The sequence below is a fragment of the Periophthalmus magnuspinnatus genome, chromosome 7, assembly GCF_009829125.3.
Source record: "Periophthalmus magnuspinnatus isolate fPerMag1 chromosome 7, fPerMag1.2.pri, whole genome shotgun sequence".
Lineage (NCBI taxonomy): Eukaryota > Metazoa > Chordata > Actinopteri > Gobiiformes > Gobiidae > Periophthalmus > Periophthalmus magnuspinnatus.
Window position 1 is genome coordinate 12,432,708 of NC_047132.1, and position 72,089 is coordinate 12,504,796.

General features: G+C 43.9%; 1 protein-coding gene across 2 annotated transcripts; it reads left to right on the forward strand.

The window, feature by feature from the left end:
• Positions 1 to 618: 618 nt before the first annotated feature.
• atp2b3b (ATPase plasma membrane Ca2+ transporting 3b) lies at positions 619 to 55,863 on the forward strand. 2 transcript variants are annotated; one of them, XM_055223235.1, is made up of 26 exons: positions 619 to 847; positions 15,447 to 15,644; positions 16,185 to 16,442; positions 17,371 to 17,496; positions 17,835 to 17,960; positions 19,424 to 19,446; positions 21,784 to 21,817; positions 23,187 to 23,351; positions 28,247 to 28,318; positions 28,493 to 28,635; positions 31,041 to 31,173; positions 31,517 to 31,626; positions 32,543 to 32,677; positions 33,099 to 33,205; positions 33,296 to 33,371; positions 35,341 to 35,499; positions 36,335 to 36,514; positions 37,677 to 37,764; positions 38,140 to 38,246; positions 39,570 to 39,761; positions 41,558 to 41,771; positions 41,988 to 42,199; positions 47,706 to 47,813; positions 48,583 to 48,765; positions 50,946 to 51,081; positions 55,835 to 55,863. In XM_055223235.1, the coding sequence occupies exons 1-26, from the start codon at positions 619 to 621 to the stop codon at positions 55,861 to 55,863; spliced, it is 3,543 nt and encodes a 1,180-aa protein (XP_055079210.1). The 2 variants fall into 2 exon arrangements, with proteins under 2 accessions (XP_055079210.1, XP_055079211.1); XM_055223236.1 differs by lacking the exon at positions 47,706 to 47,813.
• The last annotated feature ends 16,226 nt before the right edge of the window (positions 55,864 to 72,089 follow it).

The window sequence follows — 72,089 nt, forward strand, 5'->3', positions numbered from 1 at the left end:
AAAATTAAGAGAAATCTGTTGCTCGCTATTGTGATGTGCAGCTGTCCATAGGGGGCGTCGACAGCATGTGGCACGTTGTAGTGATGATGTTTATGGCGACGTCAGCTCCCATTGAACACCGCAGTTTTCTAACGCGGAAATCAGCAGAGGCTTTCCTTTTATTAAGTCGTTTTAGATTAATATTGCGATTTTAAATGTGCAAAATATAACATAACACAGATGTCATAGATTAAAACTACAGAGAACACACAAGCACAATAGTGATAATAATCTTACTAACTGTATTTCCTCTGTCTCTCTTTAGGTGGTGCTGGTGCAGCTTTAGCGTCTGAGCACCTGCTTCCTGTCTCGCTTGCCCCTCTCTCCACCTGCTACGCCCCGTAGTGTCCAGAGTCTGCAGCACGCCCATGGACCTGCTCCTTTAACCGCGGAGGGAGGGGGAGGACCCAGAGTCGACTCACAACGTTTATCCCACAAAACGCCAATGGGGAAGTGAAACATCCAAATTCAAATCCGCTGGTCTCATGAATAACGTCTCAACAGCCAAACCACAGAGTACGGCAAGCTAGAAGGTCCAGTTTCAGGAGGCGCTCGCGTGATATGTCCAGTACTGGCACCATGGGCGAGATGGCAAACAGCGCGGTGGAGTTTTACCCTAAAGGTCGCGGGGGCAGCGTGAGGGGGGGAGGGGCCGATGGGGGGCACGCGGGGGCAGACTTCGGGGTGACGGTGAAGGAGCTAAGGGAGCTGATGGAGCTGAGAGGAGCCGACGCGCTGCAGAAGATCCAGGACAGCTACGGAGACACGGAGGGATTATGCCACAGGCTCAACTCCAGCACCACAGACGGTAAGAGCGAACACAGCGAGGAGGGGGCGGGGTTAAAGTAAAACTAAACACCTAGGGGGCAGGAGGGGCTGCGTCTGGAGGACTAAAGGGGAGAGTGAGAGGGGAGGAGCGGCAGGGTGTGGGGGATTTAAGATGAAAGTGAGGGGGGAGGAACAGTGCGATTGGTCTAACAGGTATCCACACTTTAACACCTGGATGTAATCAGAGTAGTCCTGTGTGATGTCATGTAGTACTTGAAATTGCATAGGCCACTGGAGGCAACACACACTTAGATTTAGCTCCAAAGTTACATAGTTTACACTCAAATTGACAAAAATTAGTAGGAACAGTAGATAATAGTATTGAAACACCATATCCACAGTGTTTAGTTCCACTTTGTGTTCTGTTATGTTCAAACTGTCTATGCGAGTTCATTTTTACTCATGCAGATATGGGTATTACATGACCATCGTCTTCAGACTTGTGTCTCTTGGCTCATATGCAGCTGCCACCTGTGAATGTGTTGCCAGATAAGATCATGTCCATCAGCTTTTCAGAAGTGTCTGTACTTTAAGGAGTAACAAGCAGTTTTTGCTCCCAAACTCTGTGATATAGTCTTTATTGCTCTCATTCCTTTGTCCTCTGCATTTGACCCATCCTTCAGTGTCTCTGGGTTTGACCAACATTTGACCCATTCTTCCGTGTCTCTGGGTTAGACCTACATTTGACCCATCCTTCAGTGTCTCTGGGTTAGACCTGTCAGGAGCAATGGGACCCATCTCCCAATCTTGAGCTAGTCTTGGTCAGGACTACCTTAGCTGGAAGATTTGACCTAAACTGGAGTGCCTGGAGGAAACTCACCCAGACACAGGAAGAACATGCAAACTCCACACAGAAAGGACTCGAAGAAAGGACTTGCTGTGAGGCGAGAGCACAAGCTACTCAGCCACTGTAGAGTGCTATCTAGGTTTTGGGTTTGTAATTGATAAAATGTTTTTTAATTAGCAGCAGACACGGCACAGTTTAGAGATAAGAAAAACTTTTTTTTACAACTAAGGCCAAAGCAGAGACCAGGACTAAATCTGGATTAAAGCAGGTCTAGATCAATACTAAGTCTGGACTAAAGCAGGTCTAGATCAGTACTAAGTCTGGACTAAAGCAGGTCTAAATCAGTACAACGTTTTGGACTAAAGCAGGTCTTGATCGGGACTAAGTCTGGACTAAAGCCAGTCTAGATCAGGACTAAGTCTAGACTAAAGCAGGTCTAGATCAGCACTAACTGTGGACTAAAGCAGGCCTAGATCCAGACTAACTCTGGACTAAAGCAGGCCTAGATCTGGACTAACTCTGGACTAAAGCAGGTGTAGATCCAGACTAACTCTGGACTAAAGCAGGCCTAGATCTGGACTAACTCTGGACTAAAGCAGGTGTAGATCCAGACTAACTCTGGACTAAAGCAGGCCTAGATCTGGACTAACTCTGGACTAAAGCAGGTGTAGATCCAGACTAACTCTGGACTAAAGCAGGCCTAGACCTGGACTAACTCTGGACTAAAGCAGGTCTAGACCTGGACTAACTCTGGACTAAAGCAGGTCTAGATCTGAACTAAATCTGGGCTTTTCAAATATTTGCTGCCTCTACACATTTTCATTTTAGTCTCTGTAAGAAAAGAGCTTAGCATGATTGTTGTTATATTTAGTAGCTAGCGACGCAGATCTGGCGCTAGCTGCTCTGAGCCCCTGTGTGTGAGTGGAGGGATGAATAATGCAGAGGAGCAGGGCTAAATACGCCGCTGAACCAGGCCAAAGATGTAAAAATAGAAGTATGAAACATATGAACGAGTGAAGCGTTGTCGCGGTGATGAGCTCTGAGTGAGTACGAAACACCACAGGGTCCAACTTTAAGTGAACTACAAACGCAGCCAGCTGCCATCTTGGATTTTATAACTGGTCCAGTTTATGACTCAGAAAATAAGACCTTTGATACGGATGTTGCGTAATCTTTTTGTGCATTTAAATAGTGTAGTATTACTTTTATTGATTCATTACACCTTACTCAGTCCTGGTTTAGTCCAAGTTAAGACCTGGTTTTGTCCTAGTTATGTACTGGTTCATATCTGGTTTGGACTTGGTTTAGACCTGCTTAAGTCTTGGTTTAGACTTGTCTTATTCTCTGGTTTAGTCCTTCTTTAGTACTGGTTCAGTCCAAGTTTTGTCCCAGGGTTAGTACTCAAGTCCTGGTTTAGACCTGGTCTTGCCATAGACCTTTTTCTATCCTGGTTTAGTCCTGCTTTATTGCCTAGTTTACTCCTTGGTTTAGTCCTTCTTTAGTCATATTTCAGTCCCGATTTAGTCCTGGTTTAGTCCTGGTTCAGTCCTGGTTCAGACACAGTTGCAAAGGAACCTGTGCCTCTGTCTAAACGCGTGTCCCGGTGCGGTCTAATTACTGGAGCACTTTGCAGCAGTTTTAATCCAGGGAAATGTTTTCATTCATAATTAATCACAAAGCAGAGTGTTTGTGGAGCGGCTTTATCCGAGAAGGATCTGAGCGAAAACGCAGCCAGTAACAACTACACACCAACTACACAACAGCCATACAACAATTACACAACTACACAGCAACTACACAGCAACTACACAACAACTACACAACAACTACACAGCAACTACACAACAACTACACAACAACTACACAGCAACTACACAGCAACTACACAACAACCATACAACAACTACACACCAACTACACAACAGCCATACAACAATTACACAACAACTACACAGCAACTACACAACAACTACACAACAACTACACAACAACCATACAACAACTATACACAACTACACAACAACTACATAACAACTACACAGCAACTACACAGCATCTACACAACAACTACACAACAAGTAGTCCTGGTTTAGATCAACTTTAGACCTGCTTTAGTCTTGCTTCCTTCCTGGTTTAGTCCTGGTTTTCCCTGCTTCAGTCTTGTTTAAGTCCTGCTTTAGACCTGTTTTAGATCTGGTCCAGTCCTGGTTTAGTCCTGCTCCAGTTCTCCTTAAGTTCTGGTTTAGTTCTGGTTTAGTCCTAGTTCAGTCCTGTGTTAATCTTGCTTTAGTCATGTTTTAGTCCTGTTTTAATCCTAGTTTAGTTCTAGATTAGATATAGTTTTGTCCTGTTTCAGTCCTGGTTTAGTCCTTGTTCAGGACTACTGCTTACAGTTTCTGTTTGCAGGCTAGGTCTATTGTACTGCCCTAACTGTGCACTGTACCTGAGTCCTACTTAGCATAGTCATTCAAGCCCTTAGTGAGTGATTTCACACTTTTTGGCATCCTGGCTATCTCTATTGTTCTCTTTGTTTTTTTGGGTCTGAGGATGGAGTTATAGATGCGGGACAGGTGATGTCTAAGGCCCCCATTCCTGTTCAAGGAAAGATTGTCTTTCCTAACACAAATTGCTTCTTTAACTTCCCTCTCAAACCATTTATTTTATTTGGCTAAGATCTGTACCTCACGATTTTCAAAGGAGTGGTTAAAGGCTTTGCGATGGAGATGTATAGCGGACTGTGGTCCCGAGGAGCTCTCGTGGCGCTTGTTGGTACATTCTCTCATAGAGTGGCTGTAAAATGTGGCATTATATGGTATTTAATTTGGTTAAAATACTGAACTGTTAAATGAGACTGGATCTCACACTATAGAACACTATGTAAATGAACTTTATCCGCGTGTTTTTGTCCCACTCCCTCTGTTCCACCTCGAGCCAGAATCAAACATGATCGTCCAATTAGATTTGTTTATTTCAGGGACACATGGACGAAGGATCTCATTGGTCACACATCAAACAAACAAAATTAAATTCAGCCCCCTACAATATTTTTGTCCTTTATTTGTCCCTCATATTTGTTTTGATATAGATGAACCATGCATGTCCCTGATTGGCTAAACCACCTGTCAATCACACCGTCTGGACTCACTTCTTTAGAAAGTATTGGAGAAGTATGTATTCTGGAAGACAATAAATGTATCTCATGTTAATTACTAAGTTATCAATCACCACTTGATGACATCACAAGGTGCAGAGAACTAAACCCTGTGTGTCAGATGCCCTTCCTGTGTCTCCATGTGGTCTTATTTTGTGTAAAAGCTGCTAACTTTGTAGTTTTGATCTGTACAAGCATGTTGAGTTTTCATTTAAAACCATAAATTGCAAATGTGGTTTGGTAAAGTCAGAGGTGTGGTGGCTCGTACTCCCACTCTGCGACCAATGTAACTATGGCAACACAACAGAAAAAGAGAGGGGGAGACACGGAGGAGGAGGAGAGAAAGAGAGATAGAGAGGAGAAGGAGAGGAGAAAGGGAGGAGAAAGAGAATGGGTAGAGAGAGGGAAAGGAGGAGGATAGAGGAAAGAAAGGGGAGGAGAGAATAGGCATGGAGAACGTGAGAGAAAGAGATAGAGGGAGATAGAGAGAAGAGATGGGGGTGAGGGAGAGGAAAAAGAAGGAGAAAGGGCGGAGAGAGAAATAGAAGAGAAAGAGAAAAGAGAGAGAAGTTGGCATAAAGTGAATGACAGAAAGAGAGAGGGAGGAGAGAAAGAGATAGGGCTAAGAAAGAAATAGTCAAGGGAGAGATGTGGAAGAAGACAGAGAGAAGGGAAAGAGTGAAGATGAGGGAGGGGGAGAAGAGAGAAGGATGGAGGGGAGATGAGGATAGGAATAAAATAGAGGGAGGGGAGAAAGAGAAGGGAGAGAGAATGGAGGAGGGGGTGGTGACTCGTGAGAGGTAAAACAGAGAAGGGAGAGGAGAGAAAAGGCAAGGGGTAAAAGAAAGATGGGATGAGAGAGAAAAGAAGGGAGGTGAGAGTGATGAGATAGAATGGGAGAGAAAGGAGAAAGAAAGGGAGATGAGAAGATACAAAGACAGGCAGAAAAAAGAGGGGAGAAAGTGATGAAAGTGTGAGAGAGGAGAGAGGTGATGGGAGAGAAATCAAGAGAAAGGAAATATAAGGAAAGAGGAAAGGACAGATAAATAGACAGGAGTAGGGGGGGGGGGGGGGTATTGTGTTACACTCAGGCTGTGGTCATCATTTGATCCTGTCAGAAATCTGTACAGCTCAGACCAACAAACATCCTCTCGCTCTACCTTCTTCTCTCTATTTCCTTCTCTCTTTTCTCTGTTTGTTCTTCTCTCTTTCCTCCTCTTTCTCTCTTTTGCTTCCCCTACCTCTACCTCACTCTCTCCTCTTTCTCTTCCCTCTCTTCTTCCTCTTTCTCTGTCCCTCCATCTCCTCTTTTTCTTCTTCTTCTTCTTCTTTTCATCCTCTCCTTCTCCTTCTCCTCCTCCTCTTATCTTCTCTTCTCTCCTCTTCCTTACCCTTTCTCTCCCTCTTGGCTCTCTTCCCCCTCTCCCTATCCTCTCTTATACTCCTTCCTGACTCTTTTTCTCTCTTTGTATCCTCTCCTCTCTTTCCCTTTCTCTGTATCCTCTCCTCCCTCATTCCCACTCTCCTCCTCCCTCTCACTCTCCTCAACCTCTTTTTCCCTCTCTCTGTACCCTGTCCTCATCCTCTCCCGTCCTCTCTTTCCCTGTCCCTCTGTATCCTCTCATTCCCCTCTCTTTTCCTCCCTTTCTCTGTATGTGTATCAGCACTTGTTTCTTTAAAGTGGTTGCACAAACAGACCCAGAGAACATAAGCATCTGCTTGGCTCACGTCCCGACACAGGCTCGGGTCCCAACACAGGCTCGGGTCCCGACACAGGCTCGGGTCCCGACACAAGCTCCAGATTCAGGCTCATGTGGATTTAGACTTTTAATGAATTTTAATTTGATATTTGTCATTAAAACAGCTCAGTGAACAGTGTGGGACAATTTACTGTATAGTTTGCATGTTCTCCCGCTGTGTCCCCGTCAGCTTAAACCATGCACAGGGTCTGGGTTTAGTCCTGGTTTTGTCCTGTTATAGTCCTGGTTTAGTCTTAGTTTAGTCCTGGTTTAGTCCTGTTCTGGTCTTGGTTTAGTCCTGTTCTAGTCCTGGTTCAGACCCAGTACATATCCTGTTTCCTCTGACACAGTTCTAATTGTCTAAAGTTTGACAGATGATTCAAAGTCAGGTTTGACCCCAGGACACGGGAACGCCGCTCTCATAGGGGCTGCGGAACGCTACAGGAGGGTCACTGTTTTTGGAAAAACACAAATGTTGAATCTGATCATACATTTTTTAAATTTGGTTTAGGGCTGCATCGATTCATCAGAATAATCAAACCAGTTCACTGCTAAAAGTAACTGCTCAGTTAGTAGAGTGGTTGTCCCCTCATCTGGAGGTTGGCGGTTCGAATCCCGCTCTCGACATTAACATCATTGGAGGTTGCGTGATTCCAGCTCCTTGTGTCCTTGAGAAAGACCCACCTCGCCCCCAGTGTCTGTGTACACTGGTGTATGAATGTGTGTGTGAATGGGTGGTTCCTTCATGTAAAGCGCTTTGAGTCTTGAAGGTGGAAAAGCGCTGTATACAAAGGTGATTTTTTTAATTTTAATAATGGTTCATCACTGTCTGGACTGTACACACAAAAGATTTTTATCACAAAACAGCTATATTTTTGACAAGACCATATATCCCCATTTCTTTTTTTTTCCATTTATTCACAAAAGCACTGCTAGCACTGAGCGTTACCCAGCACAACTACAGTGATATTTGTCTGGCCAATCCAGACTGATATCTCTATGTATTTTTTATACAGAGGCATATCAGTCTGTTCCCCACTTCCTCTGTCGCGTCTCGATCCAGAACCAAATATAAACGTCCAATCAGATTTGTTTATTTCAGTGACACATGTGAAACAACGGAGCTCATTGGTCACATCATTTACAAACAAAATCATATTTCTTTTCCCTCAGATGAACAGAGTTTAGTGCTTCACTCGTTTATTCTGCAGAAATCCTCCATGTTTTTCAGTCCCCTGTGATATTTTTGTCTTTTCTTTTCTCCTCATAAACAGCCAGATTTTTTTTTTGATACAGACAGACCCGTGTCCCTGATTGGCTGAACCATCTGTCAATCACACTCATCTGAACATGGGGAGATTCAGACACATCTTCACAAAGTATTGGAGAAGTATGTGTTCTAGGTCCCAGACAACAATGGCATTGCACTGTGAGCCTGACCTTTGACACCACTGATGCCTGTTTTGTGTAGTGGGACATCCAAAAATGTATGTGACCAAAGAAATGTGGCGTTTGAGAGATGGTAGCGTTCAGAGAGGAGGCAGGCGCAGGTTGGCAGCCACATGTTGGTCAGTCTGCCCCAGGGCACAAACTACTTATATGTAATGTGATCAGCTCAAGTCTACTGTTTTGTATTTTGCTGTACAGTGGCTAGTGCTCTCGCCTCACAACAAGAAGGTCCCCGGTTTGACTTCAGTGTGGCATTGGATCTTTTCTGTGTGGAGTTTGCATGTTTGTGGCTATTTCATTGCAAACTAGGTAAAATTGTTGCTTTCTGTTCAAAAATGTGCAGCCTCCAGTGACTGCTACAATTTCAAGTACTACGTGATATCACACAGGACTGCCCTGATTGCAGCCAGGTGTTTCTGAATACAAACACCTGTCTGCAGGGGCAAAATTTGAAGTATGAACACCCGTTAGACCAGTGGTTCTCAAATAGTGGGGCCCAGGGGGGCGCGGTGAGATACCGGCACTGTAGTACTGTATGCAGCGCGTACGCAGCACGCGCACTGCAAAGAGCAGGAGAGAGCGAACAGATCGTGACACAGGGCAGTGAACAAGAAACACTTTTGCTAAACAGACACTATGGAAAACATTTTAACAGGGATGAAAAGAAAGGCGGATATAGACGGAGGTAATGTCACCCGAAAAATAAGACGAGGAAGTCTGATGAAGTGTATTTAGCACTTGGCTTCACCGTGACTCTGCTGTGGCAGTGGACAGTATGAAGCCAAATAAGTTAAGGCGCCACCTCATTACACCTCAGTCACGCTGATAAGAAGCTGGAGTTTTTTCAGCGTAAACGTGCCAAATATTGCCAACAATCATCCCGCTTTGTGAATGTCACTTAAAGCAGCAAGCACTGAGCATCATGTAAGGTGGCGTACCAAATTGCTAAATTACTTGTTTTAATTTGATATTTATTTAATTTTAATGTATTATTTTGCTATTTATTTAATTTTAATTTATTCATTTGATGTTTATTTAATTTAATTTTTTAATTTGATATGTAATTAAATTTCATTATATCGTTTCATTTATTTTATTTTTTCAGGGGGGGGCGCGCAAAATATTTTCTTCTTTATGGGGGGGCATGATAGAAAATAATTGAGAACCACTGCGTTAGACCAATCACACTGTTCCTTATACCTCCAAACACCGCCCCTCCTCCCACCTTACTCTCCCCTTTAGTTCGACAAACTCCTCCCCTCCTCCCTCACTCTCCCCTTTAGTCCTCCAGGTACTGCCCAGTTTAGCAGCTCTATTTGAAATGCGCTTGTGATTGTCCCAGATCCTGAACAAGTGCGTAGTGAGTGTGGGGGAGGAGTGAGGACTGCTCTGAAATGGAGCAAAGCATCATGGTCTGTGTAGTCCTGTCTGCTGTTTGTAGTACAGTGACTAAAGCATCGGCGTTTGATACTGTGTAAGAGGAGGAGTGCGTGTTTACCTGCTCATATGGGGACTCGTATATAAGGACCTGTAGTTTACCACATCGGTCCAGTGTTTAGGTGACATCAGCTTTAGGGCGAATACTGTCAAAAAAGTCTAGACAATATTTGAAAAAAATATATACATGTAATCATGATTCTTCTGACAAGTTTACATTATACATACATTATTTTAGTCCTGGTTTAGTCCTGGTTTAGTCCTGGAGTAATCCTGATTTGGTCCAGGTTTAGTCCTGGTTTATTCCGGTTTTAGTCTTGGTTTAGTCCTGGAGTAGTCCTGGTTTGGTCATGGTTTGGTCCTAGTTTAGTTCTGGTTTAGTCTCTGGTTTAGTATTGGTTTCGTCCTTGTTTAGTGCCTGTTTTAGACCTGGTTTAGTTCTAGTTTAGTCCTGATTTAGTCCTGGTTTATTCTTGGTTTAGTACCTGGTTTAGTCCTGGTTTAGTCCCTGGTTTAGTCCTGGGTTAGTCCTGGTCTAGTCCTAGTTTGGTCCTGATTTAGTCCTGGTTTGGTACTGGTTTAGTCCTAGCTTGGTTGTTGTTTGGTCCTGGTTTTTGTCCTAGTTTAGTCCTGGGTGGGTGCTCGGCAGCGAGTGCCTGGTGGCCGGGCCTTTACCCATGGGGCCCGGCCGGGCCCAGCCCGAAGGAATGATGTGGGGCCGTCCTCCCGTGGACCCACCACCTGCGAGAGGAGCCATGAGGGGCGGGTGCAGAGAGATCTGGGCGGAAGCCAAAGGCGGGGACCTCAATGACCGGATCTCCGGACATGGAGACTAGCTCTGGGGACATGGAATGTCACCTTGCTTGGGGGTAGGAGCCTGAGCTTGTGCGGGAGGTCGAGCATTACCGGCTAGATATAGTCGGCCTCACCTCCACGCACAGCTTGGGCTCTGGAACGCAACTTCTTGAGAGGGGTTGGACTCTCCATTTCTCTGGCGTTGCCCACGGGGAGCGGTGGCGAGCTGGTGTGGGCTTGCTCATTGCCCCACAGCTCAGCCGCCACGTGTTGGAGTTCACCCCGGTGAACGAGAGGGTCGCGTCCCTTCGCCTTTGGGTCGGGGACAGGTCTCTCACTGTTGTGTCGGCCTACGGGCCAAACAGCAGTGCGGAGTACCCGGCCTTCTTTGAGTCCCTGGGAGGGGTACTAGACAGTGCACCAACCGGGGACTCCGTTGTTCTCCTGGGGGACTTCAACGCCCATGTGGGTAATGACAGTGACACCTGGAGGGGCGTGATTGGGAGGAATGGCCTCCCCGATCTGAACCCGAGTGGTGTTTTATTATTGGACTTCTGTGCTAGTCACAGTTTGTCCATAACAAACACCATGTGTCGATGATTGTCATGTCATCTGACCTCCGACCGTGTGTCTTGGACACTCGGGTGAAGAGAGGGGCTGAGCTGTCAACTGATCACCACCTGGTGGTGAGTTGGATCCGCTGGCGGAGGAGGAAGCCGGACAGACCTGGCAGGCCCAAGCGCATCGTGAGGGTCTGCTGGGAACGTCTGGTGGAGCCCTCTGTCAGGGGGGTCTTCAACTCCCACCTCCCGGGGGAGGTTGGAGACATGGACTCCGAGTGGGCCATGTTCTCCACCTCTATTGTCGATGCGGCTGCTCGTAGTTGTGGTCGTAAGGTTTGCGGTGTTTGTCGCAGCGGCAATCCCCGAACCCGGTGGTGGACACCGGAAGTAAGGGATGCCGTCAAGCTGAAGAAGGAGTCCTATCGAGCCTTGTTGGCTCGTGGGACTCCTGAGGCAGCTGATGAGTACCGGCGGGCCAAGCGTGCCGCGGCTCGGGCAGTCACAGAGGCAAAAACTCGGGGTTGGGAGGAGTTTGGGGAGACCATGGAGGAGGACTATCGGACGGCCTCAAAGAGATTCTGGCAAACCGTGCGACGCCTCAGGAGGGGGAAGCAGTGCTTCACCAACACTGTTAACAGTGCGGGTGGAGAGCTGCTGACCTCGACTGGGGATGTTGTCGGGCGGTGGAAGGAATACTTTGAGGATCTCCTCAATCCCACTGTCACGTCTTCCGAGGAGGAAGCAGAAACAGGGGACCCGGAGGCGGACTCGTCCATCACCCTGGCTGAAGTCACTGAGGTGGTTGGCAAGCTCCTCGGTGGCAAGGCTCCAGGTGTGGACGAGATCCGTCCTGAGTACCTCAAGTCTCTGGATGTTGTGGGGCTGTCTTGGCTGACACGTCTCTGCAACATCGCGTGGCGGTCGGGGACAGTACCTGTGGAATGGCAGACCGGGGTGGTGGTCCCTCTGTATAAGAAGGGGGACCGGAGGGTGTGTTCCAATTACAGGGGAATCACACTCCTCAGCCTTCCCAGTAAGGTCTATTCCAGGGTACTGCAGAGGAGAATCTGACCGATAGTCGAACCCCGGATTCAGGAGGAGCTGTGTGGTTTTCGTCCTGGTCGTGGAACACTGGACCAGCTCTATACTCTCCATTGGGTCCTCGAGGGCTCATGGGAGTTTGCCCAACCAGTCCACATGTGTTTTGTGGATCTGGAGAAGGCATTCAACTGTGTCCCTTGTGGTGTCCTTTGGGGGGTGCTCTGGGAGTATGGGTCGAGAGGAACCAGTTGAGGTGGCTCGGGCATCCGCTCAGGATGCCTCCTGGACGCATCCCTAGGGAGGTGTTCTGGGCATGTCCCACCGGGAGGAGGCCCCGGGAAAGACCCAGGACACGCTGGAGGGACTATGTCTCTCGGCTGGCCTGGGAACGCCTTGGGGTCCCACCGGAGGAGCTGGAGGACGTGTCCGGGGTGAGGGAAGTCTGGGAGTCCCTGCTTAGACTGCTGCCCCCGCGACCCGGCCCCGGATAAGCGGAAGAAAATGGATGGATGGATAGTCCTGGTTTAGTCCCTGGTTTGGTCCCGGTTTAGTTCTGGTTTAGTCCCTGGTTTAGTCCTGGTTTAGTCCTGGTTTAGTACCTGGTTTAATCCCTGGTTTAATCCCTGGTTTAGTCCCTGGTTTAGTCCTGGTTTAGTCCTGGTCTGGTCCTGGTTTAGTCCCTGGTTTAGTCCTGGTTTAGTCCTGGTTTAGCCCTGGTTTAGTCCTGGTTTAGTCCTGGTTTAGTCCTGGTTTAGTCCTGGTTTAGTCCCTGATTTAGTCCTGGTGAGTTGCAGTGACTTGTGGAGATGTTGTTTTTTGCAGTGCAGAGGATGGGGTGAAGCTTGCCGCATTGTCAAGGACACATCAAGGGGAGATTGAGAGAGAGAGAGAAAGAGGGAGGAGAGGAGAGAGGGAGGAGGAGAGGAGAAAGAGGGATGGACAGTGAAAAGAAGAAAATATCCCTCTTCTCCTCTCTTTTTCCTTTACTTTGATCTGATCCTGTTGAAAACCTGCTACACAACTCCAGAATGCTACGGCTAACATTTAAGTCAATATCTGCAAAACGCTAAAGCTAAACATGCTCCAATGATTGACACATGCTTCAACCAATCACAGCACCTGAATGTCCCTTCCCCCTTTCCCGAGAGCCAGTAGAAAAAAAAGAATCGTCTCAAAATGCAGCATTGTGAGCAGTGACATCACCTGTTGCTGGGCAGAAACCTGTGGGATGCAGGAAGCGGCGGGCCCGGTTTTGTGGTCTCCATGGAAACTGCATGTGTGAGGGGGGAGGAGGCAGATTTTGCAGAGTAAGACTGAAGACGAGAGACGAGAGAACACATTTTGTCGAGTAATATCTGATTGAATTATTCATTTCCTGACAATTTCCTGATCTTATCTGTTGAATAATTCACTAGAATGGACCAGACCTTAAAGTTTGTGTAGTCCATTTTATTTTTGTAATGAGGACATTTCGTCGTTTTCCCATGGTGACAGACAGGCTCCAGTTACAGCGACTCTTGTGTTTGGTCCTTTAACATCCATAGACTGTAAATATAAATGAACATAGCTAGTTCTAAACAGGAAGTGAGCATAGGCAGGCTTTTGGCTCCATTGACTCAGGCTTCAATTCACTTTACATTGGAAAACTGTCATCCCCCTCTCTGTAACTGCTACTGTCAGACTCGTCATTTTGGTCTTAAAATGTTTGTATTAACCTGCTCTACATGTTCCTGGTGTTTTTATTTTGCTATTTTGTCTGTAAATCAAGATATGAACTTTAAAAACAGACAAATCAGGTACCATATTTCCCCCGAGGTTGCTCCCGCTAGTGTTAGCAACAGGTTTGATTAACAGCACCCCTGCCAGACCGCAGATGGAAAGGGGTGTTACCTTTAACAGCCTCGCTCTGGATTGGCTCTTTGGTTACTATGATACTTGTGGTCGGAATTTCTAATATGCAACTTAGCTACAAATGTGCCTCTATAACTGCTCTAACCTCGATGAGTTTCATTTGACTGGAGCCGAACGCTGTGGGTGACGTCACACTCACTAAGTCCACTTTGTTATATAGTCTATGTTTACACCACTGTCATTTTCATACTTAAATTGGTATTCATTTCTATTGTATTAGAGATATTTGGATGATATTTGGTTACAGAGCTGAGTTTGGCCAACCTGGCTCACACCAAACTGATGTGTAGCCCTCTGTTCTGAGTTCTACACATTTATCTGGGACAGCTCTCACTGAAAGCGATCGGTACAAATAATTAGAGCATTCAATCAAATCCTTCACGCTGATTGGTTGAAGCATCATGACAGTGGAACAAGCACAGACTGTATAAGTGACTTAGTAAGTGTGAGGTCACCCATAGTGTTCAGCTTCAGTGAATGAAGCTCATCGAGGCTAGAGCAGTTATAGGGGCACATTTGGAGCCGAGTTCCATATTTGGAATTTCCACTGCAATTATCATAGCAACCAAAGAGCCAATCTGGAGAGAAGCAGTTGAAAATAACGCCCCTTCCCACTTGCACTGCTGGTTTAGCAGGGGGCGAGCACTTAGCAATGCTGTCAATCAAACCTGTTGCAAGCGCAAGTGGGAGCGACCTTCGGGAAAGAAGGCAACTAATTTATCTGTTAGTAATGTTCATATGTTGAGCAACCGACACAATAGCAAAATAAAAATACAAGGATCATGTAGAGCGGGTTAATACGAACATTTTAAGACCAAAATGACAAGTCTGACAGCAGCAGTTACAGAGAGAGGAGCCACAGCTTTTCAATAGAAAGTGAATTGGAGCCAGAAGTGCACCTATGATCCCTTCCTATTTGGAACGGGGCGACTAGCAAGTTAGCTATGTTCATTTATATTTACAGTCTATGGGAACAACATAAAAAAATCATACTTGTTAAATCCTCATACTCTTGAGAAAAGCACACATATATGCCATTCCACAAAATTCCCAAAGTGCTTATTGATTTGTTTTGTTTTTTCTGCGCTGGCTTTTGCACAAACCACAATGCTGCCCTGTGATTGGTCAGTCACAGTGGTGCAGGACCCATCACAAGGTTAGTTTGGACCATAGACTGTAAATATAAATGGACATGGCTAACCTGCTAGCTGCTGCTTCCTTCTCCATTCACTCTGGCTTCAGTTCACGTTACATTGAAAAACTATGGCCTCTCTGTCTGTAACTGCTGCTGTCAGACTCATCATTTTGGTCTTCAGATGTTTGTATTAACCCGCTCTACATGGTCCTGGCATTTTTATTTCACTATTGTGTCCTTAACTAAAGATATGAACTTTAATAACAGACAAATCGTTTGACTTCTTTGCCCTAGGTTGCTTCTGTTAGTGTGAGCAACAGGTTTGATTGACCACGTTGCTACACCAGTGGTGCGGGTGAGAAGAGGTGTTAGCCTGCCCCAGATTGGCTCTTTGGTTGCTATGATACTCACAGTCAGATTTCCAAATATGGAACTTGGCTCCAAATTGGCACCTATAACTGCTCTCACCTCGATGAGCTTCATTTGACTGGAGTTGAATGCTATGGGTGATGTCACACTCACATAGTCCACTTCTTTATGCAGTCATCTCCTTTCCCTCTGTTTGTCCCAGGCCTGAGTGGGGAGCCTGGAGACCTGGAGCGCAGGGGACAAACTTTTGGGCAGAACTTTATTCCTCCGAAAAAACCCAAAACGTTTCTGGAGCTTGTGTGGGAGGCTCTACAGGACGTGACCCTCATCATCCTCGAGATCGCAGCCATCATCTCCCTCGGCCTGTCCTTCTACCAGCCGCCCGGCAAAGACACAGAGGGTAAGAGACCGGGTTTAGCCCGGGTTCAGACCTGGTTTAGTCCCTGTTCGTTTCCTTAGTTAAGTCCTTGTATAGTCTCTATTTCAGCTCTGGTTTAGTCCTGGTGTAGTCCTAGTTTAATCCTGTTTTACCTCTGAAATAGTTGAGTCCTGTTTTTTCCCTGGTTAGTTCCTGGTCTATTTGTTGGTTACTTCCCTAGTTAAGGCCTGGTTAAGTCCTGGTTTAGTCACGGTTTAGTCCTGTTTTAACTCTCAGATAGTTAAGTCCTGGTTTAGTCCTGGTTCAGTTGTTGGTTACTTCCTAGTTTAAGTCCTGGTTTAGTCATGGTTTACTCATTGTTTAGTCCTGTTTTGCCTCTGCGATAGTAAGTCCTGGTTTAATCCCTGCTTTAGTCCTGGTTTAATTCTGGTTTAGTCCTCGAATTATTGCAGTAGAACTTCACCAATTTGTTGCTTCTTGGGATCAGTCAGCCAGCCAAAACTCCTTAAACGTCCTGAACTTTTGCACTCTCATGTCCTAACTAAACTCTCTCGTTTTCAGCGTGCGGTAATGTGTCGGCGGGGGCGGAGGACGAAGGCGAGGCAGAGGCAGGCTGGATCGAGGGGGCAGCCATCTTGTTGTCAGTGGTGTGCGTCGTCCTGGTAACGGCGTTTAACGACTGGAGTAAAGAGAAGCAGTTCCGAGGTCTCCAGTCCCGGATCGAGCAGGAGCAGAGGTTTGCCGTGGTCAGGAAAGGGAACGTCATCCAGATCCCAGTGGCCGACATGGTGGTGGGAGACATGGCACAGGTCAAATACGGTGAGTCTGGACAGTGTCAAAGAGTTTGAGATGAACTGAGGGAAATGGAGCTCCACAGCCAACTTCAAAGTACACTCTGGTTTCCATTTATTTCTCACATAGAAATTTGGAAAAATTGAAATATTAAGATTTGAGCATCGCAGAAGCTAACGAGCTACGTGCTTCAGTTATTTTTGGTATTTATCTTTATTTATACAGGGTAACCCAATGAGAACACTTGGGCTCTCTTTTCTGTGGATGCCCTGATTAAAATACAGTACAAACTAAATCCATATAAAACATTAAAAACAGCTACTGGTGTGTGTATAAATGTTCATTACCAGATTATTAAAGTGCAATATCAGGTGCCACAATGGACCACATGGGAGCGCCAGGGGCAAAAACTATTGTTGTGTGCTCAGGCAAGACACTTCCCTTATATTGCCTTGTATGAATGTGATGTGTGTGTTGGTGGTGGGAGGGGCTGATTGTGAAAATTGGGAGCCTCATTTTGGTCAGTCTGTCCCAGGGCAGCTGTGGCTACAATAGTAGTTTACCACCACCGGGTGTAGAGTGTAGCGGGCATCTTGAAAGGCCCTATATAATTAATACTTTTTTTTTTTTTTTTTTTTCGGAAAGTCTATGGTAAAAATTTACTTCCAAAATCAGGGGCAGGCAGTCACTGATGATGTACTGACATTAGCTCTGTGTACTGCAACATTAGCAACATTAGCAACATTAGCATCACAGAACATAACAGCATTTATAACAACAGGATATAGGATTACAATGTCTCTTCAGTAGTAACGCTCCTATGTGTATGTGTATGTGTATGTGTGTTTGTAAGTAACCTGCTTCCAGCCAATGGGACCCTGGTTCTTGTATTATATAAATTTTAATGTTTCTTCAGTAGTAACTCTCCTGTGCGTATTTATATGTGTGTTTGTAGGGGACCTGCTTCCAGCCGATGGGATCCTGGTTCAGGGGAATGACCTGAAGATTGACGAGAGCTCTCTGACCGGAGAGTCTGACCACGTGCGCAAGTCTGTGGACAAAGACCCCATGTTACTTTCAGGTCTGTACAAGTCTACCCGACAATATGGAACAATAGTGTCATTAAGTTGTCACAGAGTGAGTCAGATGCCCTCCCTGTGTCTCCATGAGGTCTTATTCTGTTCTGAAATGCGTGGGATTCTTGGATTAGTTTATCAGTTCAGATCCCAGATCAGATCTTGGAGGGGTGATGAACAGGTTGAAAATCACATTCTATTGTCTAAAGAAAGTGTGTTTTTATTATTATCGTGGTATCGGGATCAGTATTGTGTATCAAATCCATTCCTTAGTATCGAAATGAAGATTGAGATTTTAGTATGATGACAACACTAACTCATAGCTCCGTGTATATTTGCATAGGCACTCATGTGATGGAGGGCTCTGGGAGGATGCTGGTCACCGCGGTCGGAGTGAACTCTCAAACTGGGATCATCTTCACTCTGCTCGGAGCCGGAGACATGGAGGAGGACAGCAAAGACAAGAAAGGTCAGATACTAAACAAACAAACAAATAAACAAACAAACAAACCCATATATGTACTGAGATGAGTGGAAGAATGAAAAGTCCATATATATCCATTCGTTTCTTCTTATCACTTCTAAGCCTAAAGTGCTCAGTATCTATTGGTTAGTTTAATTTTGATATTTTAAAGGTCCTATATTATGCAAAATGGACTCTTGTGAGCTAATAATGTTGTTTCCTCCTCAAAAACAGACCTGGAGTTGTGTTTTGTTTCATTCACACATGTTTGAGTAACACTTTATTATTAGTCTGTCTACATCTCCAAAGCTCAAAATGCTCTGTTCCACCTTGTGATGTCATGAAGTGGTAGTTTTTAAGTTAACAGCTTTTTTATCTTCAGCAGAGATTGACAATTTCAGGGCTGAAATCATCCAAATAATTCTAGTGAAGGTGTAGGGAGTTTAAAAACACAGTGGAGCACTTCCCGTATTACCACACGGTGACATCACAAGGTGGAACAGGATATTTTCCTTTTCCGTTTGAGAGAAGAGCCTAAATCTGCAGGGTGTGTATGTTTTATGAGTGTTGGTCCTGGCTGTAGGTCATGTATTCTCTGCTCATGTTTGTTCATATAAAAACTCTCTACTCCAGTTTAACCTTATGGATTATTCAGACCCCACCCCTCATCTCTCTCTCTTTCTCTCTCTATCTCCTGTCCTCTATTTCCTCTCTCTCTGTCTGTCTTTCCTTCTTCCCCTCTCTCCCTGCTACTTGTCTAGTATCAGTATCCTTTCTTTCTCTTCTCTCTCCTCCCTTGCCTCTCCTCCTTCTCCTAACTTTGCTCTCTGTCCTGTTCCCCCTCTTACCCTCTCACTCCTCCCTCTCTTTTTTCTCTCCCTCTCCTATTTTTCTTTCTTTCTTTCCTCTCTCTCCATTTCTTCCCATTTCTCCCCCAGTTTCTCCTCTATCCTTCCTCTTTTTTTCTCTAGCCTTCTCTCCTCATTCTGTTTTTCAATTGATCTCTCTCCCTTTTTCCTCTCTCTCTAATTTCACTTTCGCTCCACACTCCTTGCGAGGGCGAGAGGGAGAGAAAGAAAGATAGAGAGACGGTAAGAGAGGGATAAAGGGAAAGGAGAGTCTGAAAGAAAGAGGACTAGATCGGTGAAGAGAGAGAAAGGAGAGAAGAGATAAAGAGGGGGGAGTGGTGGAAAAGGGAGAGAATTGAGAGGAGGGAAGGAGAGAAACATGGATGAGAGACAAAGAGGGGAGGTGACAAAGGAGAGACAGAAAGAGAGGGATGGCAATAAAGAGAGAAGGGGGGAGGGTGAAGAGGAGAGAGCGGTGGAGGGAGAAATGCGTAGGGGGAGAGAGGAGAAAGTGAGCAAGAGAGGAAGGGAGGGCAGGCAAATGGAGAGCGAGAAAAGAGAGGAAGGAGAAATAAAGTGCTAGAGAGAAAGTGCGAAGGAAGATAAAATTAAAAATAAAAGAGAAAAATGAGAGAGAAAAGAAAGTGATTGAGTGCGAGTGGAGGAGAAAGAGTGACAGAATGGTGAGTTAAAGCCCTGTTCTGGGACATTCTGAGCTGTGAGCTGGAGACACTTAAACTTAATGATGCTATGGTGCATCGCTGCAGTGGCTCCTCTGCTCCAACCTGCTGCAGAATCATAAAGAGCAGACATATCCACAGCAAACGCCATGGGAGGGATGCCGGTTTGATTCCCACTCAAGCATAGGCTGTTGTTGTGTCTTTGCGCAAGACACTTCCTGTACATATATCACTAAAGTCAGAGTAAAGTGGCTGATTGTGATAGGGAGGGCATCTGACTTATGAAATCTGATTTGGTCCATGAGTCAATATAGTCCTGGTTTGGTTCTGGTTAAGTCCTGGATAAATCCTGGTTTAGTCCCTGTTATGCCCTTGGTTTAGTCTTTAAAACCTAGCTAAATCCTGGTTTAGTTCCTGGTTTAGTCTCTGTTTTGTCTTTGTTTAGTACCTGGTTTAGTCCTTAGTTTAGTCCCTGATTTAGTCTCTGGTTGAGTCCCTGTTTGTCATTGTTTAGTCCCTGGTTTAGTCCCTAATTTAGTCCCTGATTTAGTCCCTGGTTGCTCTTGGTCAGGACTATCTTGGCTGGATAATTTCACCTATTGTGCAGGTTTTGGGGTGATGGGGACCTAAACGAACCTGGAACCCTCTCGCTATGAGCTGCCTGTCCTGGTTTAGTCTTAAAATTGGACCTATTTACTGTTTGGTTGGGACCTATTTACTCTTTGGTTTGGACCTAGTTTTGTCCCTGGTTGGTAGGAAATTAAAAACCATTTATCGTCTGATGTTTGTGAATCCTAGTTCTGTTCTTCAGGCCTCCTCCGTGTTCTGGATCCTTCAGACTTTTACTTTAAAGTTTATTTATTATTCAGAAGAGTGTTAGACTGTCTTCATATAATGGAGATATGCTATAAAAGAACTTATTCAAATCAGTGTCTCTCAAACTGTGGTACGCAGGCTTCCTCTGATGCCATTTGACTCATCTGCAGTTCTGGTTTTGAAAATTGTGCCTGATTTAGGCTTAGACGTCAATGGACATATGCTGATGTCCCTGAGCATCCTGTTTGAATCCAGGTCACATTTTTATATGGCACTTTTTCACCTTCAAGACACTCAAAGCGGTCAAGGAACCACTCTCCCATTCACACACACATTCATACACCAGTGGACACAGACACTGGGGGTGAGGGGTGTTAAGTGTCTTGCCCAAGGACACAGCGACAGCATTCATCTGTGGGAGCTGGAGTTGCACCGCTAGCCTGTCGGTCAGTGGATCTGAACGGTCTGTGATGTTTCTGTTGAGAGTAAACTAGGGATTTGTAATGCCACCCCATTGCCTTAGTCCATCATGTTGGTAGTAGTAGAAGTAGCCTTAGTGCCAGTAGTAGTAGTAGTGGTAGCGGTAGCAGTAGCAGTAATAGTGGTAGTGGCACCGGCAGCAGTAGTAGTTGTAGTAACTGTAGCAGTAGAAGTAGCACAAGCAGTTGTAGTAATAGTAGTAGTAGCAGTAGTAGTAGTGGTAGTGATAGCGGTAGCAGTAGTAGTGATAGCAGCACCGGCAGCAGTAGCAGTAGTAGTTGTAGTGAGAGTACTAGTAGTAGCAGTAGAAGTTGTAATGAGTTTCACAATCATATTGTTATTTATTTTGTCTCATCTTAAACTTTATTTTTTGCTCACATTGTTCACACAGACGAAAACATTCAGGGTCCCACCTCTTCAGACGCCACTCACAACACAGTGACCAATGGTATGTGAGCATTCAGCCCTGTGTCCCGCTTCTCCCTCCCCTCAACCAGTCAGATTACCCCAGTACACAGTGCAGTGACAGTGGTGAAACCTGGGCCTTGTTCATATGAAACCTCCTCCTATGATCCAAATGTGTTTTAATATGAAGCTCTGTGCCCTGCGCTAATGCTAACAGTCCTGGTACATACGGGGAAATCATTTAGGTAAAAATAAAAATGCTTCTTATTGTTTTAAAAGTAATTTTAAAAAAACAACACCTTGTAAGCCTATCCTAGTTTTAATTACAAAAACATTATTTGGGGAATTATAGCGCTTCCAATTGAACAAAATCTTCCTGGTTTAGTCTTGATCCAGTTCTGGTTTGGTCCTTAGTTCAGTCCTAGTTCAGTCCCGGTTTAGCTCTGGTTCAGTCCTGGTTCAGTCCTGGTTCAGTCCTGGTTCAGTCCTGGTTCAGTCCTGGTTCAGTTGCTGAGCAGTGCAGGGGGCAGAGCTTCATATGATGTTTCTTCTTTCATGTTCAGACTCTCACCTGTCTGTGTCTGTGTCACAGGGAAACAGCCTGACGGAGCCGTGGAGAACAACCAGAACAAAGGTACAACAGCAGAAGTACATTTTGTTACTTGAATAAAAGTACAGATACCAGAGGGAAACAAGTTCAAGTAAAAGTATAAGTGTCACATTAAAAAAAATCTACTAAAGTAAAAATATTTAGGTACCTGTTTAAAAATGTACTTTAAGAGTAAAAAGTAAAAGTACTTCACACAAATGTTGTTCATTTGTTAAGGTGTAAATGTAGTGATACTGATTTCAACATGAGACATATTTTGGTCACAGTAATGAATCCATTTCTTAATTTTTCTTATGAATTTTGCGTATTTATTTTGTTTGTTCAAAGCCAAAGCTTGAACTTAAAATTTTTTGTCAGAATGTTATGATGAACATGGTTAAAATAACCCCTCAAAACATATGAAAAGTACTTTTTACTTTTCACTCCAGTTAAAAAATGTAGTGGAGTAGAAAGTACAGATACTGCTCTCAAATGTAGAGTAGTAAAAGTAAAAAGTATACACTATAAAATGTACTGAAGTAAGATACCTAAACATTTTACTGAAGTAGAGTATTTACTACCCCTACTTCATTACCTTCCACTACTAAGTATGGAATTTCCTCATTGTGGTTTGGTTTTGGTTTAGCAGATCTGCTTAAATCAGTTTTGTATTGCTCATAGATTGTGGTATGATTTGAGTTCATGTCAGAACTATTGGCTGTATGTATAAATGGACATAGCTAAACTGGTAACTGCCGCCTTTCAAACAGGAAGTGAGCATCAACTCAATTCACTTTACACTGAAAAACTGTGTCCCCTCTCTCTGTAACTGCTGCTGTCAGACTTGTCATTTTGGTCTTAAAATGTTCGTATTAACCCGATCTACATGATCCTGGGATTTTTATTTCAGTATTGTGTTGGTAAATCAAAATATGAATATTAATGAGACAAATCAGGTGCGTTCTTTTCCTGAAGTCACCCCTGCTAGCATTAGCAACAGGTTTGATTGACAGCGTTGCTAAGTGTCCACTCCCTGTTATAGGAAGGGGCGTTACATTCAACAACCTCGCTCCAGATTGGCTTTTTGGTTGCTATGATACTCACGGTCAGAACTCGGCTCCAAATCTGCCTCTATAACTGCTCCAGCCTCGATGAGCTTCATTTGACTGGAGCCAAACGCTGTGGGTGACGTCACACTCACTTAGTCCACTTCTTTATATAGTCTGTGGTCCTGCTCTTTTATGTCAAGTTTTTAGTGGTTGAGAAAAATACTTACACACTTAGCTCTTTTGTTAGTGCTCATTAATAACTTTTTTTTTTTTTTGGGAAGCTTTTGCTGAATTTTAGTGTTTCAAAAATACCACTGACAAAATGATAAAATACAGTGTTACTAATGATCAGCTTTGTGTTTCAGCCAAGAAGCAGGATGGAGGAGTGGCCATGGAGATGCAGCCTCTGAAGAGCGCAGAGGGAGGAGAGGTGGAAGAGAGGGAGAAGAAGAAAACAAGTGTACCCAAAAAAGAGAAGAGCGTCCTGCAGGGAAAACTCACCAAACTCGCTGTGCAGATTGGCAAAGCGGGTATAGCATGCACACAGGAGCTAAGAGGCTAACACTAAGGCTAATGCGGAGGCTAATGCTAAGGCTAATGATGTCAGAGTATAAACACAACTAAATAATACTGAATAAACTCACCAAACTCACTGTGCAGATCAGCAAAGCAGGTACAGCATGCACAAGGGAGCTAAGAGGCTAACACTAAGGCTAATGCTGAGGCTAATGCTAAGACTAGTGCTGTGAATATATAAAAGGAACTAAATAATACTAAATAAACTCACAAAACGTGCCATCTACAGATTGGCAAAGTGGGTAAATTATGTACAATGGACCTAATAGGCTAAAGCTAAGGCTGATGCTAATGCTAAGGCTAATGCTATGAATGAAACAAATTTATACAATACAAAATAAACGTAACAAATCACCGTCCAGAAAAAGCATGTAATAAACCACACACATCAGCTAAGAAGGCTAAGGTAAATATTAAGGCTAACGGTAAAGCTAATGCTAAGACTAATGCAGTGAAACAGAACTAAATAATACTAAATTACTAAATAGTATACACAGGAACTAAGAGGCTAAGGCTTATGTAAAAACTCATCCAACTCGCCATGTAGATCGGCAATGTAGCTTCTAAGGTTACTAGATGTTTCGAAAATCAGGTATTAATCGATGCTAACACTAGTATCGAAACTACATACTCATTTGAGCAGGTATCGATCCTAAAAAAAATCTTAAACTGCATAAAACTGGCCCTTACTTGAACAGTTTAATCTTGAGTTATATCAGAACTAGAATATGTTATATGAATATGTAAAAACATACATTTTGTAGTAAAAATTTGAATATTGTCTAAAAAAATAACATTTGTAAATACTGGGTTTCGAGTAGCATGCCTGTTCTTTAGTATTGAGATAAGTTGAACATTTTAGTATAGTGAAAATAGCCTCCCCGAACCGCCACCTTAACGTGGTGGAGGGGTTTGAGCACCCGAATGATCCTGGGAGCTATGTTGTCGGGGGCTTCATGCCCCTGGTAGGGTCACCCATGGCAAACAGGTCCTCGGAGACGGGTCTGACTAAGAGCGGTTCAGAAGCCCTTCATGAAGAAAAATACAACAAGGCAGTTTACGTCGCCCGGACTGGCGTTACCGGGGCCCCACCCTGGAGCCAGGCCTGGGGTGGGTGCTCGGCAGCGAGCGCCTGGTGGCCGGGCCTTTCCCCACGGGGCCCGGTCGGGCCCAGCCCGAAGAAACGACGTGGGGCCGTCCTCCCGTGGACCCACCACCTGCGGGAGGAGCCATGAGGGGCGGGTGCGGAGAGATCCGGGTAGCAGTCGAAGGCGGGGACCTCGACGACCGGATCTCCGGACATGGAGACTAGCTCTGGGGACATGGAATGTCACCTCGCTGGGGGGGAAGGAGCCTGAGCTTGTGCGGGAGGTTGAGCGTTACCGGCTAGATATAGTCGGCCTCACCTCCACGCACAGCTTGGGCTCTGGAACCCATCTTCTTGAGAGGGGTTGGACTCTCCATTTCTCTGGCGTTGCCCGCGGGGAGCGGCGGCGAGCTGGTGTGGGCTTGCTCATTGCCCCACAGCTCAGCCACTGCGTGTTGGGGTTCACTCCGGTGAACGAGAGGGTCGCGTCCCTGCGCCTTCGGGTCGGGGACAGGTCTCTCACTGTTGTGTCGGCCTACGGGCCAAACAGCAGTGCAGAGTACCCGGCCTTCTTGGAGTCCCTGGGAGGGGTACTAGACAGTGCACCAACCGGGGACTCCGTTGTTCTCCTGGGGGACTTCAACGCCCATGTGGGTAACGACAGTGACACTTGGAGGGGCGTGATTGGGAGGAACGGCCTCCCCGATCTGAACCCGAGCGGTGTTTTGTTATTGGACTTCTGTGCTAGTCACAGCTTGTCCATAACAAACACCATGTTCGAGCACAAGGGTGTCCATCGGTGCACATGGCACCAGGACACTCTAGGTCGGAGGTCGATGATCGACTTTGTTGTCGTGTCATCTGACCTCCGACCGCGTGTCTTGGACACTCGGGTGAAGAGAGGGGCTGAGCTGTCAACTGATCACCACCTGGTGGTGAGTTGGATCCGCTGGCGAAGGAGGAAGCCGGACAGACCTGGCAGGCCCAAGCGTATTGTGAGGGTCTGCTGGGAACGTCTGGCGGAGCCCTCTGTCAGGGGGGTCTTCAACTCCCGCCTCCGGGAGAGCTTCTCCCTGATCCCGGGGGAGGTTGGAGACATGGACTCCGAGTGGGCCATGTTCTCCACCTCTATTGTTGATGCGGCTGCTCGTAGCTGTGGTCGTAAGGTCTGCGGTGCTTGTCGCGGCGGCAATCCCCGAACCCGGTGGTGGACACCGGAAGTAAGGGATGCCGTCAAGCTGAAGAAGGAGTCCTATCGAGCCTTGTTGGCTCGTGGGACTCCTGAGGCAGCTGATGAGTACCGGCAGGCCAAGCGTGCCGCGGCTCGGGCAGTCACAGAGGCAAAAACTCGGGGTTGGGAGGAGTTCGGGGAGGCCATGGAGGAGGACTATCGGACGGCCTCAAAGAGATTCTGGCAAACCGTCCGACGCCTCAGGAGGGGAAAGCAGTGCTTCACCAACACTGTTTACAGTGCGGGTGGAGGGCTGCTGACCTCGACTGGGGATGTTGTCGGGCGGTGGAAGGAATACTTTGAGGATCTCCTCAATCCCACTGTCACGTCTTCCGAGGAGGAAGCAGAAACTGGGGACCCAGAGGCGGACTCGTCCATCACCCTGGCTGAAGTCACTGAGGTGGTTGGCAAGCTCCTCGGTGGCAAGGCTCCGGGGGTGGATGAGATCCGTCCTGAGTACCTCAAGTCTCTGGATGTTGTGGGACTGTCTTGGCTGACACGTCTCTGCAACATCGCGTGGCGGTCGGGGACAGTACCTGTGGAATGGCAGACCGGGGTGGTGGTCCCTCTGTATAAAAAGGGGGACCGGAGGGTGTGTTCCAATTACAGGGGAATCACACTCCTCAGCCTTCCCGGTAAGGTCTATTCCAGGGTGCTGGAGAGGAGAATCCGACCGATAGTCGAACCTCGGATTCAGGAAGAGCAGTGTGGTTTTCGTCCTGGTCGTGGAACACTGGACCAGCTCTATACTCTCCATCGGGTCCTCGAGGGCTCATGGGAGTATGCCCAACCAGTCCACATGTGTTTTGTGGATCTGGAGAAGGCATTCGACCGTGTCCCTCGTGGTGTCCTTTGGGGGGTGCTCTGGGAGTATGGGGTCCGGGGCTCTTTGCTAAGGGCTGTCCGGTCCCTGTATGACCGGAGCAGGAGCTGTGTTCGCATTGCCGGCAGTAAGTCAGACCTGTTCCCAGTGCATGTTGGACTCCGCCAGGGCTGCCCTTTGTCACCGGTTCTGTTCATTATATTTATGGACAGAATTTCTAGGCGCAGTCAGGGGCCGGAGGGGGCCTGGTTTGGGAACCACAGGATTTCATCTCTGCTGTTTGCAGATGATGTTGTCCTGATGGCTTCTTCGAGCCAGGACCTGCAGCAGGCACTGGGGCGGTTTGCAGCCGAGTGTGAAGCGGCTGGGATGAGAATCAGCTCCTCCAAATCCGAGGCCATGGTTCTCGACCGGAAAAAGGTGGTTTGCTCTCTCCGGGTGGGTGGTGAGTCTCTGCCCCAAGTGGAGGAGTTCAAGTATCTCGGGGTCTTGTTCACGAGTGAGGGAAGGATGGAGCGTGAGATTGACAGGCGGATCGGTGCAGCGTCTGCAGTGATGCGGTCGCTGTATCGGTCCGTTGTGGTAAAGAAGGAGCTGAGCCGGAAGGCGAAGCTCTCGATTTACCGGTCAATCTACGTTCCTACCCTCACCTATGGTCATGAGCTTTGGGTAATGACCGAAAGGACAAGATCGCGGATACAAGCGGCTGAAATGGGCTTCCTCCGCAGAGTGGCCGGGCGCACCCTTAGGGATAGGGTGAGGAGCTCGGTCACACGGGAGGAGCTCGGAGTAGAGCCGCTGCTCCTACACGTTGAGAGGAACCAGCTGAGGTGGCTCGGGCATCTGCTCAGGATGCCTCCTGGACGCCTCCCTAGGGAGGTGTTCTGGGCATGTCCCACCGGGAGGAGGCCCCGGGGAAGACCCAGGACACGCTGGAGGGACTATGTCTCTCGGCTGGCCTGGGAACGCCTTGGGGTCCCACCGGAGGAGCTGGAGGACGTGTCCGGGGTGAGGGAAGTCTGGGAGTCCCTGCTTAGACTGCTGCCCCCGCGACCCGGCCCCGGATAAGCGGAAGAAAATGGATGGATGGATGGAAAATAGCCTAATAAATATAGCTGACTTATCATAAGCACAAACCTGTTCATGTGCATTCCTCTATGAAATTTAAGTTCACTTACAGTTTCTACTCTCCTTAAAATGTCTGCAGCTTCTTCTCAGAATATTAAAGGTCCTATATTACACAAAACTCACTCTTGTGAGGTACAAGTCATGTTATAATGTTGTTCCCTCCGCAAAAACAGACCTGGATTGTGTTTTGTTTCATTCACACATGTTTTAGTAACACTTTATTATTAGTCTGTTACATCTCCAAAGCTCAAAATGCTCTGTTCCACCTTGTGATGTCATGAAGTGGTAGTTTTCAAATTAACAGCTACTTTTTACCTTTAGTTCAGTAGAGATTGGCAATTCCAGAGCTGAAATTATCTAAATGATTCTAGTGAAGGTGTATGGAGTTTAAAAACACAGTGGAGCACTTCCTGTGTTTTCAGTTTGAGAGAAGAACTTAAAAAAACCAGGTCCAGGTCTGTTTATCATGTGGAAACACCATTATCACATAGATCAGATAATAGCGTAATATGGACCGTTTAACATTAAGAGTCTTGATATTGAGAGCACAAAGTAAAATGTTTCTTTTGTGTATGTGCAGGTTTGGTGATGTCTGCGATCACCGTCATCATCCTCGTGCTGTACTTCGTCATTGACACTTTTGTAATCGAAGGTTTGTGCAGCACATTTGGTTTAGTCCTGGTTTTCCTGGTTCAGTCCTGGTTCGATCCTATTTTAGTCAAATGTTAGATGTGGTTGAGTACTGGGTCAGTCCTGGTTTAGTCCTGATTTAATCTTGGTTTAGTCCTGGTTTAGTCCTGGTTCTTAGCTCCTGCTTGTTTTCCAGGCCGTACGTGGCTAACAGAGTGCACTCCAGTTTATATCCAGTACTTTGTAAAGTTCTTCATCATCGGAGTCACAGTTTTGGTGGTGGCTGTTCCAGAAGGACTTCCACTTGCTGTCACCATCTCCCTCGCCTATTCTGTCAAGGTAACAATCAAACAAGGCACTACTTTAAAGCTGCACTGCAACTTTTCTAGTAAGGGAAGGAAAGGGGGGGTTGCAACATGCTTGTTTCCATGGAGATGTTATTGCTTCACTGGCAATAAACGTCTCTATCCTTAGTTCTTCGTTTTTGAAAAATATGCATTCTTACTGTGAGCGGAACATCCACTTTTCTCCATGGAGATAGATAAGTTTAATGCCATACTGTGGAACATTCCAGGCAAAGCAATAAAATGTCCATGGAGACAAGGATGTTGCAGAACTTCTACCAGAAAAGTTGCAAAGTGAATCTTTAATTTACCTCTAGTTTACCAGGTGGAACAATTAAAAAAACAACCTCTTTTACACCCATAATCTGGCTTTAACTTTTGAAGACTAGTTTTGTTGGACTTAACCTTATGTTATAGAGTTGTCAAGATATATTTGTCTGGTTCTAATTTTCCTTGATATTTTGGGAAGCAAATGTTTATGTAAGTTGTGTATGTTGTTTCACCTTATTTTAAAGAAGAGGTATTCTGCAAAATCTACCTTTTCTATCTTTCTCTCATATTCTAACGCTGTTCCTTCATCAAAAACATGCATGAAGAGGTTTTAGATCATCCATGCATGTTTGAGTAATCTAGAGATCTCTCCCGGACCCTTTTCGAATCCTCCTTACGTTTAGCTGTAAGACTCTGTACAAGGCTCCGCCCACAAGCCTACATCACCCATGCTCCCACACCACAATTCTCCATAAATATACAAAAACATGATGCTAAACTGTATACAGCAACTTGACAAACCTGATGTGATGTGCTGTAGTTTCATTAGTGGGATGCAGCCGATTGTGTAGCGATAGTGCTCTGAAGGGGGAGTGACTTAGTGCAGAGAGCAAAGGGAGGGGGAAAAAAGGGAGGGGAAAAATGGAAGCAACATTATTAAACATGTGAATGTTTAATAATGTTTTCTTTTATTTCAAATCAAAAAAGTTAACACGGTGATCTAAATGTTATGTGTTACAGTTAAAACCCCATAGAAGTAAAATACTGCCTCTTTAAACTATTTATGTCATGAAGAACAAATTCAATGCATAGGAAATAGTGATAAATGCAATTTATAGCTCAATTTGCTTCCACTACCTAACTGTCCCTATGTCCCAGATGCCCTCCCTGTGTTTCAGATGCCCTCCCTGTGTCCCTACTGGGGTCTTATTCTGTGTAAAAGATGTTAACCCTGTAGTTTGGACCTCCACAGACATGTTCTGAGATGGGTGTTTATGCAGATGTGAGTGGCTTGGGTTAGCGCAGCGTTCTGTCTGATTTACGAGGTTTGTAGCTGTGAATGTGGCACTTTTCCTTTTACTTGAACATGTTTCAAATCGATTTGAGTCGTAAACATTGATTTTTCTGTCTCTGGGGTAAAACATAGCCCCAGTGACGCTGGTGTTAGGACTGTAATGTAAACTGCTCACATGAGACGTAACAAGAAATACAGCTGCGAGACTACTAAGAGGGATACTGAAATCTAACTTTAGTTGGGGGGACAGTGGCTCAGTCAGTAGAGCATTTGTCCTCTGATCTGAAGGTTGGCAGTTTAAATCCTACTCTCAACCTAAACATCATTAGTAGTGTGGCCAGATCTGACCCACAGGTTGGCGGTGCAATTCCAGCTCCCACAGATGAATGCTGGTGTTGTGTCCCTCAGCAAGACACATAACCCACCTCGTCCCCAGTGACTGTGTACACTGGTGTGTGAATGTGTGTGTGAATGGGAGAGTGGCTTCTTGATATAAAGCACTTTGAGTGACTTGAAGGTGGCTGTATAAAAATGTGACCGTTTACAAATATTTGACTTAGAAGAGAGAGAACAGAGATTTAAAAAATGTGAAAAACATGACTAATTTATTTTAACAGTTTGCAATGGTCCAAAGTTGCTTCTCTCTTACCTTACTTGCACATCACACTAGCGAGCAGCACTTTTTTTTTTCATTTGTACTAAAATGACTACACGACGTTGCAGAATCCTACGAGTATCAACGATTATGAATATAAAACTGGAGAAAGTGCATATGTCACAGTGGGCGTGTACTGGTGGAGGTGAAAACAGGGGTAGATCGACAAAATAAGAGATTAAAGATTACTCAAACATGAATCACTCCAAATAAAACAGAGGCTCAATGAGAAGAAATGACTAGAACATGGATAAAGATCTGAAAAGTCCAGTTTGCAGAACAGGTCTAATTTAAAGTAAATATCTGTGGTAAATATTTACCACAGATATTCTCTCACCAAATGTAAATCTGTAAATCTGTCGCATTAAATACTTCTGGACTCGAATTCTGACTGAAACTTAAACTTAAAATGTTTCCTTGCTTTACACATCTGTTTGAGTCTTATTTTGTCTCTGAACAGAAAATGATGAAGGACAATAACCTGGTGCGACACCTGGACGCCTGTGAGACGATGGGCAACGCCACTGCCATCTGCTCCGATAAGACGGGGACTCTGACCACCAACCGCATGACTGTGGTACAGGCCTACGTCGGTGAGCACATTTAAACAGAGAGTGTCAGAGAGAGCGAGGGCATTATACAGAGAGAACTACACTGGTGTTACTCTGTTTAAGGGGCCAGTTCCTTATTTAGTATTTTAGTAGTGTTAACATAAAAACCACTCTGTCCTCGGCTGATATTGGCACCCTAAAGAAATTAGAGCAAAGAACACAGAGACAGCTTTTCATGAAAATATTTCTGGTTTAGTCCTGTTTAGTCCTGGTGTAGTCCCACTTTAGCCTTGCTTTAGTCCTGGTTTAGTCCTGGTTTAGTCCTATTTTAGTTCTGCCTCACTCCTGCTTTAGTCCTGGTTGATCCTGGTTCTTGTTGTTCCAGGGGATGTGCACTACAGACTGATCCCAGACCCAGGGCAGATCGGCCCCAAAACTCTGGATCTTCTGGTCCATGCCATCGCCATCAACAGCGCCTACACCTCCAAGATCCTGGTGAGTGCTAACATCAACTATAACTGTGTGTACTTTAGATTCATATCTTTGGCATGATAAAATACTTGCTCAGTTGAGTGGTAGCTATAATAATAATAAAAAAAACAAAAAAACACTATGTAACTTTTTAGATAGGGTGTTCCACTGTGGCAGTAATTAAAGGAATAATCAGGAACATCCATTCTTACTGTGAACGGTGTCTCTATTCCACAGATCTAGCTTATTTACATGAAATTCAAACTGAAAGTGTCTGTACCAACCATAGACTGTATAAAGAAGTGGACTAAGTGAGTGTGACATCAGCCACAGCGTTCAGCTCCAAATGAAGCTGATTCAGGCTAGAGCAGTTATAGGGGCAGATTTGGAGCGGAGTTCCCTATTTGGAACAATCAAACCTGTTGCTAACGCTAGCAGGAATGACCTCGGGGAAAGAAGGTGCCTGAGTTACAGAGAGAGGGGCCACAGTTTTTCAATGTAAAGTGAATTGATTGGAGCTGGAGCTGGAAACGCGTCTATGACCACTTCCTATTTGGAACGCAGCAGGTTAGCTATGTCCATTTATAAATATAGTCTATGGTACCAAACAAACACAAACATCTTACATCTCGTCTGTCTGAGCGCATATCTTCATCCTCGTCTTTGAACCCCTGAGGCTCAACCTTCAGGGTTTTTGGAGCAGAGGCTCATTTTTGGGTCAAGTTTTCTTTTTGTAGATCATAAACTTAATGCAGAAAATCACAAACATAACATTTTTGTAATTGTGCCCATTTTATAAATGAGACCCCAGATCTTTAACTTGGCCTGATGTTGTCTCCTGCTTGTCTCAGTGGATATATAAAGTTTAATGCCATACTGTGGAACCTTCTAGACAAAGCGGTGTTTTGTGTGTCTCTTGACCTGTTGTCGTCCCTCTCAGCCACCTGATGTGGAGGGAGGTCTGGCCAAACAAGTGGGAAACAAGACTGAGTGTGGTCTGCTGGGGTTTGTCCTGGACCTGAGACAAGACTATGCCCCCGTGAGAGAGCAGGTCCCAGAGGAGAAACTCTACAAGGTAAGACCTAGTTTAGTCTTTAGCTTAGACCTGTTTTAGTCCTGGTTCAGACCTGGTTTAGACCCGGTTTAGTCCTGATTTAGACCTGGTTTAATCCTGCTTTAGTCATGGTTTGACATAGTTTAGTCATGGTGTAGTCCTGGTTTAGATCTGGCTTAGTCCTGGTTTTTGACCTGGTTTAGTCTTTGTGAAGTCATAGTTTAGTCTTGGTTTAGTCCTGGTTTAGACCTAGTTTAGTCACAGTTTAGTCTTGGTTTAGTCCTGGTTTAGACCTGCTTTAGTCTTGGTTTAGTCTTGGTTTAGTCCCTAGTCTAATCCTGGTTTTAAGACATGATTTAGTCTCTTGTTTATATCCTTTTTTGACACACAGGGATGTAGGAGGATGGGAGGGCATCTGACTCAGTTGTGTACTCTGTTTCAGGTCTACACGTTTAACTCTGTGCGTAAGTCCATGAGCACCGTGATCAAACTGTCAGACGGCACGTTTCGTCTCTACAGTAAAGGAGCCTCTGAGATCATGCTCAAAAAGTCAGCTCAAATATGTTTACATTCAAACTAAAGTGAAAGTGAAAGTAAGAATGGACAGAATCTCATGTTTATCTGTGTTTTTATGTTCAGATGTTCGTATATCCTGGACGCCAACGGAGAGCCACGTAGTTTCCGCCCCCGAGACAGAGACGAGATGGTTAAACAGGTACACAGCAATAACAACCTTTTTGCTTTGGTATATGTTAAATGTAAATAATATTACACAAAATTAACTTTTTGTATTTGTTTCTCCCATGTTCTAGAGGTTTTAGATGCCATCCATGCTAGTTAGCGATCTCTCCCAAGCCCTGTTCAAACCCTCCTTACAGCTAGCTGTAAGATTCTGTACAAGGCTCCGCCCACCCATGCTCCCACATAACAATTCTCCATAAATACACAAAAACATGATACAAAACTGTACACTACAACTTCACAAACCTGATGTGATGTGCAGTAGTTTCATCAGTGGAATGCACATTGATAGTGTTGTGATAGTGCTCTGAAGGGGGAGTGACTTAGTCCAGAGGGAGGGAGGGAAGACTCAGAGTATCAAAAATGAAAGTGAAACTTAATAAAACAGGTTAATACTTTTTTGGGCGAATCTAACATTTTCAAAAGAATAAAAGGAAACATGGTGATCTAAATGTTATGTGTTTTTGTTAATACCCCATATAAGTAAAATACCCCCTCTTTAACATTAAGACATAAACAAAACAAATATGACAACACAAAACAGACTTTAAAACCATATTCCTGTCCCAGAGTCGAGCTCAGACCTGGAGAGGGCTGAACAAGGTCAGAACACAGGCAGCACCATTACCTCATCTGATCGGCCTCACTTGAGCCTTGAGTAAAATCACTTCCACAACTTTGTCCCATGGAGCTGTGTCTCATCTCTTATTTAGACCAGTGTCTCCGGGCTGCTCCAGAATGAGGTTATGAAAGGGAAGAACGGAGAAATCAAATCAAGATCATCATTAGGAATTATGTAAACTGGGTTAGGGCTGCGAGATTAACCGTTTATACCGAGATACCGATTCCCGTTACCACGATGATAATAAAACACTCTTTCTTTAGACAATAGAATGTGATTTTACCCATTAAATGTTTGTACTTTCTTTTCATATTCCCATGTGTCCTTATATCTGTGTAATCCCTCAGTGTCCAGTAGGTTCATAGTGTTCCATGGGTGTATACTAGTCTATGTGTCTTATACTTGTTCTGATACAGCTCAAGATCATTCTAAAGATATTCAGGGAAGGGTCATTTCTGTCCTGTCAATGGGACTTTTTTAGTATCGATATCTGCTCAAATGAGGGTCTAATTTCGATACTAGTTTTAGTATCGATTAGTATGTGATACTTGTGCATGCATGATAGTCAAGTGTAATCCCCTACTACCGAACATTCCAGGCAAAACAGTTGCATCTCTATTGAAACAAGCTGATGGCGCAGCGTCCCCTGAACAAGTTACATAGTGGCCCTTTAAATAAACTTAATATTTCAGTATCTCAAATGTTAAATAATGTATTGCAGGCAGTCATCCGTTCGTACACCCTCTGGAAAATACTGGTCTCGGGGTTGAAGCTAGGGGGCACTCTGTTGCAGTAGGATTTCAGGTGTGTTTTATAAATCTGTCTGAACGCTGCCATCATCTGGTGAAGGTTGCCCACTGCTACTCCTGGCGTAACATAGGATTACCAGTGTGTATATTTCACAAACTGTCACTGCTAACCGTAGCTTAGCTCAGTCACACACAGGTCAGTCACACAGGTTCCCACAGGGGTCAGAGGGAGGGGTCAGACTTCACACACCCGGGAGACGACTTCATCTCTCTGGAGAGAAAAGACTTCAACTGAGAAGAGAGAGGTCAGACGTCATGCAGGGGTCAGGAGGGAGAGGGAGTTTAAGGGTCTTTTGAATGCAGTATTAGCTTAGCCTAGTTTAGTGTCTTACCTCAACTTTCCTCGTGCACTTTCTGTCACAATTATATCTGTAAATCCATGTTTATGACCTTTCAATCAGCTGATGGACCAGGAAGTGACATCACAATTCTATTATTTTTCCCAAATTGTTCCGCTCTAAACAGTTTGTCTCCATTGTTCCTGATGTGTTTTCATTGGTCCTTTGTTGCAGGTCATTGAGCCAATGGCTTGTGAGGGCCTGAGAACCATCTGCATTGCCTACAGAGACCTGTCCCCAAACCCAGAGCCCGACTGGGACAATGAGGCCGAGATCGTAACCGAGCTCACCTGCATCACTGTGGTCGGGATAGAAGACCCTGTCAGACCTGAGGTACATGATATATATACAACAAGAGATGTTAATATATGTATAACACAAGATCTATCATAATAATACAAGAAATATATAACCAAAAGACTGACCTGCATCACTGTGGTGTGGATAGAAGACCCTGTTAGACCTGAGGTAAAGTACTATATACACAGACTTACTACAGAGAGGGTTTATATGTTTATCTAGGGGTCGGATGAGATACGTCTCCACACTCATCCACATGTATTCAAAGGCCACAGACGGGTGGCGCTGTACTTGGGGTCATCATAACCCAAAGACAGATTTAACTGGTTTTGTTTGTCTCTGAGGGTGAATCATTTGAACATTGAACAGGTGTTTATCACAGCCTTCTGCCTGCTTCACTGAAAAATGTATATTCATCAGCATTTACCCTCCAACCAGAAGGTCAGCATTCAGTTCCCACTAGGACAAGTGTGTACGATCTTTGGGCAAGACACTTTTCCCTCTTCGCCTGTGTGAGCAGTGTGTGGTTGGTGGTGGTCAGAGGGGCTGATGCAGACTTTTTTTTTTAGCTCTTGTTCCTTCCTGCAGTGTTTTGCATCTTTTATTATTTCATAAGGGGGTGATTTAAAGTTACCATCTGTAAGTTTATTGGATTTTTTGTTACCATTAGACCTCTGGTTTTCTTCTGTTAGGCCAAAGCTGGCACACTATCAGGAAGCAGCAATGTAGACAGTATCTCAGGGTGAAGTGTGAGAATACAACAGGTTTGCCCAGTCTAATTACTCATGGTGGCTTAAACTTAACAAAGCTAAGTGTTTTACAAGCCTGAATGACCCTGAGTGACCCAAACCTGATCCCTGTGCTGTAGGTCCCAGAGGCCATCAGGAAGTGCCAGCGAGCGGGAATCACGGTGAGGATGGTCACAGGAGACAACATCAACACGGCCAGAGCCATCGCAGCAAAGTGTGGCATCATCCACCCAGGAGACGACTTCATCTGTCTGGAGGGGAAAGACTTCAACCGACGCATCCGCAACGAGAAGGGAGAGGTCAGAGGTCACACAGGGGTCACACAGAGGCCACACAGGGGTCAGAGGGAGGTGTCAGGGTTCACACACCCAGGAGACAACTTCATCTGTCTGGAGGGGAAGGACTTAAAACGACACATCAGCAACAAGAAGGAAGAGGTCAGGGGTCACACAGGGGTCACACAGAGGTCACATAGAGGGTGAGAGTTCACACAACCAGGAGATGACTTCATCTGTCTAGAGCAGGGGTCACCAAACTTGTGCCCGCGGGCGCCATGTCACCCCCAAGCCCCACATGAGTCGCCCGCAGACCGGTTCTAAAAATAGCACAACTCACTAATGAGCTGCATCTAAAATTTAATTTTATTCTGTTGCTATATTTTTTTAATCACCCTTGCGTTTATATAGATTTAAAAATGACAATATCTTAAACATATGTTCATTATACGTGAAGTTTAGATAAGTTAAGGTGAACTTTGACCTACTCACTTCAAAGGTCAGTATTGTACGCGTGACAGTGCTCCGCTCGCGAGCGCTGTGAGGATGCGCTGAATGCAGTTTCTTACTCCAAAACATGGTAGAAAATAAAGAGATCACTTTCACAACGATTTAAGACTGTAAAAGAAACCTGCGCGTATCTCATCTGTGGAGCGACTGTGGTGACGGCAAAGCGGCACAATGTGGAGGGACACTTCACCACGTCTCACAAAACTCCACACTAACTACCCACAGGGACGCGCACTCCCCATGGGGACGCACACTATGCGAGCTAAACGCAGCTTTGGGTAAACAACAGGCTTTTTTCACGACACCGGTGAAAAAGTCACACAACGCAACGTGATCAGTGTGTTCACATAGATGATTATCATTTATCATTATTAATAATGTATAACTAAAGGCAAACTGAGAAAATGTGTTATTTCAGAAGAGCGTCTCAAACTGGTAGCCCTTTGTATGACTCAGTGCCCATAAAGTAGCTCTCAGGTTAAAAAAGGTTGGTGACCCCTGGTCTAGAGGGAAAGGACTTCAACCAATGCATCTACAACAAGAAGGGAGAGGTCAGCGGTTATAGGGGTCACACAGTGGAGTTCACAGTGGACCAGGACTCCACTAAAAAGAGATTCAGAATCTCCCTGGGACTTTCCTGGTTGAATATAATATATGTTCATTTTTGTTTTCACAGATCGAACAAGAGAGAATCGACAAAATCTGGCCCAAACTCCGAGTGCTGGCACGATCCTCCCCCACAGACAAGCACACACTGGTCAAAGGTGAGTGTGGCAGACAGGAGCAGATGGAAGTAGACAAGAGCAGACACAAGCAGGCGGGAGCAGGACTGAATCAGACCTAAAAATGAGTTATAGTTATGAAACCAGGACTAAGCCAGGACTAAACAAGACGAAGCTAGGACTGAACCAGGACTACACCACAACTAAAACAGAACTGAACCCGGTCTAAGCCAGGACTAAGCCAGGACTAAGCCAGGACTAAGCCAGGACTAAGCCAGGACTAAGCCAGGACTAAGCCAGGACTAAGCCAGGACTAAGCCAGGACTAAGCCAGGACTAAGCCAGGACTAAGCCAGGACTAAACCAGGACTAAACCAGACTTTGAGTCCTGAAGCAATGGATTGTCTCGTTTCTCCAGGCATCATCGACAGTAGCATCTTGGAGCAGAGGCAGGTGGTAGCAGTGACCGGAGACGGAACCAACGACGGTCCCGCGCTAAAGAAGGCCGATGTGGGATTCGCCATGGTAACAATTTAATATTCTGTTTGTTTATAGAGCTCTTTTTACTTTCACTTTCAAATTTGACCACAGCCATAACTGTACTAGAGCAAACAGTTCACTCATCGCAGCAGAGACTGGACAGATGACTTCAACATTTGGATGAATCATAACGTGTCTCTCTCTTTCTCTTCCTCTGCTCCCCTCTCTCTTTCTCTTCTTTCTTTTTAATCTCTCTTTCTCTCCCTCTGCTCTCTGCTCTTTCTCTTTTTTCTTTTTATCTCTCCTTCTCTCCCTCTGCTCACCTCTCTCTTTCTCTCATTTCTTTTTCGCTCTTTCCTTCGCTCTACTTTTGATTCTTCCCTTCCTCCCCTTCCCTTTTCTCTCACCTCACTCCCTCTCACCTACTCTTTTCCCTCTCCTTTGTTCCTCTTCTCCCCTCATCTGCCTTCACCCCCACTCTCTTTCTCTCCCCTTCTCTCTCTCCCCTCCCTCTTTCTTTCCTTTGCTCTCTGTTCCTTCTCTCCTCTCCATTTCCTTCTCTTTCTCTTGCCTCTCTCTCCTCTTTCTTCTCCTCTCTTTTTCCTTTCTCTCCTCTCCCTCTTCTCTCCCTCCTACCTTGCTCTCTTCTCTCCACTCTTTCTTTTTTCTCTCTCTCTTCCTCCCTCACTTTTCTCTCCTTCTCTCTCCTTTCTCTCCTCTCCCCTTGACTCCTTCAATCTCCTCCACTCCCCCTCCTCTCCCTCCTCTCCTCCTCCATCGGTCTTTTTCTCTTTCTCCTCTCTCTCCTACCGTTCTCTCCACTCTTTTCTCTCTCCCTCCCTCCCTCCCTCCCTCCCTCTCTTTCTCCCCCTCCCTCCTCTCTTTCTTTGACTCTTCCTCCCCCTCTCTTCCTCCTCCCTCCCTCCCTCCCTCCCTCTCTTTCTCCCCCTCCCTCCTCTCTTTCTTTGACTCTTCCTCCCCCTTTCTTTCCTCCTCTCCCTTACTCTTCCCCCTTCCCTCCTTCCCTCCCTTCCTCCCTCTCTCCCTCCCTTCCCCCCTTCTCTCTCTCTCCTGCTCTTCCTCTCCCTTTCTTTTACTCTTCTGCCTCCTCTTTCCTCCTCCCTCTCTCCCTCCATATCTTCCTCTCACTTCCTTCCCCTCTCCTCTCTCTCTTCCTCTCTCTTTTTTTGACTCTCCCCCCTCTCTTTCCTTCTCTCTCCCTCCCTTCCTCTCTCCTTCTCACCCTCTCTTCCTCCCTCTCTCTCTCCCTCCCCCTCTCTCCCTCTGTCCCTCTCTCTCCCTTCTTCCCTCTCTCTCTTCCTCCCACTCTCTCCCTCCCTCTCTTCCTCCCCCCTCCCTCTCTCTCAGGGCATAGCGGGCACAGATGTGGCGAAGGAGGCGTCTGACATCATCCTGACAGACGATAATTTCTCGAGCATCGTTAAAGCCGTGATGTGGGGCCGAAACGTCTACGACTCCATCTCCAAGTTCCTCCAGTTTCAGCTCACGGTCAACGTTGTGGCCGTGATCGTAGCCTTCACAGGGGCGTGCATCACACAGGTACTGAACCAGAACTAGACCAGGACTAAACCAGGAGTAGAGCAGGTCTAAAACAGGACTAGACCAGGACTAGACCAGGACTGAACCAGGATTAAACCAGGGCTAAACCAGAGCTAAACCAGGACTAAACCAGGATTAAACCAGGACTAAACCAGGACTAAACCAGGACTAAACCAGGGCTGAACCATGGCTAAACCAGGACTAAACCAGGAGTAGAGCAGGTCTAAAACAGGACTAGACCAGGACTAGACTAGGACTAGACCAGGACTGAACCAGGACTGAACCAGGACTGAACCTGGATTAAACCAGGGCTAAACCAGGACTAAACCAGGGCTAAACCAGGACTAAACCAGGACTAAACCAAGACTAAACTGGCATTAAAGCAGGACTAAAGAAGGACTAAACTGGCCTAAACCAGGAATGAACCAGGATTAAACTAGGACTATAACAGGCCTAAACCAGGACTAAACTAGGCTCCCGGTCTAAGCCCGGTCTAAACTCGTTTTTGCTGTAGTTCATGTTGGCTGTGTCAGTCTGGTTGGACATGTGGAGATGTGACAGATCAGCCTCCGTGTCATCAGGAGTAAAGATGCTTCAGTCTAACTCACAGAGACAGAAGTGCGTTTCTCTGTGTTTCTATGTAAACTCACACAGTTATGGTCTATCTGACCTGACATGGTCGAGTACCACACTGCAGAGGTCACACGCTCCAGTAAAGGTCAAAGCATAAACAACAGAAGGAAACATATATAGTAAACATGAGCAAATACTATGAACCTAGACTCAACTAGGACTAAATCAGGACTCAAACAGGGCTAAACTAGGACTGAACAGAAGGAAATACAATAGGGAGGCTGTGGGATCTGCTCCACAAACTTGTCATATTAATCTTATCAATCCAAGTCCTTTCAGCTGACGACACTCACATCTTTTGGGGTTGAAAAATGGCTCCACTTTCTGAAGCGTTTGTGAAAAATGCTTTGAATTTTGTTTGTTTATCTTGACAGAGAAGACCTTTAACTTTGTGCCAGTTTCGTTTCATGCGATAGGTCCAGGAATTACAAAGATATTAACCATAAACCAGATCAACACATCTGCATCTGACAGTTACACGGCAAACTCCACCATAGAACTCTGATCTGTCTTCAGCTCAGGTTAAACCATACACTGTGTAAAGACATGGACTTAGTGAGTGTGACGTCACCCACAGCGTTCGGCTCCAGTCAAATGAAGTTCATTGAGGCTAGAGCAGTTATAGAGGCACATTTCAAGTTCCATATTTGGAATTCCAACCGCAAGTATCATAGTAACCAAAGACTAAACCTGGAACCAGGCTGTTGAAGGTAACGCACCTTCCCGTCTGCACCACTGGTTTAACAAGGAGCTGGCACTTAGAAATGCTGTAAATCACACCTGTTGCTAACACTAGCGAGAGTGACCTCGGGGAAAGAGGGCAGTTTTATCTGTAATTAATGTTCATATCTTGATTTACAGACAAAATAGTGCAATAAAAATACCAGGATCATGTAGAGCAGCTTACTACAAAAGACCAAAATGACAAGCCTTACAGCTGCAGTTACAGAGAGAGGGGACACAGTTTTTCAGTGTAAAGTGAACTGGAGTCTGGATGGCTATTTGGAACACGGCAGCGATCAGATTAGCTATGTCCATTTATATATACAGTCTATGCTGATGTGAACGTGACCAGGACTCTTCGTTGTAGGCCGTGCAGATGTTTTAGTTTATGTATATTTTGTTTTTTGTTTTTATTTAAGTAGTTTTTTGTGTTCTTTTAGGACTCCCCGCTGAAGGCCGTGCAGATGCTCTGGGTGAACCTCATCATGGACACCTTCGCGTCTCTCGCCTTGGCGACCGAGCCCCCGACAGAGGCACTGTTGCTACGGAAACCCTACGGCCGGAACAACCCTTTGATCTCACTGACCATGATGAAGAACATCCTGGGTCACGGGGTCTACCAGCTTGTCATCATCTTCACCCTTCTCTTCATCGGTCAGACACAAATGCATATATATGATACTGACTTATTGATAGAGGGTGGAGGAAAACTAAAATCTGACTAAAACAGAACTAAACTACGACTGAACTAGGACTACACCAGAATTAAACCAGGACTAAATCAGGATTAAAACCACGACTAAACTCTATACAATTCTTGTGTTCCAGACCTCCCTCCTCTGTATAAACCCGTCTCCTCTTGTGTTCCAGGCGAGCGCATATTTAACATCGACAGCGGGAGGAACGCCCCCCTGCACTCCCCCCCCTCGGAGCACTACACCATCATCTTCAACACCTTCGTCCTCATGCAGCTCTTCAACGAGATCAACGCTCGTAAGATCCATGGAGAGAGGAATGTTTTCGATGGAATCTTTGGAAACCCCATCTTCTGCTCCATCGTCCTCGGCACCTTTGCTGTGCAGGTAAACACTAAAATCATTATTTTAAAACTAGTGTTCATACTAATCTATTTTCTTTTGGTTGAAAAAAATCTTTTTATGATGTTTTCCCTCAGGGATCGATAAAGTTTACTTAAAGCCACCGTATGTAACTTTTCAGCCAGAAAGTAGACTAAAATAAAAGCATGTTGTTTTTTTTTTTATCTGGTTGTGTTTATTGTACTGAAAAACATAGGAAAACATGTGTCTTTACTATGAGTGGGCTCACATCTCCATAAACCTGACTCTTATTTGACCTGGCTGGCTTGTTTCCATTGAAATGTTGTTCCTTTGGTTGTAATGTTCCACAGTATGGCATAAAATGCGTCTATCACCATAGAGAATGTTCCAAAGTATAGTTTTAACCTTCTGTTTCCATGGAATCATGCAGGTGACATGCCAACTTCAAGAAGTTACATACTGTACCTTTAAATCTAAATACATAAAAGAATGAAACATGAAAAACTGGAGGAATGGCGGCAGAGTCATTAGCCTCACAGGAAAAAGTTCCCATGTTCAATTCCCAGATCATGTGGAACCATAGTCTGTATAAAGACGTGGACTAAGTGAGTGTGACGTCATCCACAGCGTTCGGCTCCAGTCAAATGAAGTTCAACGAGGCTAGAGCAGTTATAGGGGCCAATTTGGAGCAGAGTTCCACATTTGGAATTCCACCTGTGAGTATCATCGCAACCAAAGAGCCAATCTGGAGCGAGCCTGTTGAAGGTTAAGCCCTTTCCGTCCGCAGTGCTGGTTTAGCGGGGAGTGTGCACTTATCAACACTGTCAATCAAACCTGTTGCGCTATAATGAGCAACATCAGTGAAAGAGGGTTCACTGGTCTGTTATTAATGTTCATGAGTTATGGACAGTCTCACAATAGTGACATAAAAACCCCAGGATCATGTAGAGCGGGTTAATACGATCATTTTAAGATCAAAATGACAAGGCTCACTGCAGCAGTTACAGAGAGTTTTTCAATACAAAGTGAATTGGAGCCAAAGTCGATGGAGCTGAATTGCTTCCATACTCAATTCCTTTTTGAAATGTGGCGGGTAGCGGGTTAGCTATGTCCATAGTCTATGTGTGGAACCTTTCTGTGCGGAGTTTCTGTGTGTTCTTCCTGTGTCAATCTAAACGTGATAATAGTCTTATATAGAGCTTTTACAGACAGTTATTGATGAGTCTCATGCATTTTTCAGTTCCTCCTCACACTCACGTTCTACCTCCAGCCCTAACCCTGCAGAGCCGAGTGTGTCTGAGCCAAGACCATCACATTATAGATCTGAACCTCTCTCACTGAAAGCATCAAACAACCACAACGCTGCCCTGTGATTGGACGGGTCACCCAGCGGCTCCAACCTAAACACAGGAGTGCTACAAGATGGATTCTATTGAGTTTATGATAATTATCCTTCCTGTCAGTGTGATGTAAGGTAAACAGACAGAGCGACGTGTCTTGACAAAAGACCCAACAACAGCATAAACTGCGATCAAAACTGCCAACATTCAGGTTTGTCTATGGAACTCAACAGTCCCACCCACTTTCAAGTCCACTCTGCTTCCAGAAGTAAATTTTTCATTAATTTTTCACATAAACTTTTCCAAAAATTCAAATATTAAATACGCCCTGTTGTGCTTGTGTTTGCTCTATAATTATAATCTCTGACACTTGTGGATCATCCATCCATCCATTTTCTTCCGCTTATCCGGGGCCGGGTCGTGGGGGCAGCAGTCTAAGCAGGGACTCCCAGACTTCCCTCACCCCGGACACGTCCTCCAGCTCCTCCGGTGGAACCCCAAGGCGTTCCCAGGCCAGCCGAGAGACATAGTCCCTCCAGCGTGTCCTGGGTCTTCCCCGGGGCCTCCTCCCGGTGGGACATGCCCAGAACACCTCCCTAGGGAGGCGTCCAGGAGGCATCCTGAGCAGATGCCCGAGCCACCTCAACTGGTTCCTCTCAACGTGTAGGAGCAGCGGCTCTACTCCGAGCTCCTCCCGTGTGACCGAGCTCCTCACCCTATCCCTAAGGGTGCGCCCGGCCACTCTGCGGAGGAAACCCATTTCAGCCGCTTGTATCCGCGATCTTGTCCTTTCGGTCATTACTCAGAGCTCATGACCATAGGTGAGGGGAGGAACGTAGATTGACCGGTAAATCGAGAGCTTCGCCTTCCGGCTCAGCTCCTTCTTTACCACAACGGACCGATACAGCGACCGCATCACTGCAGACGCTGCACCGATCCTCCTGTCAATCTCCCGCTCCATCCTTCCCTCGTGAACAAGACCCCGAGATACTTGAACTCCTCCACTTGGGGCAGAGACTCACCACCCACCCGGAGAGGGCAAACCACCTTTTTCTGGTCGAGAACCATGGCCTCGGATTTGGAGGAGCTGATTTTCATCCCAGCCGCTTCACACTCGGCTGCAAACCGCCCCAGTGCCTGCTGCAGGTCCTGGCTCGAAGAAGCCATCAGGACAACATCATCTGCAAACAGCAGAGATGAAATCCTGTGGTTCCCAAACCAGGCCCCCTCCGGCCCCTGGCTGCGCCTAGAAATTCTGCCCATAAATATAATGAACAGAACCGGTGACAAAGGGCAGCCCTGGCGGAGTCCAACATGCACTGAGAACAGGTCTGACTTACTGCCGGCAATGCGAACACAGCTCCGGCTCCGGTCATACAGGGACCGGACAGCCCTTAGCAAAGAGCCCCGGACCCCATACTCCCAGAGCACCCCCCAAAGGACACCATGAGGGACACGGTCGAATGCCTTCTCCAGATCCACAAAACACATGTGGACTGGTTGGGCATACTCCCATGAGCCCTCGAGGACCCGATGGAGAGTATAGAGCTGGTCCAGTGTTCCACGACCAGGACGAAAACCACACTGCTCCTCCTGAATCCGAGGTTCGACTATCGGTCGGATTCTCCTCTCCAGTACCCTGGAATAGACCTTACCGGGAAGGCTGAGGAGTGTGATTCCCCTGTAATTGGAACACACCCTCCGGTCCCCCTTCTTATACAGAGGGACCACCACCCCGGTCTGCCATTCCACAGGTACTGTCCCCGATCGCCACGCGATGTTGCAAAGACGTGTCAGCCAAGACAGTCCCACAACATCCAGAGACTTGAGGTACTCAGGACGGATCTCGTCCACCCCCGGAGCCTTGCCACCGAGGAGCTTGCCAACCACCTCAGTGACTTCAGCCAGGGTGATGGACGAGTCCGCCTCCGGGTCCCCTGTTTCTGCTTCCTCCTCGGAAGACGTGACAGTGGGATTGAGGAGATCCTCAAAGTATTCCTTCCACCGCCCGACAACATCCCCAGTCGAGGTCAGCAGCTCTCCACCCACACTGTAAACAGTGTTGGTGAAGCACTGCTTCCCCCTCCTGAGGCGTCGGACGGTTTGCCAGAATCTCTTTGAGGCCGTCCGATAGTCCTCCTCCATGGCCTCCCCAAACTCCTCCCAACCCCGAGTTTTTGCCTCTGTGACTGCCCAAGCCGCGGCACGCTTGGCCCGCCGGTACTCATCAGCTGCCTCAGGAGTCCCACGAGCCAACAAGGCTCGATAGGACTCCTTCTTCAGCTTGACGGCATCCCTTACTTCCGGTGTCCACCACCGGGTTCGGGGATTGCCGCCGCGACAAGCACCGCAGACCTTACGACCACAGCTACGAGCAGCCGCATCGACAATAGAGGTGGAGAACATGGCCCACTCGGAGTCCATGTCTCCAACCTCCCCCGGGATCAGGGAGAAGCTCTCCCGGAGGTGGGAGTTGAAGACCCCCCTGACAGAGGGCTCCGCCAGACGTTCCCAGCAGACCCTCACGATGCGCTTGGGCCTGCCAGGTCTGTCCGGCTTCCTCCTCCGCCAGCGGATCCAACTCACCACCAGGTGGTGATCAGTTGACAGCTCAGCCCCTCTCTTCACCCGAGTGTCCAAGACACGCGGTTGGAGGTCAGATGACATGACAACAAAGTCGATCATCGACCTCCGACCTAGAGTGTCCTGGTGCCACGTGCACCGATGGACACCCTTGTGCTCGAACATGGTGTTTGTTATGGACAAGCTGTGACTAGCACAGAAGTCCAATAACAAAACACCGCTCAGGTTCAGATCGAGGAGGCCGTTCCTCCCAATCATGCCCCTCCAAGTGTCACTGTCGTTACCCACATGGGCGTTGAAATCCCCCAGGAGAACAACGGAGTCCCCGGTTGGTGCACTGTCTAGTACCCCTCCCAGGGACTCCAAGAAGGCCGGGTACTCTACACTGCTGTTTGGCCCATAGGCCGACACAACAGTGAGAGACCTGTCCCCGACCCGAAGGCGCAGGGACGCGACCCTCTCGTTCATGTCCTCTCGGACATGGAGACTAGCTCTGGGGACGACTTAATAAAAGAAACGACTCCACTGTTTTCCTTGTTAAAAAATTGCGGTGTCGAATGGGAGCTGACGTCATCGTAAACGTCATCACAATAAAGCACCACATGCTGTCAGCTGCACATCACACTAGCGAGCAGCCCATTTTAAAAAATTTGTACCAAAATGACTACGCAACGCTGCCGAATCCTACGAGTATCACCAACTAAGAAATTAAAATTGGAGAAGGAAGTGTGTAGGTCGCAGTGGGCGTGTACCGGTGGAGGTGAAAATGGGATTAGATCGGGAAAATGGCATCTTCGAAATAAACAATTTCAGATTACTCAAACATGAATCACTCTAAATACAACTTCAGAGGCTCAATGAGAAGACACGAAGAGAACATGGTTAAAGATCTGAAAAGTCCATTTTGCAGAATAGGTCTGATTTAAGAGTTCAAAGGCATCGCAGAGGCTAAACAGCTATGTGCTAATTAATATCCATAATGTGGTTACTTTAAACCCAAAAAGCACATTTAAAAACAGATTTCAGCTAAATGTTTTAATAACTTTGCTGTTAATAAAGTTTCAGAACCAGATTTTAAATAAAAGAGCTGATCAGCCCTGAGCTTTTAAACTTTTAAGAAACATTTTTGTCCATGGGAAAAATGGAACATGTATTTACTTCCTGAACTCAGGGGTGGACGTCACTGTTCTGCTCCTTCGAGGCAATTCTACGGGGATACAGGGAGAACATGCAAACACAGACAGGCTTCACCTAGTTTAGGGATCAAACCTGTGACTGTGTGATGTAGAGCCCTAACCCCTGTGCCACCACAATGAAATAATCTTTCTCTTTGCGGTATTCTGAACATAACCCAGCTCCCTGTGTGGTCAGTAGAACACTTGTGTTTCTTACATTCTTATTGCTCTACTTATATTTTAACATGGCTTCCCTGTATTTATTTGCACATGTTTTATATTTTTGTTATTTCAGATCATCTTCGTTCAGTACTTCTTATTCTGTTTGTCTTATATTTATGCCTTTCCCTTCACAGATCATGCCAGTGCAGTACTTATCACTTTATATATAATAATATATATATACTGTATCATGTGTGTTTCTTGTTTCAGATCGTGATCGTCCAGTTTGGAGGGAAGCCGTTCAGCTGTGCCCCTCTGAACGTGGAGCAGTGGCTCTGGTGTCTGTTTGTGGGAGTGGGAGAGCTGCTCTGGGGACAGGTCAGAGGTCACACGACACCTTCAGTCAATGTGATGTGTAATATTTAGTCATATGTAATATTTATGATGAGTCTGAAATCACGATTCAGTTCAGAGGTCACATGAACATGGGCCAAAAGCTCCAGCCAAATGAAGCCGATCGAGGCTAGCAGTTATAGCGGCTAATTCGGAGCCATAATTCGAAATCCAAGTGCGAGTATCAACGCACACGCCTCTTCCCTTCCACGCCGCTGGTTTGACAGGGGGCGGGCTCTTAGGTACACTGTCATTCAAACCTGTTGCTAACTTTAGCGGGAGTGACCTCAGGGAAAGAGGGCAGTTTTGTCTGTTATTAATGTTCATATCTTGATTTATGGACATAATGGTGAAATAAAAACACCAGAATCATGTTGAGCGGTCTGAGAGCAGCAGTTACAGAGAGAGGGGCCACAGTTTTCTAATGTAAAGTGAATTGGAGCCGATGGAGAAAGCGGCGGCTCGCGGGTTAGCTATGTCCATTTATATATGCATATATGCATTATAAATGTCAGCAACCATTAGTTAGCAACCAAAATGTTAACAAGGATTAGTCAGAACTTAATGAGCCTACGCTATAGTTATGATTAGACTCGTAACTGCCACTTAACTGATGTAAAACTGTGATACATTTTCAGCACAGGTATTATCCACTAAAGCAAGTCAGAATCAGAAATACATTCAAACCTGTGTATGTCTTCTTTAAGTCGGAGTACTGTTATTTGACCTTTGAAGCTTGTTGTCTTTGTTTTAGTTGATAGCCACAGTGCCCACAGAGCGGCTTCCCTGTCTGAAGGAGGCGGGGCTGGGTCTGGAGCCTGGAGAGGAGGAGGGAGAGGAGCTGGCAGAGGATGAAGAGGAGATCGACTGTGCAGAGAGGGAGCTGAGGAGGGGCCAGATACTGTGGTTCAGAGGCCTCAACCGCATACAGACACAGGTACTATATACAATACAATCTATAACACAATACAGGGCTATTATCGTTAATATAAAATAGACACAGGTGAAATATATATAAACTTTTATCTTATATACATAAAAACATTATACAACCTATAATACAGCCATATACAGACACAGTTACTATATATAAACTATAACGTAATACAATCATATACAGACACAGGTATGATATAACAGCTACTATCTTTAATGTAATACAGGGTTCAACTGACACAGGTGAAATATAAACTTGTCCTTTTCATGTAATACAAGATTCATAACATATAACAAAATATGCAATCAACCATATACAGACACAGGTCCTATATAAGAACTATTATATATAACACAACGATATACAGACACACGTACTATATAAGCACTATTTATAACACAACCATATACTGTACAGTCACAGGTCCTATGTAAGAACTATTATCTTTCATATAATGTACAGATATAAGTAAAATACTGAGACCAAACCATTTAACATAAAACAGGTCAGACAAAGGTTCGATATACAAACTACTGTATATATATTGTCTCTATGGTTCAGCTGTACACAGACTAGAGCTGTCACCAAGATAACATTTCAATACCACAACAATAGTTAAAAACAAAAATAAAAAATCCCTTTTGTTAGGTATATATAAGTCAAAACCATTTAATTTTTAAAAGTAAATTTCAAATACATTGTAAAGCTTAGGTGTATTCAAGAAACAGCACTTAGACTTAGTTTTTCCTACACAAATGGGAATATTGTATACATATTTTCCCACGGAATAGATACAAACTGAAACTAAAACTCTGATTGAGAAACATTGCATTTTATATTTATTTAAGGATTTCCTAAACCAAATGACGGATGTTATATCTGTAAAACTAAGTGCTCTTTTCCAAATGTGTTTCACTTTTGTGTCTTTCTGATTGTGCCAAAATAACTGCGCTGTCTCTTTCCGTAGCTCCATAGATAAACAGTATTCTATCCCAACAGCCTTCTCTGTGGTATGTATCGAATGTGACAGTTCAAATGTGCCTGATGCTCTGATCATGATCATGTGGGTTTAAAACACAGAATGTAACGATTTAAAAATGTGTATTTCCATTTGGAGATTTGATCTGAACACATTTACATCAGACTCCTACATGACACAGGTCCAATGCTCCTGTTTTCTGATAAATGTACTTTTGTGGTTTAAAACATGTTTAAATGTTTCCTCATCAGAGACATGCCTGAAGTTCTGACAAGGATCATTAGGGATAAAACTGAACTACCTCTGAAAACTTCAGACTTACATGTACGTGTATAGAGAGTTGTGAAGCAGCTCCAGGCTCAGAATAGTCAGGTTTATATATGAATTTAAATTATATGAATGACAGGAGTGTGATGTCACTGGTGATGTCACTTCCTGGTCCATGTCACATTACCTGATTCAAAATACTGGACATTTTTACTCTTTTTTTTTTTTTTTTAAATAATGACATATCTCGTCATTTTACACTAACAAGGTTATAAGTCTGACAGAAAATGTACAAGGCCGAGGTAAGAAGCTAGGTTGCGCTAAACTAGCACTAGCAGTGACTGTGGCTGTCGACAGAAATTTCGACAATTTCAAAATGTTTACATATTTGATATAGTTTGTGGTTAAACACACCTGTCTCTCGTTTGATGTAAAACAAAGCTAGAAAAAATAGCTGTGAAATTGCTGGTTGGACCCGGAAATGACTTCATTGCTTAACAATCCAATAAAAACACAAAGGAGTACTTCTGGATTACCACCTGATGACATCATCTGCAGTGCAGGCGAGCTTTTTAACCCTTAAAAAGAAGTCTGAATGTTTAGGATGCATGAAATGATGCAGTCCCTCATTTGGCCACCAGGGGTCCAGGCATGTTTGTGATGAAGAAGCTACAGATAAAGTTAATACATCAGATACAGGAGCTAAAATGTCTAACATGTTGAATCCTCTTGTTGACCCCCCTTCCACACACACACACACACACACACACACCCACACACACCCTCTCACACACACACACACACACCCCCACCCACCCACAAACACTCTCTCTCACACACACACAGACACACACCCCCACACACTTACACACTCTCTCTCACTTTACCTAGTGTTGGGCTGACCTGGTGCTGCTGTTCTGTGTGTGTCCTGCAGATGGAGGTAGTGAGCACGTTCAAACGCAGCGGTTCGTTTCAGGGCGCAGTGCGGAGGCGCTCGTCTGTGCTCAGTCAACTTCACGACGTAAACACTCTCTCTACCCCCTCTCACGTGTCTCTGTCCGCCACAGCCAATCCCAGCTCAGCGGCGCCCCCCGGGAGTGAGTCCGCCAGCATGCACTCAGACACCACCGCAACCACACAGACACGACACCAGGGCCAGCAGTCTTACATACAAGAGAGGGGGCCTAGACTGTCTGCAGACAAAAACGACACGATTTAGCTGAGCGGGACTGAGGGATTAGTTGTAAAGTTCTGGAAAAGATTAGCTGAAATCATGAGCTGTAACAGTTTAAAATGTCCAGTGTTTTTCTCATTTAAGAATAAAATAACATGATAATTATTACTAGTAAAAACCTTATTTCATAAGAATGTGTCTATCTCTTATCTGGTGACACAGAAAGGCCATGTGTGTAAAATTTCCTCCCCAGGATGATAATATAGCCTTATATTTGTACTGCACTTTTCAAGGTGATGTAAAAATAGGGCAGTTTCATCTGCCACAATGGGACATTCTAGTTATTAATATACAGTATACAATATATACACACAACCAGTCAAAAGTTTGGACACACCTTCTAACTCTACATTTTTTTTTATATTTCATATCCAAATCCTCAGAGGCTCCTTTGCTTTGTGGACCTCAAACCCTTGTCTTTCTCTCAATGGGCTTCATGATGAAGTCCCTGAAATGCTTTTTTTTCACAGCTGTGCCTTGTCCAGGTCAAGAAGTGCCAAAAGTGCCAGTCAGGATTCAAAGCAAAAAAAAAAATCTACGTTGTAACTAATCCTGGAAATAAATGTAAAAGTATGTCCAAACTTTTGACTGGCCATGTGTAAATGTATATTGATATTGAACCTGATAATTTCTATTAGTGATAGGTCCATTCTCCCGCTGCATTTAAACAACCACAACACAGCATCTGGGAGGGCATCTGACCAACCACAGCAACTACAGATAAACTCGAGACATTTGACCTGCCCCCATCTCAGTCTAACACTACAGGGATACAGGAGGATGGGAGGACATCTGACTGACATACAGGGACAGTGGGATGGGAGGGCATCTGACACACTGCACACTCCTCCATGGCCCTGCTCCTGTCCCGGGACACTCTCTCTCTCCGCACTGCACGTGTTCTGCAGTCCTGGTTGTCTCCTCCTCTTCCGCTCGCTGCTCGTGTCTGCAAACGTTTACCCCTTTTTCTAAAACAGCACTTCGCCCTGGTTCCTGTGTTGATTTGTTGAATGTGTTTTTGAATTTTAAAGGCATGAGGTGGGGCTGTTCCTCTCTTATTATTAACTTCAATAACTTTCATTTTAATTTGCAAAAAGGAAAAAACATTCAAATTGAACTTAAACTACCCAAATCGGCTGACTTTTGAGAGAGAAAAAGCACCTCCTCTTGCATTGGTGTTTCCATGTTTGTGAATGCGGTCAAGCGTTGTGGAGCATTGCGAAGATGTGTTTTTTTGTTGTTGTTTTTTTTTACAATTTATTTCATGATTATAACCAGCCTCTGAAACAGCTATTTTCAATAATTTCATATTAAATAGAATTAGTTTTTTTTCCAACTAAACACTGGTAAACCTTCGAGTATACAAGGCCCATGGGTCGGTGTTGTTAAGACTGTGATCGGTTCATTTTTGACAGGTGTGGCTCTCCTGACGTCTGCAAAAATCGGATCTACTTATTTTGAAGTCACTCTATTTGTTTTTCTTGTATCTATCCTGAGGTATTCCAGGTTTCCAGATGTTGAAGTGAAGTCAGCTGAAATTTGCACCAAAATGTGTCCTAAAATACTGCAAAAATTGAATTTCTACATGAGTTAAAATCACATGAATGCAGTTTTGATTTGAGTAATTTTGACAAGATTCATGTCATTAGCTATAATTATTTGACAAATTTCACTGTATTTTAACAATTTTTTTCTTATTTCAAGTTAAATAATTAGCCAGTCCTGTTAAGAAAATTACACTTAAATAACAGATCTAGTCCATGCAAAAAAAACAACATTGAAATTTAACTTGAAATATGAAAAAAAATCTTTAAAATAAAACCAAAAACCTAGGATTTTTAAATTAATATAATCTTTTCAAATTGACTCAAAAAAATTGGTGGTGTGATTTTAGCTCATGTGGACGTTCTTTTTGTCCAGTGCAGTCATAGTTGTCCATACAGTGGTATTTAGATTGTAAACAATCTAAATCGCGGCTCTTAGATAAGCTTTCGTTTTCATTTTATGTTTCCTATTTTTCTTTTATCTTTCTTCATCCCTTCCATCATCATGTCCCCGTCCCTGCCCCCTCTTGTATAGCCCTCCCTCTCGTTTTTAACCCCTCCCCCTCTCATCTAACCCCTCCTCCTCTCGTTTAACCCCTCCTCATTCATGTCTTCTCCTTCCTGTGTGTCAGTTCTGTGTGTGTGGGAGTGAGTGTGCATGTTGTAGTGACATTTTTGGCGCGTCGATGCGTTCCTTTTACGTTTGTGGCGTTGGGGCTTGGCGTGAGAGCTGCATGTGAACGCTTGAGCTGCTCCTGCTTTGGTTTTATTATTATTTATTTGTTTGTTCTTGTTTTGTTTTCTGAGGCTCCATCTCTCTCTCAGCCTCGGCCTCTTCTGTTGCTCCTCCCACTTTACCTCCTCCGTCCTCCATCTTAGGCTCCTCCTCCTCACAGAACTGCACTGCTAAGCCACATGCTAAGCTACACCGCTAAGCTACATGCTAAGCTACACCTCTAAGAATAGATTCAGAAAAACTCATTATCGGCTGAAGTTACTTTGGAAATACATCCTTCTTTCCAAAACTCACATGCGATTCAAGAACCATCTGAGAACAAGCTTTTGTTCAAAAACATGAAGGTTTGGGAAGAGGGACGTTAGCTCCAGATGCTCCAGGTCAACACTCACTTTTCCATTTTCCAAATAAGATTCCAGAAACTAGAGATGTCCCGATCCAGAGACCCATCTCATGTGGAGATCCAGGCAGTTTGACTGATCTGACAGAGATCTGTAATCATGTGGTAATGCTAATCCTAATGCTAACGTATTCGGCCAACATGTGGTCTTGTCAAAGCATATGTCTAAAACAGTGTCATTTAAAACTGAAAAATAATATTACAAAAACATACCAATACCAAGTTGTAAAGGATCAGTTTCAGATCGGGACATTGCTTCAGAAACAGAGGCATATTCACTTCTCTCATGTGTCATATCTGTGTCTAATATGGAGGATGTAGTTTAGGCACTGCCGTATCAGGTACTGTCCTCGCTGCCATATTAGGTCACTACACTTAAAGTGGTTTAAAGTGAATGCCGCTCACACTTGCATGTGTAGACAAAGTGTTACCAGGCAGAGGCGGGTCTGGAGGTAAAGCTATACTCTGGGACATTTCCTTCAGAGTATGTTGTATCTGCCTCCTGCTCCCTCTGCTCTGCTCTGGTCTGTAGTTCTGTCACAGTGTCTCAAACAGGTTTAGACACTTTTGTGTTTCATTCGATCCCTCTGTGGATCCTGTTTGTTTTCATTTGGTCTGTGCCCAGTGCAGACTGTGGTCAGGGGGGGGGCGCTAAAGGGCAGGACACACCAGTTTATCGGCCGATGTATCGCTTTCTAGTGAACAGTGACATGCAGGGCCCATTTACATCGACACGGATATGAAACTGATCCATGTCATAATGTTGTTTCCTCATCACAAACAGACCTGGAGTTGTGTTTTGTTTCATTCACATGTTTAACACACAAACCCTGTATATTTAGACTGAGTTCTTCTCTCAAACAGAAAACACTCTGTTCCACCTTGTGATGTCATGTGGTAATACAGGAAGTGCTCCACTGTGTTTTCCACACATCTTCACTAGAATCATTTGGATAATTTCAGTCTTGGAATTGTCGATCTCTACTGAACTGAAGGCAAAAGGAGCTGTTAACTTGAAAACTACCACTTCATGACATCACAAGGTGGAGCAGAGCATTTTGAGTTTTGGAGATGTAGACAGACTAATAATAAAGTGTTACTCAAACATGTGTGAATGAAACAAAAAACAACTCCAGGTCTGTTTTTGAGGAGGTAACAGTGTTATAACATGGCTTTAAATGGACTTGTATCTGTAGAGTGTTATTTCATGCACAGTTTGAGCAGTGGCGTCCTTCATACACACTCGTTTTATTAAAGTGTAGCTGTATGCTAGGACACGCCCTCATTGCTCTTCGCTTCTGTCTGTTTTTCTGTTGCCGTTTCTCCATTTGCAGATTTGCACTCAGCCTCTGCCTTTCCGCCATTTTGTTTTGTAACATTCAAGTTTTTCCATCTAGCACTTCTGAAAGAGCCAGCAGAGAGAGAGGGATAAGGAGGGAGGGATGAGGAGAGATGTTTTTGTATATATATATTTGTTATTTGGATTTTTTTTTTAAAGTATATTATATGGAGGGGAGAGGAGTAACAGTGGTCCGAGCTCCTGGCAGCTCCGTTCACTGTGTGGGCGTTCTATACTCGAAAGTTTACAGAAAATCAAAATGAAAACAAACGTGACGAGGCGGCCATTTTGTGACGAGGAAGCCATTTTGTGATGCGGAGGCCATTTTGGAGCGCTGCATGTTGTTTTTCTGTCCGAGGCTCTTTGGAAAAACAGAACTGCACTGAACCTGAGCTTGACCGCCTGTCGATCATGACCAGGGCGCGTTCATGGGACACTTTCTCAATGGGTTTCTTAAAAATCAAGATGGAGGAATGGTTATGGTGTTATCTTTGTAACTACTGGGCCTATCCACATTGACAGAACAAGAATAATGTAGCAAATATGGGATTGCTAACATGAAATAATCACATTCAACTTCTGTGGGTTTTCAATTTTAAGATTTCATACGAAAACTGTGCCTTCACCAACGTGTAATATCTTGGATTTATATTTTGCTAGTAAAAAAAAATTAAAACTATAAAACCTATAGAAAAAGCTGTAAAAAAATAAAACTATATAATCTTTCCATTTACTTATTGAAGTTGGTCTAATTGAAACAAGATCACATAATGCTTTTATTTAAAGTCAATTTAAAATTTTGAGTAACATTAGCTCTTGGTGTGCTAATCTTAAAATGTCACACAGAGCAGGTCCTGGCCACTTAACTATTGCAAATTTATTAGATTGGTGGATTTTGTCATTTTAAATTAGATTTTTGAGATTGATGTAATATTGGCCCTACTCATCAAGCTGAAATTTCAAACTTGATGCATGTAAAAGTTGTAGAATCACAAAGGTGAAAATAATCAAAAAAAGAAAAAAAAAAACCTGTCCCTTTCCCGTCCTCCATCTTGTTTTGTCTAAATTGCATGTCCCGAGCGCGCCCTCTCACTCTGATGTGTGTTTACTCTGTTTGGAGCTGTCTGCACCATGGGCCATCTGCTTCTTTCTCCTCTTTTTTATTTGGGGTTTATTTTTGGGGTAATTTTAGTTTTAATTTTTGGAGGGACGGGTGCATGGACCGACTGCGAATGTGGCCTCTGCACGCACACACAACACGCCATGATGTTCTTCCATGTTTCACTGCAAAAAAACTACTTCTGTGTGAAAAATGACTTGAACTGACACAGTTTAATGAGCAGGTTCGGCTCGTTTGATTCGAGGATCGGAGCTGTTTCTGTATAAACTCTGTATTTGTGCCTTTATGTGGAGTTCTGCATGTTTCAGACCAGCTCCAATGACCCCACAGCAAAATATGACCTTTATTATCATTTAAAACAGAAAAGTAAAGTTAAAATGTATTTGAGTAGATCATGTTTTCATCTGGAAAAAAGACAGGGGAGAGAGAGAGAAAAGAGGGATGCAGAGGGGAGAGAGAGGAAGAAAAGAGGGATGAGAGATAAAGAGAGAAAAGAAGGATAAAGACAGAAAAGAGAGATGGAGAGAGGAGGAAGATGAAGAAAAGAGATGAGAGAGAAAAAAGAGGGATGAAAGAGACAAAAGAGGGCTGAACAGGGGAGAGAGAAAAAAAAGAGGGATGGAGGGAGAGAAAAGAGGGATGGAGAGGGGGGAGAGGAAGAAAAGAGGGATGAGAGAGAGAGGAAAGAGGGATTGGATGGGGAAAGAGAAAAGATGGATGAGAGAGAAAAGAGGGATGAGAGAAAGAAAAGAGGGATGGAGAGGGGGAGAAAGAAAAAGATTAAAAACAAATTTTACTGTGTATTATTGTGAATTTTAAAACTGTATTTTAAATTCAACCTTTCTTTAATTTCTTTTTCTAATTTCAAGTTTTGTCTCATCTTGAAACAAATCATAAATGTTTAAAAACGGGCCCAGAGCACACACTGCTCCAGTCCTTTGTGAGTGTGGTCACCACTGAATCTCCCAGAGTTCAAATGGGCGTGATTGACAGGTGGATGAGCCAGTCACAGGGGACTGAAAAATATCACAGATTTCCACAGAATCAATGAGCAAAGCACTTTACCAATTTGATTTGATTTGTAAATGCGTGACCAGTGAGCTGGTCCGTTTCACACGTGTCACTGAAATAAACAAATCTGATTGGGTGATTGTGTTTGGCTGTGGTTCAAGATGTGACGGAGGGAGTGGTGACCAGACTGATGTCCCTCACAGAGATTTCAGTCTGGACCTGCCAGGCTATAAACTCACTGGATCTTGTAGTTCCATATTTTGTAAACACAGTCCAAACGGCTCAGTTCAAGTCATTCAAAGTCACGTGGATGCTGTTTTTTGCAGAGAGCGACATGTTACTGGGCATGACCTGCTGCCTTTGTGTGACAGGGCGTTGAACCGACAGCCTTCTGTGTGCAGCGCTCTCTCTCTCTCTCCTTTTAACGCTGACTTTATGGTTCTACAGAGACCTTCATCTGCCTCATCTCTTCACTCACTCTGTTTTATGTTCACTTTTCTGCATGTGCAAAGCATTTAGCATGAGAGGGATGGAGGGATGGAGAGGGGGAACAGGGGTGTGGAGAGAGGGATGGAGAGGGGGAACAGAGGTGTCGAGAGAGGGATGGAGGGGTGGAGATGGGGAACAGAGGGGTGGAGAGAGAGGGAAGAGGAACAGAGAGGGAAGAGAGAGGAAGAAAAGATGGTTGGGGGGAGAGAAAAGTGAGATGAATATGGGAAAAGTCAGAGGAGGAAAGGACAGAGGGGGATGAGAAGAGGAGTGAGAGGGGGACACAGAGAGAAGGGGATGAGGAGAGAAGAGAGAAGGAGGGCATAAAGAGAGACAGAGAGAGGGATAACGAGAGGAGAGAGGGGCACATAGAGATAGAGAGGGGGATAACGAGAGGAGAGAGGGGCACATAGAGATAGAGAGGGGGATGAAGAGAGGAGAGAGGGGGCTCATAGAGAGAGAGATGGAGAGAGGGGGATGTGGAAAGGACAGGGAGTCTGACTCTGTGATTTGCAGACATGGGTGTTTGATTGACAGATGCATGAGGACGTTTGTGCCTTCAGCGCCTCGTGTGGAACAGAGCTGCGCTGCACTCTATTTATCTGCACTGCAAAAAGATCATCTCAAAATCCGTCAGTATCGATATAACGAGGGCAGCGGCGGCTCCTCGGGTCAGTCAGGACCAGTCCGTTATTTGGATAAGTCTGATGTGTTCATGCTACGTTGGACTTTATCCCATTCATTTTCAAACAGTGTGCCTTGAGGGGTTGCCAGGTGTGCCTTGGAAAAATGTCCAGTTTTTGTCCTGTGGGTCCAGAGCAAAGTTCAGAAACAAAAAAAAAACATAAAAATTGCCCTAATCCCCCATAGTGCCAGACAGTGGTGAATGAAGTACTCAATTTTGTTACTTAAGTAAAAGTAAATACAGAGCAAAAGTATCACATGAAAAAATATTAAAGTACCCATTTAAAAATGTGCTTAAAGAGTAAAAAGTAAAAGTATTTTGCTCAGATTTTGAGGTTTTTATAATTATAATATTATTTATTTTGATAAAGATTTGTGCTGAATTTTGTTCAAAAGAAAAAAACTAAATACATTTTTTCTAGATGTTTTGTTTATTTGTGTTTTGCTCAAATTATGAACATGTTAAAAATAAACCCTAAGCCTTTTTCGCAGGTCTCAGACAAGAATAAAAATACTTTTACTTTTCAGTCCCTCAGACCCCACACTTTCAGCTTATAGTTTCTATTTGATGGTGAAACTTACAGCTGGACCCTGGTCATACAAGGTTACGTCATTATGGCCGATTTAAATCAGGCCGATATTTGCACTTTTTAAACATCGACTCTCGGCCGTGAATCTCCACAGAGGGTAATATTTTGTTTGAATATACATAGTTACTCAGATACACAGTTACTGAGATCAACGTATCGATTTTTTAACAGTGGATATCTCAGATTGGGCCGAGAGCCGCTGCCGCCCTGGTATCAAATACTTGAATGGTCCAGACCCTCACCAAGGCAGTGCGAGTGCAGCTCTTTTCTTCTCCTCTGCAGAGCCTGAGCTGCATGAATTTGTCTGTCACATTCACACAACGCTCACGTACAAAAGGAACCATGGCCTCAAACCAAAACTGCTCAAGTCACATGATAAAGACTGAATGAGAAAAGTTCATATGTATATGTGGAGTGACCGCCTTATATAAGAGGTTGAGTTTTTATCAGAAACTGGAACATAACATATTACAAGCTCTTAAAACCAACACGCCTAAAACGTCTTTGACTTCGAGGAAAAAAAATGAAAATAAAAAATGATCATGTTTTGTGTTTAGTGCATTTAACAGGTTAGAATAATTTATCTACAACATAGTTCACATCTTCATATTTAAGATTTGATGAAAAATCTCACCTATTTTTTTCTATTTTTAACATTTTGGTGATGTTTATAATTTTACTTCCTGGTTGGACACAGACAGAAGCTAACGCATACATAGAGCTAACGTTACCTAGCAACCGCAATGTAACAAGGGCCAAAACTTGTCGAAATTACACAATAGTTTTGATTTGACTAATAAAAATATACAATAGCACCTTTATTGTTATTGTTAGCACCTATTTTGTTATTTTATTTTAAACTGTAAGAAAAATATAAATGGGATTGATGGCAGGCGATGGCATAGGAGTCCATTTTAGAACTCAGAGCTACTTCCTGTATTTTTGTGTTTTTCTTAACTTTTTTTTTCCACTAACTGACCCTTAACTGATGTAAAACTACGATAAATATTTAGCACAGGTCCTCTCCCACTAAATACAGTAATAATAATAAAAAAAATACATATATGAATTGGTCAAAAGCACTTTAAATCTTACTTTGCAATGAAACATGGGGCAAGAGTGGGACAGGTGGTTACTCTACATATACAGAACATGACCTTGACTTGAGCCTGGCTTTGTGCACTTCTGAGGCTGTGTTCTGCTGTCCTCGGAGCTGTGTGAGTTTGTGACGAGGCCAAAGCTGCTTCGACTGAATGAGACGAGAACTGACCAAAAAACGCCATGAGCCAAGTTCTGTTCAACCCCTCACCTCCAGCACACGCTCAGGTGGAGACGCACAAACACACCTCAAGGAACCTGGAAGTTGACTATGTTGGATTGACATTTTCATTTTTGTACCAGCCCAAAATAAAAACACATTTATTCTTTGTTGTTGACCAGATTATGTTCTGGATTATATATTTAAACTTCAAATTTGAGACGGTGTAATCCTTCATTCAATGTAGAGACGGTTTCAGCGGAGGTTTCAGCTCCATCTAGAGGTCATTTGCAATTCAATGGTACCGCATTGAGATCATAGACTGTGTAAAGAAGTGGACTATGTGAGTGTGACGTCACCCACAGCGTTCAGCTCCAGTCAAATGAGGCTGGGAGTTAGCGGCAGCATTTACAGAGAAATCATCTACATCTGGAACTGGGGGGATGAGGGATGAGGAAAGGAGAGGGAGCTGTCCAGGTGACCACCGTTGAAACCTTCTATACTTTGAGCCAGTGAACATATTTAAAATGTGACACGTGAGCAGAATTCTGACTTTAAAATGCAAATTTCAACTCTAATCACAAATCTAGTCCCAAAAAATTCCATTTAATTCCCACCTGAGCCTGTCTCTGTCTCCCCGTGTTTGTGTCTTGTCTGCACTGAAGGACATTGGTGCATTACGGGCGTTCCTCTCCAGTTTTGCTCTCCACTCGTTCATTTCTAACTCCATCTTTCCCGCTCTGTTCTTTCTGTCTCTTTTCCTTGTTTTCCGTTGCAGATGCGTGTGGTGAAGGCATTCCGTAGCTCTCTGCACGAAGGCTGCGAGAAACCGGAATCTCGCAATTCCATCCACAACTTCATGGCTCACCCCGAATTCCTCATCAACGACCTCATCCACAACATCCCGCTGATCGACGACACCGACATCGACGAAGAATCCGAAATCAGTCGATATCAGCATCTGCACCCGGCGCTACGCAAGCCCCCACCTCCGCCAGCCAATCAGCATCCAGCACGTACCCGCCCGTCCCGCCCCTACCGTCAGTATAGCCTTCCAGTCACGCCATGCAATAGAAGTAACAACAACAACAACCTACAAACCCTCCATTTTGAACGCTTTAGCTACCATCGCAACAGTAGTTCAACGGAGAAACCTACTACTACTATTACTACGTTTGACCCAACGCATTTGACCCATCCCTACTGTGTGGAGACCTGCTTATAAAGACTAAAATGGGTCTGGAAAAAAAGGACGATGGAGGGTATATTTGAAGAGATAAAAACGTTGCATCTTCTCAGAATTCTCCACTGGAAAACACAGAAATGCAGGACTAAACAGAACGATGAATGAGAAGAGGGAGTGGACAATCGCTTGCTTCAAACTCCCACGAGGACGACTTATTTCTCTTGCTTTGCTACGGACAGCTCTGCCTCACCCTCTCCTCTCTCACCCCTCCCCCTTCTGCTACGACACTGCAAAAAATGAATATCTAGAACGTGACGAGAATAACTTCAGTTCAGAATAATGATTTGAGTAGCTTTGACAAGGTTTAGTTTAACTTACAAAAGTAGTGGTAGTAAAAAAGCAGGAAAAAGCAGGAGACAGTGTAGATGGTTTAGGCAGACGAAGCTTTTTGCCCTGCTGATGCTTCCATATGAAGACTTTATGTAACTTCTGTACTTAGCCATATGAAGGAAATACTGAAGAGACCCCATAACATTAGAGATCATACTGTTATTTTCTCATGAGTTACTTCCTTAAGACGTAGCACCTCCACTTGATCTAAATGAGATCTGTAACAGCAGGCTGCTATTTCAAGTCTAATTCAGGCTAAACTAGGTCGCCAATACAACTCCACCCTCACCAAAGTATTTCTACCTAAAGAACTACCTAAGAATAGCAAAAATGCAGATCAAATCCAGTAAACGCTACAATTGCAGAGATGTCCGTGAACCACAGTTTGCGAACCACTAATCCAGACTTGGAAGTTTCCATTAAAGAGGGGTATTCTACAAAACAGACTTTTTTTTTTGCTTTGTCCCTTGTTATAATGTTGTTCCCTCTTCAAAAACATGCCTGAACAAGTTTTAGATGTCATCCTTGCATGTTTGAGTAATCTAGAGATCTCTCCTGGGCCCTACTCAAATCCTTTTTACAGTTAGCTGTACAATTCTGTACAAGGCTCCGCCCACAAACCTACGTAACCCATGCTCCCACGTGAAAAATATACAAAGCTGTACACTACAACTTCACAAACCTGATGTGATGTGCAGTAGTTTCATTGGTGGGATGCAGCTGATTGTGTTGTGATAGAGCTCTGAAGGTGGAGTTGCTTAGCACAGAGAGGAAAGGGAGGGGAGGCTCAGAGCGTCAAAAACAAAAGTGAAACTTATAAAACATGTTAATAGTTACAGTCAATACCCCATAGAAGTAAAATACCCCTTTAATAACCTAGGTTTTACATGTAAACAAATCTAAACTAGTTGAAACTACTTAAATGTTTCAATATTCTGAATTCAAGTCATTCGAACTCATTCAGATCTTCATGTCTGCAGCGCCCCCTCCTGGACAAACCCGCTCCCTTCAGCCTCTCACAGGTCTGAACAGGTCATACGTTTGGGGAGAGGTTGTCGGTTTGAGTCCAATCCTTCGCTTTAGCAGATCAGGGCCTAGTGGCTTTGGGCAAATGCATATATATCGTTACTATATCAGTGTTCATTTTTTAGAGTGTTATCGTCATGCCCATTCTACTGCACTGCAAAAAAGAGGTCTCACGTTGGGTAAAATTACTCAAAATATTCATGTTGGGTTGAGTATTTATTATTATTAAGTTTGACCAATGGGATAAGTGCAATGTCTTTAACCAGTTCCAAAGAGAATTTAGCTTGAAACTAAGTAATATTTTAAAACCAACACAGAAATACAGTGGATCAGGAAAAATGCAGGTCCAACGACTAAATAAAGAGATTAGTTCAAATGACTCAATTTAAGATTTGTATATATGTCAAGATATAGTCAAAAAAATACCCCAAAATGTGCCAATATTGCAAAAAAAAAAAAGTACACACAATACTGACCCCCCAAATTGTCCCAGTTTTCATATACAGAGCAGTATGTCGATAGAAACACAGAAAGTTGATACGTTTAATGCCATACAGTGGAATATTACAAACAAGCAGGTGGTGGATTTTGCTCTAGAAAAGTTACATAGTGATCCTTTAATCTTGATCAAACAAGTCAAATATTCTAAGTCAAAGTGAATCATTGTAAACTAGTGAAAACGCCTGAAAACCACTCGCATTATTACGAAACAGCTGAGGATCTCATTTTTTGCAGTGTTGTGGCGTCTCTCGTCTATGTCACTGGGTGTTTTTGGGCTTTTTTCCAGAAAAGCTGAATGCTCCTGAAGCATTAACCCTTTAATGCCACATTCACACAATGCACAGACGACAGCCCTTTAAACGAATGCACTCTCTTTCCCCTCCGTCTCTGTCTGACCACAGCACACTCATGAATGCACTCTCTCTCCCCTCCCCTCCGTCTGACCACATCACACTCACGAGTGCACTTTCTGACCACTCCCCTTCGTCTCCGTCTGACTACAGCGCCCCCACGCATGTTTGTAGCATAGACTCACTTATCACGTGTTTGAAACGGCGCCGGACACGGTCGTGTTTAAACGCCACATAAAACACACTGTAAAAACAAGACCACATGAGTACAGGTTACTCCAGAACGTCACGCAGTTTTGAGGGATTCGTCGATATGATACTGGCGCCGATACCAAAACATTTGCTGGATCGAGTATCGGTTCCAAGACATTGATTAAGCTGATATTGCTCTAGGGCCTTTAATTGGGCGTAGTAAGGCCCAGAATGCCTCATGTTTGAACTTTGACCCTTATGAAGCTGTTCTGTAGTGATGGTAAGGACAAGTTACACAATTGGATCTGTTGTGTAAAAGTTATCTATGTTTTAAGGAAATAAGTGCCATTTCCATCCCTACACTGGTATCGACAGATGCTTAAAGTCAAATTATCGATATCGGTATCGGATCTGAAAGAGCTGGATCCCTGGTAGTTTTGACTGGTTTAGGTGAATTCACTTTTCAGAATTAGACTCGACTCAAACTCAACTTTTTTTAGTTTTTTATTGCACACAAAAACACCCATCTAATATTAATATTTTTGGATGATTTCAAGTGCCATTTTCAGACTGACACAAAATAGTGGCATAAAATTCAAAACATCGGAGTCGAAGCCCATATGAATAATTATATCTAAACTTGTTCAATCATTTTACCTTATCCACTTTGTCTTAGTATGTTTTATTGAGTATAATACAAATATTTAAAAAACACTGTATAAACACAAAAGATGGCACACCCATTTTTCAATGAACTTTGACCTTTCACCCTACATTAGAGTGGTCCTACACTGTAAAAATATATCTACAGACTTACAATGACTTAAGTTTTGACAAGTTAAGATTTATTTACTTATATGGACCTAGATTATTAAAATTTTGTATACATTGTTCCTCATTTCAGGCTCATCTTCCATTCGGGTGAGAGTCTAATGGAACCATTTGGAGCAGGTTCTGTTTGTCGTGCGTCTAAACGAGTCAAAACCAGATCCATTTTCTGGAGATAGTTTCATTTTTTGCAGTGCACCTGAACATTCCGCGGCGCTCTCCGTTCTCTTCGTCACATTCCGCCATGTTGGTTTTTTCCCATCATGCACCAGGTGTGGGAAGGCGCTGACTTCATGTTGCCTCGGACTACAATGCAATGCAATCCTGGATCTCTCTCCCCTGCATAACGCCCCCTATCTGTCTCTGCAAAAACTGATATATCTGCTTGAGTTAAAATGACTTGAATTCAGAAGATTGGCTGATTTGAGTAGTTTTGACTTGATTGATATTGATTGACTTGATATTCTAAAGTCCTTAAAATGGCGCCTCTAACAGGAAACTGAAGCCTGTGATGAGCAGTGTTTGTGACAGGTTTTAATATTCACTATAATATATATTTCATACCAAAGGAATCTGCCCCAAAGTGAACATGTTTTGGTGTTACTGAACTTAGAATTGTTGGTATTTTATTACATCATTTAATGTATTATTATTATTATTATTGTCTTAAATATGAAATATTTATTTTAACCTAGTCAGAAATATGAATGTTTTTCTTTTATCTTCTCCTTTGAGTATCAACTTTATTTTTATAATTACAATTAATATTATTTTAAATTTTATTTCCCTCATGAAATTCTTCAAATCAAAAAACAAAATAAATATGAAATATATTAAAACAATTATAATCTAGTAAACTACAAATTTTCAATACAAGTCATTTTACCTCCTGTTCAGAATGTGATCTCTTTTGCAGCGCCTCGTCCTCCCTCTCCCTCCTTCTCCCTCCCTCTTCCTCTTCCTCACTCTTCCCTCTATCCTTCCCATCGTCTATGTCCTTTTGTTCCCTGTTACTGAACTTAATGAAGGCATATTAAAAAGGCAGACTATGCAAGCGGACTGCCGTGGTTACTGAAGGAGGACTTTACGTTACGGAGCATTACCAGTGATGTCACAAATGCAAACGACGCGGAAGAACTGAGAGGAGGAGGAGGGCGGCCATTTTGGGAACCACCTTAAACCTGTACAGAACTCTTTGTCTTCTTGAATGCATCATCAAAACATCATCCAACATGGCCGACGCCCGTAAGCGCCTGACGTTAGCGGGCGCTAGGCTAATATTGTACTGGTCTGTCTGTTTTTGAAGCATGCATTTGGTATCATTGTCACTTTTTATGTGTTGGTAACTCATTTAGACAAATACTACCACTGCAGTTGTGCTCTTTCAGCTCCTGTTCATGATATGTACCCTCACGGAAGCCCCCGCCGTCCTGTTGAAGTCCCTAAGATGTCCGCACAGCTCTCGTTCCACGCTTTTCGACCCTGCCGCCAAATACGACTCAACAAAATGGTGTAAAAATGAACCTGTCTGGAGCCCATCGTTTGTCCACGTGTCCGGCCATGTTTCATTCAAATGTCGTGTGAGATGGTTTCATAGAAGGCAAAACACTTATGTGATAATAACAGAGTATATTCTATTTATCAAAAATTATAAAAATGTAAAACACTATTTATGTACAGCTCGCCTTGTAACGTCACATTTTTATGTTTGTTTATTTATTTATTTATTTATTTATTTAAATCCTGCTTTTGTAAAGAGAGGGACACAAAATGGACGCGCTTGTATATTTATTATGATTATGATTATTCTGATTATTATAATTCTTTCTCTCACCGGTGCTCCCATGGATGAAAGACAGTTGCACATCGTCCAGCATATCCCAAAGGCTGAGTTTTCTGTCTGAATGAACAGCCGCCGTGCGACAGAGAGGAGTTACTGAGACGTAAAGGAGACGTGTTTTGGCTTAATGGGCTTTTTTGCGTTTTAAAATGATGTTTATAATGTTGTTGGACATGTTTTCAGCCACTCTACACTGCAAAAAATGTCTAGGTTAGAATGGGGTGGATGATATGTCATAAAAACCCAGTGTCATATTAATATCATGTTAACTTTCAGAGGTAACTGAAGTTCTATGAGCGTCCTCTAGGGGTCCCGCTTCACTGTGATTGGTTAAATCCAACTATCACTGACCAATAGGAGGAGCTGTTGGGGAGAAGCGTGTGAGTTTCACCATTACGATTTCACCCCTCAAACGCTCTAAACTACAAAAATGAATATAAAAACACAAATATATCTCTGAAATAATGTTTTTCTTTTTTTTTTATCACAATATTATCAAAAATGTGATGTCATGTGAGTTAGTTTTGGCTTTAAGAGGCAACTAAAACTCTATCCTCTTCTTTTGACAGTTCACACTTGATTGTGATTGGTTAAACCCAGCTGTCATGTTATGTGCGTTAGTTTTGGCTTTATTCTTATTTACATTTTTAAAAATTTAATGCAAGATAAACAAACAACAACCAATCATATACCGTAGTGACAGGTGTTGAGAAGACATACCAAGACATGAGTTGGCAGTTTTGGCTTTCAGAGGTAACTAAAGCTCTGTCTGCTTCACTGTGATTGGTTAACTCCAGCCGTCACTTCACTCACTGACCAATACGACGAGTGGGTGGGAAATATGTCTTAGTTTGAGCCGAGAGCTGTTTTAACTCTCACTGAATCAGGATATCGAGAGAGGGATCATGAGCTAATGTTATTCACCTTCTCCCTGATGTTTCTGTTGTCCTGGTGGGACAGAGGTGTTTAAAAGCCTCCAGAGAATCAGGTTTTTGAGCCGAAACTTCTCCCAAATTCGCCATTGAAACGAACGGGATTCCCTCTTAATCGGAAGAGCCAGCACAAAGACAGCGCGGTTTGGAGCGTTTTTGGGTCAATAATCATATAAAACAACTCTAATCTACATGAGTTTGGTTAAAATGGTGTGAATTCAAAATATGTAACTGATTTGTCGTTTTGAAAAGTTTTATTTGGTTACAAGATCAACATTTTAAGTATGAAATTCGAAACAAGCTTACACCTTGAACTGGTGCTTACGCTTGAACAAAATAGTAGTATTCATAGTGTTTGTAGTATTCGCAGTATTTGTAGTATTTGTAGTATTTGTAGTAGTAGTTTATTTTCTTCAGTCATTAACTTAGAACTTAATACAAACATCTTTAAAAAAACTATAACTGCATGGGCTGAGGCTGGAGTCAGAATGTTAAAAATACTCAAATTACTCAAATCAAGAATCGTTATTTATAATTATATATTTTTATTTGTAGTCCGCAGTGTAAACCCATGTCCATCCATATTCTCTTTTTTGCAGTATACTAACGCAGTTGAAATCCACAACGGCTCCTCTGGGTTTTTAAAGTCCATACAAACATCACCGTATACTTCAATGCACAAATGGTAACCGTGCTGCTCTATGACCACTTCAAACATGCTTCAGTTCATACTATTGCCACACGAGGGCGCCAGAGTAATCCAAGTGTTCAGATGCAATATGAACAAAAACTTGCACAGCATCACTGAAAACGTAATATTTTTAAGTTAAAATGATTCAAGAACTTTTTACTTGTTTTGAGTTTTGAAATGACAAAACCAACGGAGCACTTTTTATCCCTGAATTCAAGCAACTTAAGGTTTTATTTTTTATTTTAAGTTCCTATGGTAGATTATTTACCTTGACAAAAGACGCGTAAACTGCCTTATCTGTCTGAAGAGAGGAGCTGGCTACAAAACACAGTAGGTCAAATCAAGATATAAGTTATATAAGTGAATCATATTGTATTTTTTGCAGTGTTTTCCATACATAAACATTATTTTCACTTCAACGCAAAACGCCAACGCAAAAACATCTGAAAAAGTTTATTTAAGCCAGAGCACGTCTCCTTTAACACTACTGTAAATACTAGGAGCTGGAGTTCCTTATGCAAAGCGGGTTTTGAGCAACGTGACCAGAGCCGGAGCCCGCAGCAGTGCACAGCCTCCAGATGGTGGCGCTGTTTAGGCTGCTCTCGTGGATCTGCCCTTATACTGCCATGGAGACAGATTTTACATTATTCATTTCCGCTGTAAATATGAGACTTTACCACGCACACGATCGAGCTGTTCCCAGGACAGAGAACGCAGCCTCAAACTGTGCGGAAACGAAAAAGACCAAAAAAAAAGATAAAAAAGAGACTATTAATATATAAAATAAAGAGTTACCTGCCTGTTACTTAAACGATAATTAAATATATCTATACGAGGAAGCTCACACCTGTAAACTGTAGACTAAACTGTATGGAACCTACCAGAATCTAACGGGAATAAGTCCAACACCTTTTGTCTGTATGAAAGAAAAAATACAACAAGTATTCTACAATAATAACTTTGACAAAGTCTGTGGAGTCTGGGTCTTTTGTTCAAACATTAACTGAAGGTGCACTGTGGAACTTTTCAGGTGGGCGTTTCCATGGAGTTTTTAATGCTCTGCCAAGAAAGTTCTACAGTAAGGCATTAAAGGTCCTGTATTACGCAAAATTGACTGTTATGAGCTTTGTCGTGTTATAATGCTGTTATCTCCTCAAAAACAGAGTTGTGTTTTGTTTCAATCACACATGTTTGATTGACGCTTTATTATTAGTCTGTTCATCTCCAAAGCCCAAAATGCTCTGCTCCACCTTGTGATGTCATGAAGTGGTAGTTTTCACGTGAACAGCTCCTTTTACCTTTAGTTCAGTAGAGATTGACAATTCCAGAGCTGAAATGATCCAAATGATTCTAGTGAAGGTGTGTGGAGTTTAAAAACACAGTGGAGCACTTCCTGTATTGCCACATGACACAAGGTGGAACAGTTATAGCTGAGTTACAGATCAGATCTTTGACGAGGCGAGCCTCCTTACAGACAAAATACGTTTTTCACTGTATAAAACGCCTGTAATTGAAAAAATGCCTTGATAAGTTTAATTCCATATTGTGGAACATTCCAGGCATACAAGTAACACCCACCAGAAAAGTTACATAGTGCACCTTTAATCTTCTGTAACAGGTAAATGTAAAATGAATTCAACGTCAACTCACTGATGTAGGTTCATTTAAACATTACGCTGAGATACACGATCTGATTGTACCAGTGCATGCTATTGTTGTGTCCCAGGGCAAGACACTTTCCTAGTATGGTACTGCCGATTGTGCAGTTTGGCAGTCTTACTTCTGTCCGTTAGCCCCCAGGCAGGTGTGGGTGTTGTAGTAACTAATGCCATGAATAATCCACAAGTGTCTGGACAAGAGTGAGATGTGAACACACACCTCTCCAACACTTAATGAAGATGTGAATCTGATCAACAGAGACGCTCCGGGTTCCAAATAGGCATGATTGACAGGTGGATTAGCCAATCAGGGACATACGTTGGTTGTCTCTATTGGAGAAGGGGAAAAAATGTCACATGGGGCTGAAAAACATGGCGAATTTCTGCACAATAAGTGAGAGAAGGTCTGAGGTGAGATACGTTTGATTTTATTTGTAAATCACAGGGGACCAATGAGCTCGTTCGCTTTACATGCGTCACTAAAATACACAGATCTGACTGGACGATGACGTTTGACCAGGTTTGAGGCGCAGTGGAGGACGTGGGACCAGACTCATATCTGTATAAAACATATAGAGAGTCAGTCTGGATTTGCCAGGCAACATAAGGATTTTTTTTTTTTTTTTACATTTTGCCGCCTTTTGGGTTATTCTCTATAACAACTGTAGCATTGGTGCGGTTGTATTTCAGACCTAAAACCTGTTAAAGTTGTAAAGGTTGTAAGAAATCTAAACTAGAACTACTCTTATGAGCATTTGTGTAGGTCCAGTGCTTTATCTTATTCATGCTCTAGCTCAGTTTTACAACAGAGCGTACTTAAATAAAAAATATATATATATGTGGGCGCTAAACTTTCAACTGGGGTTTATGCACTATGAAATACTGTGTCTTTTAGCCCACCATCACCACACTATCATCAGTATAAGTACTTAGAAGGGAAACTGCAAGCATTTGAGTTTGTTTAGTAAATAATGAAGTACAGATCCTCACACATCTGCTCAAGAGCGAGGGATGGCACATCAGTTATCGGTGATATCAGTATCCAAAACTGCACAAAAAATACTCGATAAAAACTAGTGACCCAAAAAACTGCTACTAAGTGTAACGAGTAAAATACTTGGAAATGCAACTTAAACAGGCCTAAGTGCATTATTATAAATTCATTAAGATTTAAAAAAACAAAAACATTTTTCCTCTTTTGGGTTGTTCTGTAGATCCACTATGACACTGGTGCTGGTGTAGTTGTATTTGTATTTGAGACAATGTAAAACTCTGTAGAAGTCCTTTTACACCTGGTTTAGATCTGGTGGCTAGATCCTATTGTTTTTTGTTTGTTTTTTTCAGATTCTAAACCTTAATGACGTCGTACTCCCGGACGGGGGCTCAAGAGACAAATTTCCCCATTGATTACACTGCACTTTGCCATGAAATATCCAAAATTCACAAATGTTGAACCTGATCATTTCTTATCAGTGACGAGAGCCAAGAACTCACTGTACAACAGAGAGTGTGGTGATGTCATCTGAAGCACAGCAGTTCATAAAGAAATCTAAACTACATCTATTACTTTTGTAGGTCCAGGGCTTTAGTTTATTCCTATGTCAAGATTCATGTTCACCATTTAATTAATTATAAACAAAATAAACGAGGGATGGTGTGTAGGCGGATTTCTCCCCGTACTGGCATCGGTCAAATACTGAAAAATTAGCCGATATTTAGATCAATACATTTCACTGTTTTTACAATAGCGATAAGTTAATTTGTGAACTTCATTATAGCTCAGCATAAATGTGGACTGTATTCTGAATTTTAAAAGGTTAATGTGGGAATCGGGCACAACAGCAAGACAAGAAGTATCAGATATGAACTCAAAAAACACATACTGGACCATCCCGATGAAAAACTTAAAAACAAAAGTATTATTCTAAATCTGGGTCAGTATTTTTGCAGTGTGGGGCACAGGCCGTAGTGTGAGGGCAGTTTCCATGTTTACTGTAGTGCACGTGCTTTGTGCTTGTGACGTTTGAGGGTTGGGGATAATTCAGGAGTGGGGTTTATTCTCACTTTAATCTCCAGGGG

What these genes read in the sequence shown, in the direction of transcription:
- atp2b3b (XM_055223235.1), top strand. Translation starts at nt 619, where the DNA reads ATGGGCGAGATGGCAAACAGCGCGGTGGAGTTTTACCCTAAAGGTCGC. An exon ending in CCTACACCTCCAAGATCCTG is followed by an intron (nt 31,627 to 32,542) that starts GTGAGTGCTAAC and finishes CGTCCCTCTCAG; the next exon opens with CCACCTGATGTGGAGGGAGG. An exon ending in TCCGCAACGAGAAGGGAGAG is followed by an intron (nt 36,515 to 37,676) that starts GTCAGAGGTCAC and finishes TTGTTTTCACAG; the next exon opens with ATCGAACAAGAGAGAATCGA.